Here is a 55692-nt window from a genome sequence, read left to right as displayed (position 1 = left end):
CAGTAAAATCACTTTTTTCATAGTGAGCACAATATTGCGCAGCTCATGAGCTCAGTAGATTTATGCAGAACTCTAACTTTGTGGTACCTGTATCTGTAACAAAGCCCAATGAGAAAGAGAGATCTCTGTAGCATATTCTGTTCCCCAGAATTAATTCCAAAGCCTATGACAAAGGCCACTAATCTGTAATATATCTGACTATACTTCATATGACCTCAGTGGATGCCTTCCTGGGTACATTTACATATACACATATACGTGAGCAAATGTCTGAAAAGTGCCTGTGTGGGGGTGTCTTTTCTTAGAACTGTCTTGTGAAACTGATCAAAACTGAAAGTTGTAGCAAATAAACATTTCAAATTAACTTTAAATTAGTGATGCATCTTGTCTCTCTCTTGAATGAGCCAATATTGAGGAATAGCATTGTAACTTCCTTTCCATGCACCACTTCCATGTCCATGGAAGAGCTCCCAGGCCGCTGGAGGTCTTTCCTTTTTTTTTTTTTTTTTAATCAAGTTGGTGACCATTATGGTACACACCTCTCCCAGCAATAGCTGTGCCACTTCTGCATTAGGCTTCTGAAAATTAGCTACTTGAAAATTAAGTGTCTGCTGTCTTTAATATGATAACATATGGGATAAGCACCTACATGTTTACCCCATGCAAGGGGAAGTGTCTTGTTGCAGTGTATGGCTTGTGGCAACCACTGGGAGTGATGGCCAAGAGCAAAGTCTTCCTGTTTGCTGAGAATGAAAAGAGCACCTCAGTAGTGTGTTGCTCCTTTTCAAATGTGCTCCTTGTAGGAGGAAGAAGCTTCATATTTTTTTAATATTGCTTGGAACAAAACACCAAAAAAGTACCCAAATTAGGAGCCCAGAGATCCTACAGTCTGTATACTTTGTGGAGATCTGCATTGCTCTGTGGAGGTGCCTCTCTCCACCAGTTACAGAGGTAGCCCAGGGCAAGCCAGATCCTAAACTAAGTGTTCATTGAATTGTCTGCAATTAACTGTGACAAACCCAGTCCTTGGAGGTGTGTTCTGGGAGGGGGAGTGGACTGGGTGCCACACAAACCTGCTGCTGTGCAGCTCAGAGTTAGTGCAGTTGTGTTCATCCTTTTTTTTTTTTTAATGTATCATCTGTTTTTAATTTGTTTCTTGATACCTAATTTTTTTTTTATTATTTTCCCTCCACTTTTGAAGAAATTACTGGAAAAACTGTCAGATTTTTTTGAGCCATTTGCAAAACATAAAGAAACGCACTTGACAGAGCTTAATCACGTTATAAGAGATTGTTACTCTAAAAGGCAAACTATTTTAGTTATATTGGGTTATTGTGCCATTAGTACCATTTGACTGCCAACTGTGCAGCAGCAGGGCTCCAATCAACAGGAGCCTTTGAGCGTTTTCCATTGCAAATAGTGCCAAGGATAGGAGGGAGAGAGGCTCTTAGTGGTGCAGTTTTTTCAGTGATTAATAATACTTGAGATCCATTTCAGTGATCAGAAATGTGCCTTAATGAGACAATTAGTCAAACCATAAAAGCTGCACAGCAATTTAGTTGGTACTGGAATAATTTGCTGTGGCTGTTTTCTTCCTCCTGATTTGACTTTATCACAATAGTCTGGATGAAAGTCGCTGTGGAGAAGACTTGCAGGCTAAGTTCAGTCTTCAAATGGCCATGATTATATATGGGCAGACAATCCCCTTAAAAATAAGGGAGACTTTGAGGGAAAAAATTGGTTATTTCACTATAAAAAAATTACATGCCTTTGTCCAAATGGCTACTACAGAGTCTTCCAATATCCAGCTGCCTGCTAGTGCCATGGCAACTAGTCAAAGGTAGTGCTTGGGGGACAGGCACCAAACTGAAAGGACTACTGCAAATTTGTGTTTATTTTTTCCTTCTGTAACAAAAACACAGTAACAGGGCCTCCTTTACGTGGAGCTATGAGGTCTCTTTTAGGTGCAGCTAGTTTTTTATCTCACTGGAAGATATCTCACTGTCACAATTTGGTCATAGTATTACTCCAAAGCAAAGTCATAGCAATTGTCCTCAACCCATGCTTATCTTGAGAGCTTGCTGTTTCAAACCTGCAGCTTTGTGTTCCTCAAAGCTTGTTTGTATTTACTCCAGCTAAATATGTTGATCTATCAAGGCTTAATATCTCCCTACAAAACTACTGTTATTCTGACTTGGAGGTACATCAGAAATGTTCTCAGAGTACTGTTACAGAGGGCACCAAACTTAACAAAACTAAAACTTTCTTTTTTCTTTAAAAAGAAAAGTAAAAACCAAAACCAATCACACTGGTGAGTTCATCTGCCTGGAGCACTTCCATTGATGCTCACAGCATTCCATACTCAAGCAGTCTGGGGATTTTAGTCTTCTATTTTTGGGAGTAAATTCTGCCCAGAACTAACCATTATTTAAACTTAGTCTAATTAATTTGCATTTGCCTAAGAGGCAAACAAACAATGTACTGCCAGAGCTGAAAGCCATCGGTTGGTGTCCCACTGACGAATGCAGCAGGTAGGTTTGTCAAAAGCCCTCCCTGTGCCAAGGGCTGTGCTGGAGCTGGAGGCTGGAGCTGGGTTATGGTCAGGACAACCTGCTCAGCGGGACAGTGAGGTGTGAACAAACTCCCTGCTGTCCTGCTGCAGAAAGTGCTGCTGTTGTCTGTGCCAAGCTTCATTGTATTGCTCTTCTCAATCTGGTTCAGTCTGAATGTTCCAGCTTTCTAATCTGGTTATATCAGAGTTGCAGAAAGCAAAAATGTTTCAGTCTTCAAAAGGGACAATACAATTTCTGCTTCTCTCAACTTTAAGTATTTTTTTCTTACTGAAGAATATTGGTTTAATGCCTCTGTCATCTCTAGGGAAGTGAACTGTATCTGGACATAGTGATAGTGTTATTTTGACAGCACTTTTGTGTCAGATCAGTGTTACTCTAAGTGTGGTTTGCTATGTCCCTACAGATTACGGCTGGTAGGAGATACTGAGTGACAGGATTTCGTTGTCTTTGGTTTCATGCTGGGCAGCTCATCTCTCCTGCAGCCCCACTAGAAACAGCAGCTTTTCTGCCTGGTGCTCCTGGGCCCCAGGAAATCCTGTGTTTCTTGGCTCACACCACTCCGTTAGGATGCAAAGACTAACCACTTCCTTCTTTCATATCTAATTACTGGCCAAACTGAATATTGCTCAGGGTACCAGCATTTCGACATATAATTACTTGCAAACTGCTGAATTTACCTGGGTGTAAAGCATTTTTAAAATGATGTTGATGTTGAGAGTATATGTTGACAAATAAGGAGCAATAAAGAAGATTCATACCCTAATTATTGCAGGGAAAAGAGAAGAAAAGCCAGCATTAGTTTTGAGGTACACAGAAGATTTGTTGTGGTAATACAGCTTTAATCCTGTCCTTATGGCTATGCCAACTTCTTTCTCTCTACTTTTGGGCTGTCCAATGATTCACAAATTTTCTCAGAGATATTTGCGGCCAAGAGCAGAACTGGCACATCTGTATAAATAAGTATCATAAACTGTGAATGACTTTGAAATTATCTTTGTCATAGGAAACTTTATAGAAGTTGAAAGACTGAAAGATATCCAGGAGTTTCAGCCTCCTTTTAATTAAAATCAAATTATTAAAACTACACACAAGTTAGTTCTACATGAATTTGTAACATTCAAGGTAGTAACATATGACTGGTTCTGGAAAAGGAGGTATATTCTTGTTCGTTTGACATGTGGGTGTAACAAGATTATCTAGTGCTTCATTAAGAGACCTAGAACTGTAAAGAGCCAATTGTCTCCTGACATTGGTAATATCTTTGTGATGCAAGTAAATTGCCTGACAGAAATCCGAGGTAGAAGGGAACTGTAAATTCTTAAGCGTTTAATACTACTTTTCTGGCTTCTTCACAAAGTGAATCCAACTTGCCATCACCTCCTAAAGGTGAAAACCACAACTCACACAACACATGTGAATTTTTTTGCCTTTTACATTTCTACTTCTTATCCTAGTGTTTATATTCTTTTGTGTTTTCTCTCAAAGTACTTGAGCCCAGCTAGTCTCTGTGCCTGGGTCAGCTGTGTAATCTGAGATGGATTCTGATCTGGATTTGAAACAGCAAAAAGTGGATGCAGCAGCAAGGCCTTCTAGCCAGTACTTCACTGTCTAGGATTGGAACAACAACAGAAAGGTCTTTTGTTGGAAAAAATTTCCAACTGGAACCTCTCAGTTCCTGGCCTGTCTGCCCTCCTTTTCAAGAAGGTGAAACCAACAGGGCTGTGGTGCTGGAGAAGCTATTGTCCTTGGTCAGTTTGCTGCTTTTGCTTCACAACTCCTGTCCCCAGCCCTAGAGAAGCTGTTGAAAAGTGGGAAGTGGAGAAGCAGTGGCTTTCAGCTGTTTTCTGCAAGCCTTTTGCCCAGGAAATGAAAAACGTAAGCCCTGAACTCCTTGTCTTGCCTGCCGCAAAAAAAATGATAACAAAATTACTCTCTGCTAGGCAGTGAAATGGTATTATCTATGTTTTGCTAGGGAGAAGGGAAGACAAAAAACCCCAACCATCAACCAACCAAAAACCCACACAAAGAAACTTAGGGCTCAAGAAAAAAAAAAATTGCTATTTTGAAGGCAGAAGGAAGCCCTGATACCTCTGTGGACCAAAACCCAGCAGTTTTTCTTGCAGTTGTGTGCTGGTGCATGCAGGATGGCCCTGAATGGTGCTCTCCCAAGCATGGCCCTAACTCCCAAGCCATCCCCTGTTACTGACTGTGCCCTTCAAGCTGCCTCAAATATAAAGCAGTGCAGAGCTTAAAAGTGTTAATGTTGATGGAACCTGGACTGTTTATGCCTTAGGAAGCACTCATTTCAAAATGCAAGTGCTTTTGGAGAGACTGTAATAAATGAAACTCTGGAGTTATCAAAATCCAGGCCACTGGTATTGCAATAAAACACAATCTCCCCATTGACCATCAGCTCTACAGTGTTCCAGCCTGGTATCTTCCAGAATAAGCTGATGTCCATCTGCCTGCAGGACAGTTGGAAAAACACAAAGAAGTAGTGGCCAGTACTGTATTTGCTTGGTTTCCTGTGAACTCTGTGTCTAAGTTTTAGCACTTATGAGGGCAAGGAGCAAAAACTGTAGTTAAGTGCTCCCCACAAAGCCTGTCAGCTTTAATCTCTGGCTTCACTATTATTACATTAATTGATCTCCTTTGAATGAAGCCTCCACCCTCTGTCATTTCTAGTTCTAGTGGTAAAAGGCAAGAAATTAATTTTGTACTTGCATTTGCTATTAACTGGCACAGCAGCTGTAAGAAACACAATATATTTATTTGTAAGTACCATGGAAGGAGACTAAATACAAAAGAAATCTCCAATAAGCATTAAGATGGTATTATAGAACAGCTGGAACATTAAGTGAACAACCTTGATAACCTAATTGTTCATTGACGCATAATTCATTTTGCTTCTACTGAAAGTGTAATTCCTTGGGACCTTAAAGACTTGAGATTCTTGTGAAGCTGAGAATCAAACCAGAACAGACAAAATCATCTCTTGACCCACATACTTTTTTTTTTTGATGAATTAGGTGCTATTTAGATTTATTATGGTACATTGTATAATGTTGTAAATTAATCAGAACTGGGGAAATAAGAGAACTGGCTGTTAATGCAGTTCCAGCAACACAGAAAGACCACATACTGGGCCCCCATAGATTTAAATTTGTTTTAATTCATTCCTTTCTATTGACTTGTTTTACAAGGCAGAAGCAGATTCTTGTATAGTCAAACATTTGGGGTCTCACCTTTCCAGGTTTCTATCAGCTCTGTGTTAAGGCTGTGCTGACCAACACAGTTATTTTGGCAGGTGGAAGCACTGCTTTCTGTATCCCAGTTCCACTATAGCTGTATGACTTGCAAGGGTCAGCATTCCTCAAACATTTAACCTAACTGCCTTCACCTTTGACAGCTGTTTGCAGTACTTTAATTCAGCTTACTGAAAAAGTAGGGAAAGTGGCTGAGAAAAGAGTTTGTTTCACTAAGCAGCATGCTCTCATCTTCTGCTGCTCTTTTGCCATCTTCATCAGACAGCTCTTGCTGCTTTCTAGGAAGCTATAACGGCAATCTCTGACAATTAACTTATAAAATGGATGAGAGAGGTGACATCTCTATACTGTGGGCTCTAAATTAAAAAGCCCACCCTATCAGTTTCCCCAGGTTAGGGCCTGGTCTCTCTCAGTCCGTGTCAGGTACATTGCAATGATCTACCAAACCCAGCGAGAGAACTGGAATGAGTTGCCACTGGTGCATACATTGCATGAACTCATGCTCTCAAGTTTCCAGTGTCAAGCAAATAGTGCTTTATCTGATACTGAGTGTGTGTGTGTGTGTGTATATATATATATTTTTTTTTTTGGTGCCTCTGTGTGATCTAAAGCCTTTATAATCACAAAATTTTACTTATTTGAATACCTGAGATCACACACACGCAATTTGACTTGTCTAGTAACCTTAGATTCGTTTTGGTAGGCAGAAATTTTTATTATGTGTCCTCTTACGACTGGAAAGCAACAGAGGAAAAGTGTTGCTCGTTCCCTAATAAACAGGAAATAGACCACACCAGTACTCAGTGAGGTGAATTAGGAAAAAAAGAGCTACAACCCTCCTCTGTGGGTGATGCATCGCTGCAACCTGAGGTACGGATAGCAAAGTTCTGCAGCGCTCGCTAGCTCAGCGATGCCCCGAGGCGCTGCTCTTCTGCTGGAGCTGCCGTGGAGCCGCCCCACAGCCTGCAGCAGTGCCCGGAGCAGCACAGCCGGCTCGGTCCCGCTCCGACGGCGGAGCTCACCTGGCGATGCCGGAGCTCCAAAACGTGGCACAGCTGCTCCGACCCTGGGGGCACCTGCTGCCTGCGTTGTGTTGGTTGCTGCAAATAATAGCTGAGTTGTAAGCAACAAATGTTACTTTTTACTCTCAAGTACTTTGCTTTGTGGCTAAATTTGGGGGTTAAACGTTTTCATCTTTGGTTTACGAGTTTATTTCAGACTGCGTTTTTAATGAGTTTGTGCAACTGGAAAAGAAAAATATATACACACTGTAATGGGAGCTTATTTTAGCAAACACAAAAGATGGAGGTGTTTGTGCTTCCTGAGGCGTGTTTGAGGAGCAGCTCTTTCCTCCTCTCGCTCTGACACAATTGCCAGAGCCCCCTTCGCAGCCTGCTAGCCGTGCGATACGAGACCCTTCCCTACGGCACGGCTACATGGAAGCTGGTGACCGGTGCCAGGACGCGAGGGAGCGGCACGGAGCCGCTGGGATCCGCCGGGAGCCGTCGTGGGTGCGGTCCCAGAGGCTCCCCCGCCCCTGAGGGTCCCTGTGTCGGGGCCAGGGGGGCTTGGGGGCTCCAGGGCTGCCCGGCAGAAAAAGGCGACAAAGGTCTTTCATCTAGTGGCTTTTATTTGCGGTGCGGAGCTCCGTCTGCGAACGAGCTGAACTCGTGTTACCAGCGTACGCTTCGGCGCGTATATAGCGATATAGACAGATAAATATATTTCGATAGAGACAGAACGTAACAGGAACAACATGTGCTATAAACACACATTTACATTTGTCATAAATCTATACTTTTTTTATAAAAATAAAAGTATCACTAAAATATTTCTATGTCGTCTGCAACTCATACGCTGTGTTGTCACAGCCACGTCCTGCCAAGTTACACGTGGCACAGAGGCTCTGGCAGCACTCCTGTCAAAGGAGCGAGGTCGGCCTTTTACACCCTTGAAATACCCCTGTTTTGAACTCAAACTGCTTTTACTTTTGCTCGCTGTGAATACAAAATTTCACGAAAAAAATTGGCTTTTTAATTTCCTACATCCCAGCACTGCGTGAACGGTGGTGTACGCCCACGGAGAGAGCAAAACAATTACCTTCTCCAAGTTCTCTTGCAGGGGGGCTGTGTGTCCCGGGTCCCACCACGAGGCTCATTAAATCATTGCCACTTGTTACGTTAATGTAATTACACTTGGTCTGTCAATCAAAATTTTCTCCCTTTTTATACTGAACAATCTATTCCACAGTTTTCTGGTTAGAAACATTTTAAAAGCTTCACATTTGATTTCCATAAGTGCATAGAAGTGTGTATTTTTAAACTTCAGAAAGTAACTTCATTTGTATAATACAAATAATTTTAAATAAGAACGTAAAAAAGCTACTTATTTCCTGAAATCCTTAACAGATGCAGCTGCAGTATGAGATCATCCCACACAGGTGTAGGGGGTTCTGTTAACTGAGAAGCAGCACAGTCCCTTAGGAAGCTCCTGCTGTCAAACAGAGAAGTTTGTGATGCCCTGTGAATTTTATCCATCTGTAATTTAACCAGGACTCTCCAATTTAAACAGACCTGGACTGAGTCTAAGGGTTCTTGCACGAAGTCAGGTACTTTGCAGGTAGTGCTTTTAGCAGGGGTAGTGGCTAAAGTAAAGCCTGTGCACAAATGGCTTCCTCTGGAGGGACTGAGTTCATCAAAGCTGCTCCTTTCAGATATTCAGGCTGAATACTAAAACCAGATCACTAAGATACAAGTCTGGAATGATTAGCTAAATAAATGGGAAGGACGGGTGGTCACTGGACCTCAAATAAAAATATGGTGTCAGTATTTTGCAGAGTTGGAGAATCTAAAACACCTGTTATGGCAGCTGTAGACAAGGGGCTCTTAATGATAAACTGGAATAAGGTTTCATGTGTGGGTGTAGTTGCAGCCTGAATTCTCACAGTGACTGTGTTGAGTACAGTGTCTAAGCTACTGTTAAAATTCCAGGCAAAAAAGTAAAATAAGAAACAGGTAATACTTACAAACAACTATCAGTACCTATATAAGTAGGAATACAAAATAAAATTATATATTTAATTAGAAGAAAATGAATAAATTATCAAATAAATATTTACAATATTGTTATACACTTCAAATATTGTAATTTTAAGCATAAAATTCTATGAAAAGATGTAGTGCTACATTTAGGTTAAAAATGCAGAATGCCTTTGTAGTGAAATGTGACAAAGAAAAATTACTGAGAATGTTCTAAAGAAATGTTCATAATTATAGTATAGGAACAATTAAAAGTTATATTTTGAACAGTGTATTCTTTAAGTGAACATTTGGTTTGACTAGCAGTTTTCTTGATTTTTATTTATTTATTTTTACATCCTAACTTTTAGATTAGAGTAGATTAGATATTAGGAAGACACTCTTTAATGTGAAGGTGGTAAGGCCCTGGAACAGATTGCCCAGAGAAGTTGTGGATGCCTCATCCCTGGAAGTGTTCAAGGCCAGGCTGGATGGGGCTCTGAGCAACCTGGTCTAATGGCAGGGAAGCGAGAACAAGATGATCTTTAAGGTCCCTTCCAACCTAAACCATTCTATGATAACTTTGGGGAAGATTTTATGCCATAATATTATTTATATAATCTAAAAATAGATTTTTATCTTTGATTTGAACCAAAGCTTATGAAGTAATGAATCATATTTTTAAGTGAAACGTAATAACTTTAAAAAAATGAGCCCAGCTCTTAATGTCTGTAAGTCATCATAGCTGATTTACTCCAACATAGCTGACTTTTCTCCAATTGATTATCAGGCCCACTGTGCTTTACTTATGGGGTTATGGATATCCTTTATCTAGCAGACTGCTTAATTGCATGCAGGCAACTCCAAAGAGGCAGTAAAATAGACACAGACATATAGAATCTACTGAGTGTGTATCTACAGTTCTTAAACAGAAATATGTCTGCATCTCTAGTTTATTGTAATAAATCTCTTCTTCTGCTTTTAGGCTTGAGAGTGCTTAAGCATGGGATTAGTTCAGCCTACAAAAGAAAAAGAAGTATCTCCACCTCTCCCCAGGCAAGTAAGCAATCCCTGGCCAGGCCTCAGAGTGGGTTCCAGCTTGTGTGGCAAGGGATCTGCGCTGGAGTTGGTAGGTAAGTGTCTTTAGTCAGTGAGTAAGGTGTATTCTAACAATGATGACTGAATACTTCTAAGTAAGGCAACAGATTTTGGCTTGAGAGAAAGTGACTGAAAATATCAGTCCTTAGATGGATTTGTAGGGAATGAAAGAGATAATGAGAAAACCCTCAGGATAACGCTCACATAATATGGGAATTACTAGATACTCTATTATTTTCCTGATTGAATTTACTGTATATTGCAGGATATGATACCCTAGTTATGCTATTAAAAATATAAACTATAAATCTCTTCACATGGGATGATGCAAAGATGATATGAGTACTAATACTCTTAAACTGGTATTTATAGCTCCAGCTTGAAGACTTCCTTATATTGCAAATTTGCCTCTTCATTCTAGTTATTGCTCTTTGATTTTATTTGGTTGCATATACTCTCCTGCTAGTCACAGTGACTAAATTGATTCCCATGCAAACAGAAAAGGTCTTAAGTAGGATTGAATGGTACTTATGCTTTGCTGCTCTGTCAGACTGGATTTTGCTCACTGATAGAAATAATTAAGTCAATTCATTATGGACAAAATTCTCCCAGTTCTCTGTGATGGATCATGTCTCCAGTATGCTACTTTCAGAATAGGACTGTGCTTGAGGCCAGTGCAAACCAGAATAAAGGCTAAATTATTTCTGCAGCATTTTTGAATTGGGGTAACATGTAAACACTAGTGTTATCTTTTTAATCTCTGTGGAAATGCACAGTGGCCACTCTTAAAAACAATCGATTTTTCTAATATAGTTAATAGACTGGTGGTATTAAATATTCTTCATGCAAACGTTCAAGATATAATGGCATCAGTGTATTATTTACAGTGCTACTCTCAAAATTCCCAATAGGGGAAATTTCTTTTTTTTTTCTTCACATGCAAATCTTGCAGGAATAGATGTGACTATTTTAGAACTACTTGCAAGGGGATATTAATTAATTGGTGTGCCTTAGTATTTAATTCATGTCATATACAAACTTACTCAATTTTTAAGGTGATAATATGGCACAAGTTAATTATGGTTAGAAATGGTAGTACAACACGTACTTGTATTACTTCCTCCTTCATTTCAGCCAGGGAGACCAAACCTTTTTTTGCTGACTCCTAAGCAAGAAATGGTAAATTTAGTACACAGAGTTGTAAATATTGGCAACAATGAGAAACAAATGACACTTTGGTTTTACACTGTTCTATTACTAGTATGATCTTGCCTTTGAACAACTATGTCATGTTTCTTCATAAGGTGGATCAGGAGAATAATTCCCACATCCTCTTAGTGTTTGCTGGCACTCTGCAGATGTGTGGCTGCATCTTGTTTAGCAGGTGGCTTTGCCACAGCAGAATTGCATTTGTTGCACAGATCTCTCATTGCTAGGAGACTTTCTTCCACAGCTTTTGCAAACGTGACTGAGGAGGTTTCTTTGCATTCTTTAAAGCTTGAGATGCAGAATAATATATGCTCTGGCTGAGGGTTATAACATGCCCCATATCCATTGGGCACCACAGGCCCATAGCAGCAGAACATTTCCATAGTAGTTGGAACCTGGTTGCAGGGAGAAGGGAAGGAGTGATCTCTGATTAATCAGGAGACCTGAAATCAGCTGGTTAGGAATGAGGAGAAAGATAAACAAATGCTACAAATGCTGGTAATGTGGTGAATCCCCCCTTGTGGAGTATCACTGGCTTCAGAAGTCCAGACCTGGAGCTGATTTACCTTGGCAGGTAAAAGCTGATCTCGTTATAGAATTTGGTTGCTCTGTTTATTTGCTATCATTGAAAAACTGGTAACATTTGAAGTAGCTAGACTGCATTTCTTTGCTCAATTTATATAGATATTAAAAAGCTATAAGGTTTGTTACAGATAGGAGATTTATGTAATTCTCATACATAAAATCATGGTACCTAAAACTTGTCTAAGGTTTTTAATTTCTTAAGGTTATCCTAAGGTTATGTTAAACTTGTAATGCAAAGACTGCATTAAATTATAGATATTAGTATTGTCCATTTCTAATAATAGTTTATAATTGGGATGATGTATAAAAACATTTTAATGCATCTAGGTGCTCTAATTCTATCACACTACAGTTTAATCATGGCATAATAAGGCAGCGAAACACTTTCTACTGCAGAAAATAAAAGATGTGTTAGAAATCTATATGTTTCAGACTTTGTGTACATGAGCCTTCACAAACGACATTTGGCTTTTTAATGGTGTAGAACAAGCCATTAGTCCTGCTAATAGAGCCATAGAATTGTCAGATAAATTTGCTGTGCAACAGCCGAAGGCCATAAAGCTATTCAGAAGCACTCTTTGCTCATGGATAGTTTCTCAGAGAATTTATGTAGTAGCGTGTTGGTTACATTCACTCATGTCTGAAAGCCTACAAACATTATGCCAAGATCAAATTACTTATTAAGGTTTTATGCTGTAGCATGATATTATAACTCTCTTTTGTTGCATAATTCCAGTCCGTGCAGTTGGGTTAGTGTTTCAGTTAATGAATTCATATATAGATTCCTTCTTTCATTAGGACTACTACTACATGCAATGAAACACTTAATTTTTAGGCTGTATGCCATAAGGATGTTTCCTTATTCAGAACATTAAATGTAGGAAGTGTTGACTCTTAGAGTATCTTTGAATGTGCAAATAACTGTAAATCCATAAATATCTACATGTCTGAAATGTCTGTAAATCTAAGTTGCAAGTCTGCATGGGTTGCAGTCTTACAGTGAATAACTGAAGGCTCTCAGATTTCAAACACAGCTACTTTTAAGAATAAAATGTCCTCATGGCTCTCAGCTTTTTGTTTCTGAGAGTGGCAGCCCGTCTGGCTTGTGGCTGTACTGTTGCTTCCCACTAGAGCTGTGAACTTGGGGGAAGGAGGAGAAGAAAGGGAATGGGAACATAAGTAATATGGAAACTCAGGGAACTCTGAGCCCTTATGTGAATTTTACTGAGTTTGGTTGTGTGCATTTCCAGAATTTCCGGGAAGGGCTCTGGAATGTTGCAAATCAGGTGATAACTTCATTCAGTATTTACTGTGCTGATGTTGCTGATTTAGTGTGCTGATGGACTAAAACTGGACTAAAAATGCGGAGCAATTTGCAGACTTCTTGATGGTTCTCAATGACACCACTTTTGTTTGTTTTACTTTTTTACATTGTTTTCATGGTGAGCCACAAGGTCTGGCAGAACACAAATGAATTAGCCTTTGCTTAGCAAGACCAGTGAACAGGAGAAACTCACCTGGCTGGTTGAGAGGATGAATCGATTGCTTGTCAAGTATGTCTCATCTGTAAATATCTCTGGCAGTTCCTTGAAGTGTTCCCGTGCCACCTCTCTGAGCCCCAGCAGGTGATTGTCTATTGCCATTCCAGTAATAGCCTGTGTACAGGGTGATAAGACACCAGCATTTAACTGAGTTTGGAGGCATCTTCTGAAGTGTCACTGCCTAGTTTTCTGGTCAGAGTTGATGAACTTGGTTAGAGTGACTTAAAGCCTGTAATGTTCAGATATTACTCCGAGTATGTACTTTGCAGAGGATCAGTAACTAGAAATTCATGTGGTGCTCTGAAGATGTAAAAATTAGAAAGGAAACGGTCTTGGGATGTACTATGTCCTGATGTTACCTGGGTGTTTATCATCTCTCAGAGCTGAATATCATGGGCTGGGCTTCCAAGGGTGCTGAGGGGAGCATATGGGACACCAGAAGTTTCTGAGCATGTTTTGGAATTTTCTGTGCATCATTAGGGTTATATTTTAAGATAGAAGGCTCTAAAACACCTCCAAATTGGAACAAATTAAGCTTTCATTGCCTTGGTACCTGCATCTCACTCTGGCAGTTAAAGCATGTGTCATTCCATAGAATCTAGATCCAAAGACCTGGTAGGTGTCCACAACAAATATAGCAGTGCTCACAGAATAACAGATAGATTTGCCAGTGATCCTTCCCAGATCCACTAGCATATCCCACTGCTTGAGAAGACTGGGGTTGGGGATATAGAATGCCATTGCTATTTGATTCACTGCCAAAATATCCAATTTCTTCCCCCCACTCCCTGTGTTGGCTTCATTGCAGAGCTGGAATATCTCATTACTTTAGCCCTCACTCCAGTGAGGCAATTGGAAACAGAAAGTGTAGGACAGCATAGTTGGATGGTACCATAGTTGGGGTACCAGGAGTCTAGGATTAAATTAAACAGGGTTTAACAAAGGAGAATAAAGTTCTTGACAAGCAAGAGGCTCTCAGCAGTCCCCACTCACTGTCCTGCTCGCCCCTGTCTCTGCTCACCATGATCCCCAACGCAGAACCAGCCATGCTTGCCCCCCGACCCTGCTCTTGAATGTCCCCAATTCCCTCTCCTGTCTGAGGAGCTCAGGCAAAGTGATAGGAAGCACGTGTGGGGGCTGAATGTTGGCCACAGTGGCACATTGGTGGCTGGCTGGCCAGGTACAAGAACTGCTGCTGAGCCTCCACTGAAGTTTTCTGCCATCAGCTGGCCGTGCTTGGGTCTCTGCTCTGCCCAGCTCCCTAATGCTCTAGACTTAAGGGATTTATTCGCTTTAGGATCTTTGCCTTGCTAGCAAATGTGATTGAAGATGGCTAACGGGATCAAAAATGAGCACTGGAGATTGGCAGACAGGATAGTTACAGAGTTTTGTTTTCTTAGGAAACCAAATCAAAATTTGTTCCAGCCAGGTAGGAATTGCCTCAGATAATATCTGTGTTTAAAATCCTTCAGTCCAGGTTTGTTCTTGCTGGTGAAAGCACTGATTTTGTGGACTGAACTGTAGCTCATCCCTGATCCAGGCAGAAGTCATATAGGAAGAGAATGCTGAACCAGGGAGATTGTACTACACTGAGAGCAGAACTGATATCCCTGTGGCACAGGCCTCTTGTAACAAGGGAAACAAGCAGCCTGAGAAAAGGCAGGATTTAAAAGAGAGCACAAGCTTGGTTTTCCTCTTAAGGATTGAAACAAAAAAAAAAAAAAAAAAGAAAAGCACAAGTTTGCTTTTCCTCTTACAAGGAGAATAGCTTTAACCACTGGTAAGTGCCTGAAGCAGGGGGTTGGGAGTGCATAGTCTTATTTGGCTTATTAAGGACTAGCACCCGTTGGAAAGGGGGCTATTTGTTCATCAGCCCAGACAGAGCGAGGATGCTTGCAGGAAGGTGGCATACATCAGGGCTGGGCTTATGTTCTTTTTCCCATACAGGGAAACCAACTTGATAATCAAAGGAAATATTTTGCTATCACACAAGATTTATAAGGCTGTTAGCAATGACATTTTTGCAGCATAGATCAATGTCATGTCTGAAGAGAGGCCGAGACAGGCTAACGAAATAAACTGTGAGTCAACGCATAGGAAAAAACTGTGCTAAATTGAATTTTAGAGCTCCACATTTAAGATAGCAATGCAACTAGTAAGCCTTAACAAGGGGAAATAAAATCAGTAAATTGCTTTTTGTTTTATGAAGTAGATTTTTTTTGTTGTTTTTCTTAGGAGCTATTACATTTCAGTCTGTTACACACAATTTAGTCAGACCATCTAAGTCTTACCCACAGTTTAAAGGCACAACAATTACATTCTGCTATTCTGAGAAAGAAGGGGAAGCTTGGTGAGTAGAAATACCTGGAGAGCATTTATAAATTTAAAGATAAATTATTTTTCCAATGGCAGTTTTAAAATTTTCCCCTGAGCTGCACCAGAGGCTGAATTTTATAACAGTTTCTGGATCTCAAATGACTTAGAGCTTGGAGGGGAGATTTTTTTTTTGTTTGTGTTTCTGTTTGTTTGTTTTGTTTTGTTTTTCTTTTTTTTTTCCTTTTGAAAAGATGTACAGAAATTCCACTGGTTGTGGCCTAGTAGACCTAGAGTATGTTGTGCTCACTGTGAAGTTACCCTGAGATGGTTCAGGTGAGACAGTTGCCCTGAAGTGAGACTTCCCTTCACTGTACGGATTACACAGAGTATCAGTTTCTAAGATGTGGGTTTTCAGCACAAGGCTTGGAACACAGTATTGTTTTTCTTCCCTGCTTCTTTTGTTTCACAGTTTTAGGCACAGTTCCTGCCTGAAAGCAACACTTTGCTTCTCCAATGCTCTGAGTTTACCTTTGAAACCACCTCTGAAAGTGAATGATTTCTTGCATATTATGAATGTCTAAACAGTATTCAACAATGTGGGCTTATGAGGCAATGGTCTAAGGCGAAACCATAGGTAGCAAATTCACTTATCATAGCTGGTTATTAACATTTATTAATTTCATGAGTAGTATGACTAAGTTGTTTATAGAATAAGTCTGTGCTTTGTCTTGGCACAGTGGGATGTACAGCATTACTCAGGCTGAATTGTCTCATTTTTAATCAAGAGAAAATGAGTTGTATTTGATACTAAACTGATTTCTTCACTGGAGAACATCTCTTCCTTTAATTAGACACTGCATTCAGGTCTTCAAAACAGAACTTACTATAATCATTCCCTCATTGTTAATGATCTTTATTAGAAATGGCACTTTGGAATACCTGAATACACTTTCCAGAATACCAGTCCATCTCAGGATCAGATCCCAGATAGGGACCTCTCTCCTCTAGTGAAGAGAAATATAAGAAAATGCATCGATGGTTAGTTTTAGGGGGAAAAAAATGTTCCTGATGTGTTACAACTGTCTTCAGATTATCTGCAATGGTATAGTTCATGGGTCTAAATACCTGTAAATTTGGGGGATTTGAATTTTGCAGTTGGAACTTTATTTTTCATGCATGTTACATAGCAGTTAAGTTGGTTGCTTTAAGCCTTGCATACTCCTCATCTCTGATAAGGCTTTCTGCTTGTCATTCCCCATTGAACACCTCGCTGCCACTTTGCTTGGCTGTCTTCATGGCTAACATTTCATGTTGATCACAGAGCACGAAGAATAAAGATTTCTTTCACCTGGCTACTGTTCTCCCTTCCAAACCCTTCAGTATTTGTTAAAAAAAAAAAATTCCTTTATGAAATTTTGATTGCAAGCTCTTTAAGATGGAGGCCAGTTTTCAATTTTTAATTTGCAGAACACCAAGGTTAGTGCAATCCCAGTTTGTGGCTGGGACTCCTAACAATGACACAGATATAAATCATAAGTGTTTCACAGATGCACATTCACTGGGAGTAGGTTGGTTATGGAGTGTCATATTCCATGACAGTGCTAGATAAGAGAGCTAATGCCAGAGAGTCATGGTCTTTCCACTTATGTCTGATGCAGAATTTTGTTATCTTGCTTTTGAGGAAGTATTTTTTAAGGTGAGGGTAGTTGAATGTGGCTATTTGGGCCACTGGGAATGTTCATAAGGATGACATGGCAGATACTTTCCTATTTGGAGATGCCTACATTTTTCTAGTGCTAAAATAGTTAGTGATTGTATCTTCATACTTTTCTTGAAAAAGCCAAGTAGTTCTTATTCCGACAGTCAGAAGGTTTTACTCACCAGAATAGAGTAATTAGTCTGAGCTGTAATTGCGTCTTTAAATCTCTGCATCTTCTCAGCATCCTGTTGAGGTAATCAAAATATATGTATTATTGAATAAATTCTCAAAGAAATAGCATCTTCCATCAACTAACCAACAGCCAAACCACAAGCACTCTCAAATGTCTTTCGCTCCTGCCTCAGGTGTAAGTACTCATTATAAATGAAAAGCTATAGGATTAATGTCCTGATCAGCAACGGTGTAAGGGTTGAACAGGTTTATTGGGGGTGGTTTGTAGTTCCTTTTGTGGACTCCTTCCATGGATTCTGGGGGTGTAGATTATTACTAATTGAATCACTCCATTTGAAATGAGGAAAATTATTGTCTAGTGTAATTCAGTGTTTTCAGAAAAGACAGGCAGTGTATCTTCTCCAGAATGGTTTATCTAGACAATGACAGTGATATTAATGAAAGCCATTATTGATATTTTACTAGCCAGTTGAAAAATTACTTCCATGTGTGAAAGGGCATCTAGAATTTTCCAAGGCTGCTCTACCCTCCACAGATGCCTCGCATTTCAGATAACAAGCTAGTAAATTTTGACTCCTGTCAAATGGCAGCCTTTTATATTAAGGGAGCCATCCTAAGAAGTGCTGCCCTGCTGTACATCAAGTCCCACACTGCAACTATGGGAGACCCTGAAACAGCCAGAAATGTCTGGGTCTCCAGATAAACAGGAGACCTTCAGCTCCTATGGACGATGAATGATCTTTTGAACAAAGAATTCATTTTAGAAGCAAGTCAAGGTCACCATCAGGGACCTTCAAAATACAGTCTGATATTTTTTCACAGGGCTAGAGCTAGGACTTAGTTCCCTTGTACAGATTAAATTACCAAAGGCAGTCTTTAAATCTGATTAATTTACAGCTATTCAAGCAATCTCTCTAGTGTCAGTAGCTGCTGCTTTTACAGCAAGTGTCAAATGCGTGAGATATTTCTCCTGCTAAAGAATCAATCTGATTCAATAAATCTTTGGTGACTGTTCAAGCTATGGTTTGAGGATAATTTTTATTAGCATCAGAAGGAAAATGGTTTTCAATATTATTTTAATTAATGGCTATTAACAAAAAAATATTTTGGGTAGCTCAAGGCTACTTAAAGCAAGCGATGCAGCTCTTTGTCCAAAAAATAGAAATAACCCCTTAACATTTGGAGGTAATTTGTAGGTCTAAAAAAATCACCTTGGAATAAGGTTGTATTAAACTAATTTTGTTTCTAATGTTTCTGTGATAATTATAGATATAGTTTTGAACTGAAAGATGATGATGTTCACATCAAAACAAAGATGTTAAATGTCTGTTTGAAAGAACAATCCCAGACCAGTATAAATGTCCCTTGTATCTCTCAGTGGACAAGAAGCCAGGAAAACTATCAGTGGATTGGTTTGCATTATGATGGCAGGTTTTCCAGGGGGAATGAAACCATTATTCTCCCTATTTGCTATTGCCAAGGTGTGCAGTGGAAAGATATGGGGGCTGAGACTGAGCTCAATCTAGGCACGCATGGCATTCCTTGGTTTGCTTGCATGAAGCAGTACAAGCTGGGGTGCTGTGAAAGGGGAGCGCAGCCTCAGATTTGGGTGGTGAAATCGTGAGAAATGCTGAAGCTTTGGGAGACCTGCAAAAGTTAGCAAGTGTTGGAATACGGAAAGAAGGAAGAGGCTATTGGAAGGAACAAGGAGGATCTGTTAAAACAACATGTGAGGAGCAGGCTGGCTCCGCCCAGGAGTGCAGTCAGGCTGCTGCAAAGTGTGTTGGGGCTGGGGCTGTGTTGAGCACACGTGTGGAGAGGAAGGTGGGCATAGCAGTAACTTCTAAGGAAATATGATCAAGAACCATCTTGTCAGACAGGACACTGATAGCAAATAACAACAGCCTCTTCTTGTCCTCTGTAAGGTAGTCACTATTATGTGTAATAGCATGGTCATAATCTGCTGTGAATTACCCACTCAGCACAGGGAATTACTACAGGGTTTTTTGAGTTATTATTTTACCATGGAATATGAGTCTTGTTCATCAGGAGCTAAATTCTGGGCACGGTAACCTTAAGGAGACTGAAGAGACAGTGGACGACCAGAGCACGTCTCTGGGCAAATTTTCATCATCCTCTGGGACATTAGAGCTTGGTTTATAATATTTCATTAATTTACACTTAATCTACAGTCCAGCAATGAATCTAGCAATGCTATGCTGAATTCTAAAGAACAGCCATGTGGGCTGATGCCACTGGAGTGGGCTTACTGTGAAAAATAACCTATATTGTGGCAGCGTTTTGCATCTAAACAGCCACCTGGAAATTCCCTGTACGGCAGTGAAGTGCAGTGGGTGGAAGCGGCACAGAGAGAGACATTGAGGGAGGCTCTCCAGGGATGATGGGGGGACAGTGCACAATGCTGTTTGTGCAGCTATACTCTCAGCTGTACCTCTTTGCATTCCCATCTACTCTGTACAGTACTCATGCTTCTGGAAACAGATGGTGGCGTCTCAAAGCAAGGAAATTTTAATTTTTCTTTTTGCAGTATGATATCAGGACAGCTTGGAGAGTTGTTTGATTAGCTTGATGAAGTTTTTCATTATTCAGGTTCAGCTCCCTTGAGAATCCTATAAACCTAATTCTATTTTGTAAAAACACAACTAAACCAAAAAAGATCAGCCAGGACATATCCACCTTATCTAGAAATCAAAGCACGGGAATTACATCACACATTGCAGTCTGCAGCAGAGCTAACTACTGCAGAGGACCTGCCAGGCAATTCCCCTGGTGTGGCAGTATAATGATCCTGAACTTTGCATGTTCAGCCTAGATCTCTCCAGGGAATTGAATTTGGATGTGATGTCAGAACATTCATAAGACAGTACTAAATCTAAAATCAGATGTTTTGTTTCTTATAATGTCCTGTTTAGGCAGCTCTGAATCTTTTGGATGCTTAAATAAAAATAAGGGAGTATTTATATTTAACTTAATGGTTGGTTTGTACAAAAAGCAAAATCCTATGAGGCTTGCTACCCTGCCCTATGCCTTTATGTTCTCAGTTAACAGTTAAAAAATGAGAGACTAGGGACCATGAATGCATTATTTACTCAGTGTTTTGGCAAAGAAGACCAACATACCGATACAGCTGTCTTGTCATCAGTCATTGCTTTTACAAAAGCAAATGCTTCTGAGGTAGAAGACCTGATATTGTCCACTCGGCCCTCATCAAATCGGCGTAGGGAAGCACTTTCATAGGTCGGGACGAGTCTCCTGTGGCATCTGAAAGAATGAAGTAAGAAAAGAAAAGAATAATTATTTTCAAGGAGTCACAAAGACTAAGAGAAATATAGGCTTGGTACATTTTATTGTTACAGACACACTTTTATGTTTTGCACAGTATTCATCTTAATGTTGATAGAATTCTATAAGAAACAAAAAAGATAGATGCTCACTCCCTTCTAATATGAGAAGCTACATACAGCTGCATATGTTTTAGTTATGCATTGCCAGTAAAAAATGACTTGCTGTGTAAAAACAAGGCTAGTAAAACTAAAATTTACTGAAATATCTCAAGGAATGTTTTATTTGTACTGCATCATAAAATAATTGTGTAATTAATCATTTATTTATGGGCTTGAAATATGTTTTATTTAAAATAAGAAAAAATACACTCAGTGTGAATGAAAAGTAGAAAACTGAAAAGGGTACCATTTGTGAGCTGAAATGAAAACCCACATAGCAATTAGAGCAGAGTGTGAAGACTGTTGTTTAATTTGGGTCCAGGCATGTAGCCACAATTCCTTGCTTCAGGAGACCTAGTGTGTCTTTCAGTTGAAGCAGAGGGTCTCAGATTGTAACTGTCCTTAAGTTTGGTTTTTTTTTTGCAAACATGGGATTTATATCATGGCTGGAATCCAGACAAAAATCTTGGACTAGGTAATTTTTGAAGGTTGGATAATGGAATATATACAAAAAATGCATGTTTAACAGATCTTAGTGGAGTACAGGAAACATGTTGGGCACCTCTAGTTTTGGCCAGGTAAAGACCATGTCAGGATTTAATTTGACACGGTACAGAATTATTTGTGTAATAGGCTGTTCTGCAGGAAACCATGCCACCAATCTCTAGTCTGGAGTTCTGGCAATGTAGAAAGGAGCTTTTGACTTTGGTAATACCATGGAAAACAGAGGATATTATCAAATCTTGGGATGTCTGTGAAGAAGGAGGCAGCAGTAGTTACTGTCCTGTGGAGGAACTCTGATCTGATACACTGCTGTAGAATTCTCCCCTGTGGATGCTTTTCACCCTGCAGTGCAGGAGGTGTGTGTGTGGTGAGCTCAGGGTTACTGCCACATCCTTCCCAAGCCACCCACAGTGGCAAGAGAGTGTTTCTGCCCCAGAGACTTAGGCTCCTATAGCTGCTGCTGCTACAGACAACCCCGCTACTCCCTGCCACATCCCCTCACCCTCTTCTCTATGCCAAGGGCAGGGACAGCTGTGGGGAAGGTACTGGCTGAGAATGGCATGTGTGGGACACAGGAATGATAAGCAAGAAGAGGGAAAGGGAGCAAAGCAAAGGAGTAGTCTGAGAACCAGGTGTCCATTTCTATCTTTCCTGTCCAACAGCCATTAGGCATGATCACTCATTTCCATGAAGGAGGCATTTTTTTGAGTGCTGAGTTAAAAATGGACTCTCTTTTAAAAAAACACTACCTTGTGCACCTTGTTCCAATGATCTGAATTAACCTTACCTGTAGAATGCCAGCTGAAGTGCTACTTGAATGTAGGCATCTGGGCTAACCTTTTGTTTCTTAATAAATTCCTTTCCATAGTGCTCAAACTTGTAGGCAATAAAATCCAGATTTTCCACCATCCTGGAAAACAAGCAGAAGCAGTTACTCCAGGGGAAGATGCAAGAATCTTATAGAATCATTAAGCTTGGAAAAGAACTCTTAAGATCGAGTCCAGCCATTAACCTAACACTACCTTGTTCACCACTAAACAAAATCATGTTCCATCTTTGTTTGCAAATAAAACCCAGAGATCTTTTCCTGCCTGTACCCAATTGGAGGTGAGTGGGCTCCTGCTCTGCAGACAGTCTTGGCCTTGGTAACTTTTTCCTAGTCAGTGACTTTTATTCATACAGGTTCTACACCAGGCTTGTTTTGTGCAGCCTTAACATGAGCTGTGGCACTCAAGTCTGTTCATTTGAGTAAGACACCTTTTTTTAAAAAGAAACAAAAACAAACAACCCCCCACGACCCTAATGTTTCCACCCCTGAAGCCTAAGTGAGGGCCTCCTTTGTTCTTGGTGAATTACCGAGATTTACTGGAGTGAGAAATGGGTGCATTTAAAACCTGAGAAAGGCCTTGAGCTCATTGCAAGTTCCAATTTAGAGGACTACTACGTTTATTTAAAAACAAAAAGGAATTACTCTGCATCCTGAATATTCCCATTCCTATGTGTGCTTCTAGCCACTTTGAGGTTTTGTCTAGTGCAACCACACTGGATATACTTAGAGCTGATCATGCAGACACTGTGTTAATTCTCTACAGAGAGATCACAGGCCTGAGTATTAAAAGAAATAAATTCTTATTGCCATCTCCACTCCCAAAGATCATGTAAACCTTTTACAGTGTGGAAACACAGTCAGAAGAACTAGCCTTTGTAGGAGCAATATGAATGCAAACAAATTACATTCTTGAATTCAAATTGTTTATTCAAACCAGTTGTATTCTGCTGTCCCCTCTATGTATCCCTGTTGCACTGGCTTCAGATTGAATCAGCTCAAACCCATAAGGGAAGTCCATAAAAACAGAGGACCTGCATTGTTTGCATCCTGTGAAAATAGGACTAAACTGTTTTTCCAGTGGATTTTAGCATTCCTAATATTTACAGGGGGGGAAAACAATGGAAATGCAATTCCTGAATACAGTGAAGTAGCTCCAACCCACAAAGAAGTGCTAGGTATGTCCAGGTTGGGAAGATGAGGAGGAGCAGGAGGGCAGGAAGCCCTCTAGGAGGAAACCCATGCCTGCACACAATGTGCTGGGTAGTTCCCAGCTTGCAGTCACTGTTGAGAAAAATGAAGCATCTGTTCTACCTTTGAAGTTTTTCTGCTGATGATGCCAAATGTGTCTGAATTTCAGGGGAACATTTCCATCTTAGTCTCCGTGGAGCAGGAAGCTCACTCACTGAATCAGCTCGGACTAATTTCTTGGAATTTTCTTTCCTGTTAGTATGCGAGACAGAAATCATTAAGTCACAGGATTAATCTCTCTGTTAAACACTGCTTTTTAGCAGGTGAATCACTGCTTTCCAGTAGTTTTATGGGTCTTAGTGCATCAGGGGGAATTTTCCACTGGCAGAGGCTTCCCCAGGGGCTGGAGTGGGTACGAAAGCTGTACTGAAAGGGAACTCACACGTGCTTGAGCAAGTATTCAGTGCACTGCACCATCACGATGCCATCGAAGGGGGAATGTTCACACACGGTGCCGCAGACTCCATCTCTTCCTACCACAAACTAAACAAGGAAAAGATCAGGTGCAAGATATACAGGGGATAAATCATGTTCTGGCTAAATTACTCATGATGGAAAACTAACTAACAAACATGTTATTGTTCTCCTGTGGTTTTCTTATTGCTCATATCAGGATCTTCCTTGCCTTATAGGTCAGTGGATGACTTAGAGGCCTATCACAGGAGATTTTCTTGTCCTGTGAAAGGCATTGCATTGAATCCCTTTCATGCTGCTATTTCGGACTTAGACCTGTGAGAATGTGAATTTTAGCAATTCCTGTAGGAGTCTGAAAATTTGACTTAGCATGTGCTTTATGGTACAGAAAACCCAGCAACAGAAAGACAGGCCAGGGTTCTCCTTCCACATTTGGGAGCAATGCAACGTCTAGATCTGGGAAATCCATGAGGTCCCATTTTATTACAAAGCTCATCCTTATTTAAAGCTCATCCTTATTTGGTAGCTTTCTCATAGCTTGGTTTCAGGCTTTTTTTAATTCAAGGTGCTTTCTTCATTTCCCTCTTACTTGTCTTCCTTCTTTATTTCATTGTGTACACATGTGGCATAGCTGGTGACAACCTGCTGCACTCTGATTCTGTGATACACCCATGCAGTTGGTTATTTCTGCATCTCAGACAAAAGCAGATGTCTAGGACAATACTGCAGCTTGTCTCACATGTTTCCTGTCCTTTTTCTGGATTTCCCCCCACACTTCTTTTGAAGTATATTTGGCTGGACTTCTCTCCCTCAGCTCACTCTGTGCATTTGTATCACGCACATGCATCCTGCCTTCCTGCTTTCCATGAGGTTTTCACAGAGTGTGTGTGCATGATGCAAAAGGTTCACCTGAACTTTTTCTGATGCCTTACTGCAAAGATGAAGAAGAATATGGAGAAAAAGAACAAGTTCTACTGTGAGAATGGCTTCCTACATAATCTGTGTATGCATGAAAGAAAATGGAATCTTATTTCCCTAAGAATTTCTCTTCACTTTTAAACTACTGGCCTGAATACATCTGGACTTTGAAGCTCTCCCATATACTATGCAATTTTATTTTCTTTCTGCTGCCTTATGATAGTAAACAAAAAGAAATCTTGTTTACTCTCATCTGCTTGAAGCATGTCAACAAGAGACCCTGCAAATAACAGGATTCTAACTAAAGACAAATGATTTCTTCTTCAAAAATTCAGCACTGGAATCTGCTAATAATGTCATTTGCAGTGGCATAAATCAGGAATGCCTACTGAAATGTATTTTCACTGGGGTAAGTCAGTGGAAGTGAAATTATTTTAGGGGTTTCTCTTTTCATGTTACTGTTCTTAGATATGGCAAGAGCAACAAGCATTACCAAGCCATGTATCAGTCAGGGTTTTTTTCAATTTTTCATGAGGTGTCAACATTGTTGACAGTTGGAGATTAATACATTGCTTCACCCTGGGTCTATTGCAAAGTGTGAAAATAACAGTGAGACATTTTCAAATATGACAATCAAAATCTGACTGGGAAAAAGGTTGGAGATGTCAATACTTCCAGGAAAGTCTCAACAAGGATGTCATTAAATGAGTAAACAGTCTGTTAAGTGAGGACTTAAACACATGCTAAATTGTACTATTTCTAGGATGTCAGGAAAACTTGTAAGAAGAGAAAACAGAGGAAAAATATCATGCTTTTCTTTTTTGCTCTGGGATGCTAGGCCAGCATTTTTATTTCATTTGATTGAATGTAATAAAATTGCATTCTGCTTTCATTTTTATACCAGATGTCTACCTACCCCTACGTCTGTGTATCTGTCTTACCCCCTCAAGTGCAAAGGGCAGCTTCTGAAAACGTGGAAGTGCATTTGTGTTGGAGAATGCCCTGACTCTGCCAGCAAGGCAGTCAGTCTGCCTCCCCTGCCCTGCAAGGAACAGCCTTGCTCACACCAACCCTGCCTGGCCAGATGCTGACATCCCCTTCCCCTCTTTCTCCCACTTGACTCTAAGTGGTCCCTACCACAAGGCAATGGGAGTCCTTTGCTAAGTGCAAGTAACATCAGGGTGCCCTGTAAGGTTTTTACCTGCATAGGTTTGTCATACCAGCGATTGGCCCCGTTTCTATGGTAGCCTCCTCCGTGCAGCAGTTGCAATGCCATGTTTGTGTCATTGAGTTCCACCCCACTGGGGCTGTCCAGGCACACCAGGCATATGCACCGTTCAATCATGTCAAGAGAGTCCCGGTTAGTAGAGTCTGAGGATAAAAGAGGGAAATGTTCACATCCTCTTACCTCTAAGTGCAGGACTGGCTGGGGAGCCCTGCTGCCTTGGACAGCATTGGAGATCTGCAGTGAGCTGGTGTTTGCAGAGCTCTCTCCACAGCAGATCATCTCAGTGCAAGGAAACCTTATACCAAGGCATTAATTCATGTGTTAACTTTTGTAATATCTCTGTGTATCTTTCATATGATTCAATAATATCCACTTTCTTTCTCTGCCTTTCATTTCCTGAAGTAATTATATTACAAAATGGATCTATTTTACTCTTAAAGCCAGCAATGCTTACTTATTTTATATATAACAGTTACAGAGAGGACAGGGGAAAATAGAAAATTTCAGAGCTCACGCTATTGCTGCAGTATTCTGCTCTGGAACAGCAGGGCTTGTACTGGTTTTGTGCTGTTCTCCCACTGAAATCCTACAGCAGGGCTCATATTGTTTTTGTGTTATTGTATTAAAACCCTCTACTCTCTCCTGTCCCTGGTCATTAGGTTATATTGCCTACATCACATGAGGAAAATATCTGTGGATGAGGTTGTGAGGTTTAGATTTTGAACATGATTTTGCCAAAGCCATGGGTTGCCACATTCCACTTCCTTCCTGTCACTAGTGTACTGCTGAATAAAATGGGCTTTTTCTGGATCTCTTTCTGTTTATTTTCCCTATCCTTGCTTATAGAGTTGGACTACTGAGACTATTTTTACCTTGTCCTCAGTGTGTTCCTCCTTATTCGTGGTGTATTTATGTGGATTTTTTTTCTCCGATTCTTTATCTAACTCAGAAATATTATGAAGTTTAAGTGTTTGTTTGCATCTGAGGACCAGTTTGAAGCATAGGAAATTTCTGATTGTGAGCGCTTAATACAGTTCTTAATTGAAGGGATAAAAGTGTGGAACATATAACAAGAACTTGTTTTATTTAAAAGCATATAACATTATTAATTGCTGTTAAATGGTTGTTAACAAGATCAAAGAAAAAAAAGGCTTTCAAATGTCAGCTTAGAATTCCTTCCATTCTTAACAGATCAGCTTTCATCTACTGGTTTTGCTAGATTTTGGTGTAAATGATTTTTGTTTCAGGATGTTCTTAACTAGAGATATGAATTCAGATTGATCAAAACTTCTTTCAAGTCTATGCTGAGTTCAACAAGTCTGTGCTCAATTCAGGAGATGATTTCAGCTGAAAGAGTGGAAAAATATTTAAAATTAAACAAATCTCATTTGCATTTGAAATACGTGGAGCCATTTCAATATATGCATGTTTTTAAGGTTTGCACATGTGGAAAGTAGATTGATCCTCTGAAAGAACAGCATTTTTCAAAGTAAGAAAAAAATGCACCTTCCCAGAAGGAGTAACGTAGGTTAGAGAGGAGCTAGAAAAATAACAGATGCTTGTTATCATCCAGGTTCATTCTCTAGATGCTTTGTAGTAGAAAAGAGCTCAAATACGCAAGAAATTTAAAAGGTGTCAAGAGAAGGAGAAGCAAAGTGGTAGCAGTGACTGAGAAGGGAGAGGGGGAGCTGTGGCCTTTTGCAGGTTATGGTAAGGTACTATCTATTGCTGTTTGGCAGCTCCTGTGAGGAAACATTAGCAGCCATGGGACCAAGTGGCAGGGATGGTCAGCCTGACTCCTTGCAGGCTGTGTGGGGACCTGGTGGAGTGCTGATTGTTGTCTTCCCTTGCCCACAGAAGCAGAGTCCTAGGGAAGGCACCTGGAGTGCCTGCCAGCTCCTACAAACACTTGAGCCAGGAGATTTCATGTGATGGGGCATGTTGAGGTTTCTGCCAATGATCACTCTACATGTGAAACACCGGTGTCCGTATGGAGTGTCTTCAAAAGTGTTCATATACTTCATAAGGAAGAAGACGTCCCTGTCCTCTTGACTGTAAAGCTCTTTCAGTATCTCCCACTGCAGGGCTGTCCATAATTGTGGAATTTTTTTCATTGATGGTCTGGGTATGTTGATGCAAAGGCTGAAAAGATCCTTGTGAATGGAAGTTGCCTGGTATACATCAGCTTCTGGTGTTTGCAGACAGGCACCTTCAAGGAAAAACTGCTTGGATAGTGATTTACAAACCGTTCCCAGCTTGCTCAGCATTCTGCTTTACGCCATTTGATAGGTTTATATATATTTCATTGCGGCTGCTACCCACACATCTTTGACAGATACGAAGCCCTTATCTGACATATGGCTTCAGGGTATCTGGAGTGTAGGTATTAAAGTGAATAAAATTAAGCTCTGCTAGAAACAGAAAAGTAGGGGAAAGATGGCCTTACAGAAGGAAACAGACATGTCTAGAGAGCTGATCAAACACTGAAAAAATTATCCTGTGAAGCAGGCAATAAATTGCACAAGAACTCATGAACCATGACAAGAGCTGAAACAGAGAAGTGTGAGAACAAGCCTAAGGCCCTGCAAGACTTTTCTTGTCCTTCTGCCTTTCTAATGCGCAGTTGCATTGAATTGGCCACTCAGCTGTTGGTTAGTTGAGGTTTTTGGTTTTAGTTTTAAAAAGGAAAATACAGTACTGAATCAAATTCAGATATAGTATGCATGGGACTGCAGCCCTTATAGCAGTAAGAATTCACTCCTTTACTTAGGAGGGGTGAGTTGGTTCTGCATCCTGAAGACAGTTACAATACTGAGTGTGTTTATAAATCAGTGATGGCTGGGATTATTGCAATATCTTTGAAACCTTCTCACCTAGAAGACCTATCATCTATTTTTCAGGTCTGTGCAGGCCCATGGATACATCTTCTTCACAGCCTCTGCAAAGGACTGTATAGGTCTTCTCTATCTCAAAGCATCCTCTCTTGCCCTGCCCAAAACAGAACAGCTGTGGAGTGACGCCTTTCACTTCACATTGCTTCACAGGTTTTCTCTTCCTCTGTTAGTTATGCAGGGCTGCTAATGATCTTGTATCCATGTGTACCAGCAATGCATTCACCTATATAGAGGAGCTGGCTAATATCAGTGGTCCAGAATGGGATTCCTACTTAGATTAGAGAAGGCTCTGTGTGGTGCTATGTGGTGATATTTGCTAGTGCAGAATTTTGGTTTTTTCAGCTCCATAACTGAGTTGGTTTGCTTCCTGATTAAAATGAATATTTTGGCAAATGCCAGGCCATCTAAAACACTATAGAGATGGTTCTGCTAGTTTTTGTTTATTTTTTTTTTCTTTCTTCTGATGTAAGTTTACAAGATGATTTTGTGGCAGGTTTCAAGGCATTCATTGTTTTACTTAAAAGCGTGACATGCAAACAAACAATTAGGTGTTTACCTCAATTTTCATTAAAATAAGGAAGGAAAAGAAGGGGAAGGACTAAAGATGAGGCTGGTGTTATGTAATATTGCTGAAATAATGGCCAGGACTCTGTCTGTGTGTGTTTATCTATACTAAGTTTTTATAAGCACAGATAACACTTGAACAAATGAAGGGAAATCTTCCTTGGGATGGTAAACATACTTTGAGACTATTGGCAACTCTTCTATATTCCAGGGCATTGGTAAAACAGCAATATTTTCTGTAGCATTGCTGAACTGGAGATAAAGAGATGAGTTAACAGTATCTTCAGGAGGGAAAAGTGAATACTTCAGACATGTAAAATGGCACGAAGAGGGTATTTACTTCACTTAGCTTCTCGGTAAAATACATTAGGTATGATGTAATAAAGATCACTGACCTCACCCTTTATTTTCAACTGTTTCAAAGTTTGACATTCAAGTCCAGAATCTGAGACAACTAAATGCTGCCTGTTGGAAGAGAGAGAGAACTGTCCCCAGATAATAACTGGTGTTGTCTTTCCTAATACTTAAGATTTGGTTGCATCTGCTGTGGTACTTTCTCCATTGGCTAGAGTGAGTACACAGCTAGATTCAATAGGTGCTTAATTTGTAGATGCCTTTTTTAGGTAAGATAAAAAATGTCTGACAGTTGCCAAAAGCTAAGAGAATGCCTCATTCCTACTGGTACGAAATGGATATGAAGAAAGAGACAAATCACAAAATCTGATGTAATGTAATTTATGCGATGAAAAACAGAGAATGGAGTGAGAGTTTTTACATGGCATTAACACATAAACATACACAGCCAAAGGGTCAAGCCGTATCTGCTGCTCCCCTGGTAACACATATCTGAACACTTACACATATCGAGTTTCCTGCTGCTGCAAAAATTCAGCAGGAACGTTGCACATTCAGTCCTATATTTGCTGTGACGTTCACTTCCAGCAAAGAAAGGCAGTGATGGTGAGGAGGAAGAGGAGGAAGATGATGAAGAAGAGAAAGCTGGGGTTGTGGCTGCTAACCTTTCATAAGGATCGTCCTGGCCTCTGCCCACTCTGTTCTTCCATCTGTTGTCAGCAGGCCAATTGGAGGCAGCATTTCCTCTTCATTCTCTGCCATTTTGGCTATCTTTTGTAACTGAGTGAAAAGATCTCCCTCACTGAGACGACGGAAATTAATGACAACATCCAAAACAAAGAACTGCAAAAAAATGACAGAAGTCAGAAAAACAGTCAGACCCTTTGTGGTCCAACATTTTGCTGTTGCCTGGGTAGGTGTTGAGATGCTGAAGTCCTGTCTGGAGAGCCAGGCCTGGAGGCAGTGGAGCACAAAACCGCTGGGGACTGGCCCAGGGCTCACCCCTCCTGTGTTTTAACACCAATGTAATACCAGTTACTATAGAAGACTTCCATTGTGTATTAGACTCAAAAATATGCCATTTGAATAAGCTTAAAAAAACCCTGAAGAGATAAAACCAGAAAATATGGAAATAATTTTCATGGTACTATTTGTTTAAAAATAACCTAGACAATTGAGAGAACTGCCTATTGGGGTGAAGAATGGGACTTCCTGGAAAAGGGACTGCTGGAATCTACCCCTTCATTCCAAGAGGGCCTGCAGGCATGACTCCAGTACTGCAAATAGTCAGGTTGGGCTATAAGATACTCTGCCCAGCTGATATACTCTGCTGGCATATACTCACTGGCAATTACTGGTTGGGGCAGATTCACTGTAATGCTTCAATATTTCTGTGTGCACCTGTGCTAACTTCTTCAGGCACACCTTAGGCCCCCCTACAGGGTGTATATGCCATGCACACATATATCATGGTGATATATATGCCATTATATTGTGTGCCAATACTTGACTGCCAAGAGAAGCGCATTTCCCGCAAATGCACTCTAAGCAGATACTTTTTCTCTGCGGTTTCATCTCCGTGTATTAAACATTTTTGTTTGAAAGAGAGAGCAAATGAATTCTGCCACATTCCTACTTTCTGCATCGCTGTTCTTGGAACATGATGTGGGCCAGGGACAAAAATGCTGCAGAAGCATCTTTTGGAAATATTGACCGCAAATGCTTGGTAAGAAGTGAGCTCATACGTAGCATGCTAATTGCATTTCTGAACAGAGATTAGATTAGGCTCTTCTGGAGTGAATTTAAGCAAATTAAGAAATATAGAAAGGTATAAAAAAAGAAACTCTTTTACCTGATTGTTACAAGCAACAATGATGTGTTCTGGTTCTGGCATTACATTGCTTTTCTGGGCCACAAGGGTATCTTTGGTAGGTCCTGGAAGGCGATAGGAAGAAAAGAGTCCATAGTATTGCTTCATACAGAGAGGATGACCAGACAGCTGTCCACGAGAAAAATCAGCAGGTAAAGCATGGCTGTAGAAAGAGAAGGAGAAAAACAAAGCAAGAGGAAAAGAAGGGAGAGAGAGACAGAAGGGAAAAGAAATCTAATCTGTCCTTTGTTCTGTTACAATTAGATCAGGTATAACACAAATTGAATAATAAAATGAGATTACAGTATAAGGGAAATAGATGAATTCCCATACCAAAGTTAAATACATCATTCCTGGCAGCTTCATGCATATTCATTAAGCAATTGCATTATCATCTAGTGGCAATGGAAAGAATAGCAGGTCACAAGCAGCTTTGGAATGCGCGTAGGAAGCCTGCCTAGATGGGATTCTGGAAACTTGGCAGGACAGAAGTCAGCAGAACAGCTGGAAAAGAAGTAGCACCTTGAAGAAAGGTACTGATAAAATTCCCTGCAAATCACAGTGGCCCTGTGCTGTGCAGAGTTAGAGAGTGTGTGAGAGGACCCTGCTTGATGAACAGGAATCACTTGGGCAATACGGAGGGAATTTCTGTTTTCCACCGATCCTTGATTTTGTGCTAATTCTTACTTAGACCTATGGGGTAATATGCACTGAAAACCTATTCCTTTTTGATTGGAAGGTATCTGAAAATAACATCTAAAAGGCTTCTTTAGTGGCCATAAAAAAAAAAAGTGATATCACAATTATGATTATGGTTTGTAAAACACCCCACTGATGCTGCAGCAGGAAATAATGGTTCTGTTGGTTGGGAGAGGCTGCAGAGACCACAGGAGGAAGATGATCTTGTGGTTCAGAGGTTTTCCCTCAGAAAAAGAGGACTAAACTTCCAGTTTGCAGAGAGGGGCAAAGGCAAAGAAGCAAGCAAGCAGGGTTACTGTCATACAGCTGATAAGGGGTAATGTCTTATGCTAGTTTATCTTGTTTAACCGTGTCTTTAGAACTGTTGGAGTTCTGAACCAGGGGTATGCACTTTAGTTCCCAGTTTTCAAACTTTCTGTATCGCTTATTTCCTCATAAAGGTGCTTAATATTTTTGTTCCTTATCAGCAAAACAGGGTGTTCTTCCACATTTTGCACAATGCAGAAATCCCCTTATACTTAACACTTTAAAGAGAATCTGTCATAATAGAAAATAGTGGGATAGCATGGTAGATTATATAGAAGACAATCTGTACTTATAGCAGTTAAGAAAGGTGTTATTAACGCCAACTGATGGCGCTGGAAAATCTTGTACTGATTTATATGTCTGTGTAAGATCCTACAGCTATTTTTTATATTAGCAAGGTAGCCTTTGTTTGAAATACTTAGTCCTGACAAAACTGCATGGAATATCTGCATAGTTAAGGCTAAACACTTGGGTTTGGGCTTAAATATTGTACATCTGCATGTGGGATGATCAAGAGAAGATAGCAGTACACTTGCTGGTACAAGTCCTTAACAACAAGGAACTGAAAATGTTACAATTATGGTGTCCTCATAGTTACACAGAGACAAGCAAACAGTAATGACAAATGAGGATACAGTAGTGAGGATTTCAGTGGCTATTGATTTAAGACAAGCAAATCTGATCACAGGAGTCTTTGGCTCTAGAGTAGTGAGGTCAAAACAGTAAGAATTTAAATTATCCTTTGTTTGAGCAATATGGTTCCTTTATCTCATCTCAGATGCTGTCATATAAAGATGCAACTCCAGCAGTATGCAATAGTACTTCACAGCACACCAGTGCTGGTGTATGAAGTTGCATGGCATATCTTGGACTAAAGCACATGTTCTTAAATAAGTAGCTCTTCTATACTTTCTGAGTAGCTGTCAGACTTTTGAAGTGAAACATCAAACAGCTTATTTCTTTCTTTTATCTTATTCATAGATGACAGGAACTTTATTGTTTGAATTCCTCATCCAAATAAGAATTGGTTAAAGCATATTATTTATTCTCTACTATGGTGTGGTCTCTGTTGTGCTTGGCTGTCCACTGTTCCTATTCTTCAGGGAGCAGTGGTTTCAGCAGTAAACTTGGAACATACTAAGTGAGGCTAAGAATTGCTATGTAAATATTATGTTATGAGTTACTTCATACATGACTCGAAGAATCTTGTATTTCCCCAGTGTTTATATACAGAAACTAACAATTGCATAAGTAACTTACTCTGACTAGCTACTGAGCCAGCCTGTCTGTGGTGAGGCTTCCTTCCCCTAAATGTGTTATTTGTCTGTTGTGGTGAGGCTTCCTTCCCCTAAATGTGTTATTTCTCTGTGGGGAGGGAGGATTGGTGTTCTAAATGCAGAGTGCAGGACGTGGAGGGGGTGCAGTGCCCTGGCAGGTAGAGGGTGCCAGCAAAGGTGTGCAGGCTTTGTACCCACAGTGCTGGTGCTCTTTGGGTGTGGAGAGCACAGACTTCCTCTGGTGTTCTCGGTAACTCTGTTAGACAGATTGTGCCTCTCCTTTTGGGTTGCACTGTGCCTGCTAGACTGATGACTACCGGCCATCAAAAAGGATCCCTCTTCAACCTGTTACATTGCAGTAAAAAAAGCGTAAAGTGCATAAAAAATTGCTGAAGCCCTTCCCTGAAGCATGCTGGAACCCCAGCCCTTCCAAGTGATGGAGGAGTGCAATACAGCCCAATTATGTATTGAGAGCACCTTTGAATCAGAAGCCCTGTGGGTACTCAAGCAGCAGCTCTCCTTTCAAGCTACTTACGTGTCCAGTAAAGCTTTGTAGTCTTGCACTCCTGAAATGAGATTAGCGGCAAACCTGCAAGTGGCAGATAGAAGTGACATCAGTCTTTTGTCATTGGGCAACACTGGGCTGTTTCTGAGAGACAGAGGAGTGATTGATGACACAGCATAAGGGGAGAAAGTCTTCTGGCTTGGCAAGAAGAGTTCCCTGCCCCCACCCAAAACCTAAATTAATTCATGACAAGAGAAATATGAAATCCTAGAGACAGTCACTTCAAATGGTTAAACAGACCACAGGAGGAAGCCTGAAAGCATTTATTTAGAGAATGGGAGCAGAGGCTGAATATTTAATAGAATCCTTTACATGGGTTTCAATATCAATACTCATAAGCTGTCCAATTTATTAGAGTACTTCCTGTCCTAAGCAGATATTCTTTTTGCAGAGCTGAGGACAGGTGTATTATTTCCTGACTTTGTCCATTTGCACTGTGTCAGAATGGAAGGCTCTGAGAAAAATATTTCCTTGTTAAAGCACGTGCATTAGAAAATGCAAAGTGGAGGTTTTTTGAAAGCTCTGTGCACAATAAATTTAGTCAGTAATGAATGGAAGCATTTATAGTTATGTTTAAACTAAAGTAAAAAGATGCATTAGCTGTCTACACAAAATGTTAAAATAATGCATATTGGTTTCAAGGTTCTGGCTGTTTTATAATAGCATAAATTCACATGCAGTTAATTATTTCAGTAATGAGCAGCTAGAGAGTGCTAAAAGCAAAGAGGAAAATTGCACTATATGAAGGTAGATTTGGTTCATTTTGCTGTTTCAAAAGGAGGAAACGTTTTGGTAAAGGCTGAAGAATGGAATCCTGTTTTAAGGGTGTCTGGAGAGGTATATTCTGTGCTTGGCTACGTGCTTACCTTTTCTCTTTTTAAATGATAGTAATTGCCCACAGTAGCTCAAAGGAGAAGGATCAGTTCAGGGCTGGGAATTATGAGCCAGAAGGAAGCAGTGTTCTTGGGGAAAAATGATTTCTGAATTCTTATTCTTAGATCCCCTGTGTTTCTGGTGCCCTTCTGGGCATCTGAAAGGGATAATGTAATACCATCGTGGCCTTTTCAGTTTGCAGAGTGGCTACGAGTCATAGTGATGGCATGTTAAAGATTATTTTCCTTCAAACTATATGGCAGAAATTAGTATTTATTTTTTTCCTCACAAAGTGGTTTACTTGGATTACATACAATAAAAAGCTTTGCAAATATTCCTTAAAAATATAAATCTCATGGCATTTTTTTCATGCAATAAATGTAATAGTAATGACATTTTCCTTTCTGAACATTAGTATGAGTAACCCCAGAAACACTGCCCTCAGTCAGCAGGCCTAGTAGGAAATCATTTAATGGCTACAGCCCTTATTTTCTAATGAAAGTTGATTGTCTTTTTGCAAAAGCAGTACATTTAAAATATCCTTTCATTTAGCAAAAGCTGCAAAGTCGTAGTACATTACCTCAGCTGGTCATTTACATCCTTGAAATACTGACGAGCAAAGATAATTGCTGGGCTGGAATTGACTGGAAGAGCTAGCCGGTTGTTGAGGTACATGTCATCCAGCCAGTAGTTAAACACCTAAGGGAAGGGGACACGAAATCTTAAAGCTACAAAACAGCACGTGGAAAGGCAGCCCAGGGGTGAGGGGACAGTGCTTGGTGCTCCTGGTGTCAGGCATGGGCTCTGATTAATGGAGCTGCTGAGCATTTTCAGCCTGGGCTCCGCGACCTCAGCTCAGCTGAAGTCAGCCACAATTCCATAATCCTATTTTTCAATCAATGGCAATTTACAGTGTGTTCCATTAAGAAGTAAACAAGCTCTGTATCGTGGTGCTTTGGGTATTTCGTTGTTTGCTTCTCCCTACAACCAAAAAATGCTTGAGTACAACATGTTAACTCTTGCATAGTGATTAGGAGATGTTTAAGAGATGGGACAGAGTTTTACTTGTGATGGCTTTCCTCAAGGGGCTTCAAATATTTGTCAATGATGCCAAGATGCTCTACTGATACTGTTCTGTAGCAAGACAGAGAAGGAAAAGAATTTCCCAAGCCTGATGGTTTGGTCCCGCAGATACTGGCATGTGGATCAGGCCCCTGGAGAATTCTCTGTGTCCACTGACACAAATACAGATTGCTGGTGCTTGACCCAGACACGCTTACTAAATTTCTAACTGTTTTTATTGAAAACACAGATGTACAGTAACTGCATTTGTTTATGTCTGAGCAAAGATTGAAGAATCATTATTTGGAAAATGGAGGCTTTCATAAAATGATCAAATGGTCTTTCTGAGCGGGCAAGCTTTGCATATGGTAACTATAAACAACAACGAAATTATGCAAAAATAATTACAAATGCATGCATCAGTTGAAAAAGTTTTCCTCTGAGATATTTCATTGCTGTTAGAACAGATGCTTCCCCTACAATCTCTGGAGTCTTCAGGAGAACATACTAGAACTATACTCCTGGCAAGTTAAATTCTAAATAAAACAATTTCTGATTTAACTTAAGAATCAGGTATTTCATTTTAATAACCAGTATTTAAAATTGACATATTTTCAGAAAATGTTTACGTATCCTTCCTCTGTAGTTTTCATGCTGTAAGTGGTTAAATGAGCAGCTGTTTCGTGGAACACTGTTTGCTATCAGGAACATTAAATGATAGTTATCTTAGACACCAAAGCCATGAAGTTCTATGATCAAAGTAACAAAACAAGATTGGGCAGCATTTCATTCAGAAGTGAAGCACTGTATTAAAAATAAAAGCACTGCCAGTACTGTAGCCTTTTTTCTCTGATTATAGCAGCAATTTGATGGAGTTTTCTTGTGCGTCACACAACTGAAAAGTACAGGGAGAACCACAATTCACTGACATGAGTAGCAATCCTGCAGGATTTCACTGATCCATGAAACCATTTTCCTTGCTGGGATGGAAAGACTTCAATAAAGTTCTTGTTTTCAGCTGCCACACAGGGTGAACTGCAACTTTGTGGAGTGATAAAATCTACTTCAGCTACGGCTTATTTAATTTTCCTGTCTTAGGAAGTAGAAAGCTGGACTTTTTAAAAGGCTGAGGTCTCAGCATGGTCTATGTGACAGATATACATGTATACATGTATGTGTATATTTGACAAAGTAAATACTTCAGGGTAAAAACATTGGTATAGTGTCACAGTGAATGGCAAATAATAGTTCAGTTTCAAGAGAGTAATTCCTATCCTGAAGTATTCCATTCCAGAACAATTTGAGTGGATCAGAGCTTTGGGTAGATGTGTATGCAAGGCACTTTTTATAGCCCTATCAGAAAGCATTTTTCATTTCAATAAAAAAATCTAAATCCTATTATTAAAGGGAAAGGAAGAAATTACGTCCAAAACTGATGTAATATAGTGCTTCCTACAGGTCTTGCTGACACCTCTGTGCATGTACCTGAGGTGAATGAATGTCTTTATTGATGCCAACAAACTGTTGATCTGAAAACATAATAATGATACAGATTTTGACATAATTTGAAATATCTAGCCTCGTATGTTGGAAATATTCATTCCCCTTGTCAGAATCTGATGTGACCCCTGTTTGCATTGACCAGCTGAAAGAAAACAGTGATTCCATGTAGAAAAACAGAAAGAGCTTGTAAACGAGCATCATCCAACACAGCAATTATTTTTCTCATCTGTATTTGCTTACCCAGTTCATCGTCTTTTCCCTTCTTTCCTCAAGCATTTTCTGCAAGGATTCTCCCAGGCCTCCTGGAATTCCAAACTGCTCCACTATGACCTTGGTCTTCTTAAATTGTTCCTCTGGCACCAAGTGTTTCATGCACTGTAGGTACATGCCTAAGGTCTGTTGCAGTGGTGGAACTGGAAGTTTTGGCACTGCCTAGTCATTAAAAAAATATACATATATAAGCAAGTAATTCTACTTGTTCCTAATCTGTCCCCTTTTTTATTTCTTTTTTTTTTGCTTTTGTTGCTGATTAATATATTGCATCCATTTTTTAATTGATTTATTCTGTTTTAGCAGCTGAAGGCATGATTACTGCAAATGTACTCTCCAGTAACTCTATTTGAAAGCTTTCAAATGGATAGACTAGGGGAGTAGTGGAAAACTACTAAGGAGAATATTCCTTGTTAAAAATTCTAGAAATCGTAGGACAATGAGTCATGGTGCAAGCATATAGTCTCAGCTAGGCTCTAGGAAATCTGCAAATACATGACAGCATAGTAATATAATGCCTGAATAAAAGGTATTTCATTAGTAAAGAAGTACATTTAGCTTGTGATTAGTAAAACCATGGGTTAATACTTGTCTCATTGATAAAATGAGTGGTTATAAAGCTACAGAAATAGAAAACACACTGGTCTTCCTGTTTATTAGTACTGACTAGGTACAGTCCTCAATAAACCTGTGTTTTACCCTGGCAAACCTTTGCTGTCAGTCTGTCTGGAACCCCCATAAATGGCTTGATAAAGCATTTCTGTTTATACTTGCTTTATCCTCATCCTGTTTTGGAGCAACAGTATCTGGGAAGAAAAGAGTCTCATGCTACTCATGCAATTAAGCTTCCTTTGTTTTTTAATGTAGAACTAACCAAGTGAAGTGTAATTAGTAATTTAAAAGCCAGAACAGTTATGGGGGTAGTGGGAAAATCAAACAAGGAGATAATTCATAAAAGACTGGGAAATTGCAAAAGGCTGTGATGCTCTAAGCATGGCTCCTCAGGGAGGTGGCTGTGTCCCCCACTTGAGAAATGAGCATCTAATGCAGCTATGCTTGGCCATTAGTGATTGGTGTAGGCCATAAACTTTTGGAGGGTTTATTTTTCTAATTAGATTTTTACCTATCTGCTAAAGTAGGCAAATTTCACCTTTTTTTTTTTTTTTTACTACATCTTGGTGTAACAGACATTGATTTTCACAGGATTGCAGGACCAGAGTGTCATTTTGGTTGGAAGAAAGGACTAGCAGTCACCTTGTTCCACCTGCTGCTTAGAGCAAATCTAGCTGCAGACTTCTCTGCTAGTGCATGCAGGGAGGGAGGGGGTGGAGAAAATGCTCTGAACAGTAGGACAGTCTCTCACTGTCCTCTGAGCTCAAATACCAGCTCTGCCTTTTGACATCCACAGAAAAGTCAGTGCTGCATTACGCTTCCCTATCTAGAAACTGAAGATTTTAGATACTCGTAAAAAGTGTCATAGGATTCTCTTTTATTAATGGAAATGCAAATCCAATTTAGCCTGTAATGCACCCTGGATCTCAGAAATAAGAGAATGGCAATTCTACAGTTTCAAGCTATGTTTAGTCAAGACATATTTCTTCTGTCATTGATTTCTTGGCCAGTGGGAACAGATGTGCTAAACAGTATTTCTTTTTGATACCTGGCTTCAGCCTTATCTTTCTGGATAAGGTTACTGAACAGTTCATGACTCTGCTTAGGAAAAAAGCTTTAAACTCAAGAGGTTGACTTCTTACAGGCATACACATCTGGCATCTCCTAAAGCAGCTTTAAAATGAATCATATGTGATAGTTTGATAGTTCTGTACTATTAAAAAATAATTACATGCCATCCCTGACTTGGTAGCAATGCATCTGCTGTTGTATAATAATATTTCACTTACTGGAATTCTTCATAGGATGTTGGGAGAAAGAGCGTATTTGGATATGAGAAGTGTTCCCTGAAATGAAGAAATAGGCTCTGGAGAGCTTGGGTTACAATTATTATATCAATTTTCATTAATTTACAGTATTAAAAGTTGTTAAGTCTCTTCTTTTTTTCTTTTTGTTTTCCCGAAACAGTCACTTACTGTCTCATCTTTACTGCATGTATCTTTCTCTTTCTTCTGCGTGTTTTTTTCTAGGTCAGGCATTTCTGCATTTCTTTTTGGTATCTTTTGTTGAGGGCAGAAATTGAAGCCACTTGGGGGCACTTATGGAGCCTCACGCCTCAGTTCTGGAAATAGAAAAGATTTAAAGTCCTGTCAGTACCCATTATTTATAACCAAAATGCATGAGGGGAGTATTCCCTGCGCAAGCATACGCAGAGGCTTCAGAATGCAAAACTGAAGAGAAATAGAAGTACAACAGTCAAAAGTAGCTAAACTGAGCCCTGTGGAGATTGCTCTGACATTGTTTGTCTCATTTTGCTATAAATTTATATATTCAGAACTATCTGATGCTCATAAAAGGTGCCTTCTCAGCATGGTTTATTTTGTCACTGTAATTTACTTTGCAATTTATTGTGGCGTGATCCGTGCACTGTTGTATGACTGTTATATGTTAGCTGGAGGAAAGAGGTGACTTTTCTTTGAATGTACTTATGTTGACACAGGTAATAGTAAGGCTGCATTTTTCTATCTACCATTTTATATGAAAGCACCATAGTCTTTAAATGTATTTGTCACTGCATGGTTCCATGGATACAGTGAGCTGCTGTGCTAGAAGACGTAAAAGCTGTAGAAAGGAGCTTGATGGAGATGTGCCTTTGCCCCCTGCAACCTAGAAGCTCACTGGGTGCCAGTGCTTTGGGGCAAAGATGTGGGCTGGAGGACCCCATGAGCCTGCCTAAGCTGGCAGGCTGGCTGTGAGAGGACTGGCAGCAGTGGCATACACTGTGCTTCATACAGCAGTCTTCTCAAATAGCATGTAACTATCCAGGGAGATGGCTTAACCTGCCAAAAGTCACAAAAGTAATCTGTGACAGAGCGAATACTTCCACTGGTGTCTCTCTGGTATTGTGCTTATCCTGGTTTTGTTTTCTAAAGATGCATCTTACTGCTTTTCTATACAAAAATAAGCTATATGACACACGTATTTCTTGACATAACAGTGCCCACACCAAGCAATTGTCATTCAATTATGATAGTACTTAAATGCAGCTAAAGTAGAGCAAGTTCTTTGTGTTCAGTCAGATCTTGATGGATTACAGTTTTTTTGGATTTATTTAATTACTTTCCACTGTGTGTATGCGAAATATGAAAGACAACACATGTTGACTATGTAGAAAATACTTTCCTTTCTGTAATCTTTGGGACTATACATTCAGGACACTTGAGATATTTCTAAAACAGCTTTGAAGAACAATTTGGTTAAAAATCCTACAGTGTAAGAAAGTGAGATGAAGAGTTCTGCTTAGCAATGGGCAGAGATGGCTGTGCATTATTCCTCTCCTGAGGATTGGCTTGGCTATTCCAGCTCTGCCAATGTGTATGTGGTCGCTGACACCTGGTGTCGATCCTGTCCTGCAATGGCTTTCAGTGGAGCCATGTGCTGTGAAATAGGTTGTATAGGGTTGAGAGATGTCCCCGGGGCCCTGCAATGAGCCACAAAGCAAACTCGTGTTGATCCGTCATCTGCTCACAATTTCAACCCAGGTGAGAGACGATTTCCCTCACGGAGAGGCCACATTAACACACTGCACTGCTTCCCTCCCTCTCGTGTGCTGCACTGGTCTCACTTAGCCCTGCACTCTATTCCTAGCAACACAGGGTCAAAGCACTTCAAATAATGGTCATGTCCTGTAACTCTTGGAAGACTGTAGCTTGCCCAGTTGTTTATAGACTGGCTCCCCACCTGTGTTCAAATACAGAGCAGCCATTTTGTCTTTAGAGCCCCTAAAACTGTACTCCCTTAAAGGGAAAATCCTGCAGGTATTCTTCTCGCTGGGACTTTTGTTCTTTCTTTCCCTATGTTTTTTGTCAAAAAAATAACGGTGGCATCACACCCGCTACAAATCTGTACTGTGTCTGTGGGAAATGCTACTACCAACAGACCCGATCCACATATCTGTAAAAACAGTGTGATAAGGAGTTTGGAGGTGGTAGCCTGAACTGTGCTTTTCTCTGGCATGGGGATGAACGGAGGCTTTGTCTCTGGTTCAAGGGGTGACAGCTTAACATCACACACAATCCTGTATTTGCCTAATAAAGGACAAGAAAACTGACACAGGAGAAAATCCTGCAGAAATTCAAGATAACTTCAAAGTTGCTCACTAGAAGGCTGTGAGGCACATTGTCAAAGTTATTAGGCAAAAACATATAAAATAATCCTAGCTGTTTTTATTTACAGCTGGCTTAGCTGGAGGGCTGGAGTGAGAGGCTTAGCAGGGGGGCTGTGAGTGACAGCAGGTTGAGGAGCGGGTGGCCTTCCCCACAGCTCAAAGCAGCGACTCAAATCCACAACAAAAGGCACTGATCTCTCTGCTAGCAGATAGCAGAGGAGGACTGAAATAAGCCCATGTGCTTATAGTTGAGTTCTCCATACATTGTGGACTTGGGAGGCAGCTTGCAGTATACAGTATTGTTGGGCAATACACTCAGCCCCCGTCTATCTAGTCATCCTCACTCTCAGTGTTATCAGGAGAATAAGCTTCAAGTTCTCAGGAATCTCTGCTTACAGTTAAGAGGGATGTCTGCGTTATCAGGAATACAACTGTGAAGTGCGCGCTGCTGCAGCCGCTGACATTGCGAGAGGAGCCAGGAACCGCCCTGTCGCCGGCCGTGAGCTCCCTGCGAGCAGCGCTGGACCCGTCGGGGAGCGCCCACGCTCCGCCGGAGGTTGCCGGCGCGTCCCGAGCCCTTCCCGAGCCTTAGTCCCGGGGGCGCCCCTTCCCTCCCAAACCGCCCGTCACGGCGGGACACGCGGGCGGCGGGCGGCAACGAAGCGGCCCCGTGGGTGCCGCCGGAGCCGCGGAGTTCGGCAAGGGGAGCCCGCTCGGCTCCGCTCCGGGGGACCCACCGCCCCCTTTCCCCGCTCCCAAGCCCCTGGCTCTCCCGGCGCCTGCATCCGCACCGTCGGGGCAGCGGGAGGCGTGGGGCGCGCAGCCCGCCCGCCCGTACCTGCTCGTCGGGGCGCTCCGGAGCGGCTGCCGGCCGGGCTCTCGAGTCGCGGCGGCTCTGTCCAAGGTACCGCCGCCTCCTCCGCGGCCAGGTCCCCTCTGGGCGGGGGCGTGCGGAGGGCGGCTCGTCTCCGCCGCTGCCTGGCTCCTCCCCGCCCCGCGCCGCCCGGCCCTGCCCTGCCCTGCCCTGCCCTGCCCTACCCGCCCCTCCCGCTGCGCGCAACAGGCGTTGGTGCCTGCGCTGCCCCCGCGGCTGTTCCGCCCGTGCGGGAGCCTGTGCCCGCCGGTTGCACCGGCGCCAGCTCGCCCCGTGCCCGCCGTGTCCCGTGAGGGGGGCGGGGGGAACCGGGCAGCGCCGGGCTCGCCCGTGCTCTCACCGCCGTCGGGGTCAGCCGAGAGGCTCCCTGTGCGGCGGGGAAAAGGGGTCCGTGAGGGGACTGCGAGGGGTCACTGCGCTCGCTGCCCCGCGTTGCCACGGGGGTTGTCGCAATTGCCGAGCAGTGTCGCCGCGGGGCATCTGCGGCTCCTGAAAGCTCCGCGGCCGCACAGGGGCGGGCGGTGCTGCCGGTGGGCTGCCGGCACCAGGGCCGGGAGGGGTGGAAGCTGCGACGGGGCGGCAGCGGTGCCGAGAGGGGTCCGGGCTCTGCGGGAGCTGCCCCGGGGCCGGCAGCAGTAGCGGGAGCGCGGGCGGCGGACCGGAGGCGGCACCGCTGTGGCCGCTTACCGCAAAGAAGCGGCTGCGGTTTAGGGAAGCGAGGCTCACCTCCCACCGCGGTGGCCATCTCTCCTTCGCCAAATCCCTGTGCCAAAGAGCTGTCGCGCTGTTTTCATGAGTTTTGCGCCGCGTAAGCAGTGACTCGCCCGCCCCGGCAGGAGCTGCGGGGCCGCGCGTCCCGCGCAGCCCAGCGGAACCCACTGGCCGTGAGTCCGCGGGTCCCTCGCGGCGCCCGGATCCCCAGGGACGGGTGGGAGCCCTTAAGCAGGCGCTGTGGCCGTTTGTAATTTTTTTCTTTCTCTCTTGAGATTACAAGTAATTTATTTTGTTTCCTAATAAGATAGGAATTAAAATAAACGATTTTATTTAATATCAACAGAAATCTGCAGGGAAAGCTATGCAGTCTGGTTGCGTTGTGGTTAGATCGAAGGTTTCCACTTTTTGCAAATGTTTGAATGAAGTACTTCACCCATCTTTTGTTTTGTTTAATCCCTGTTAACCCACTGAGACAGACACGTTGCAATTGGGGCAGCATTAACACCACGAAAGGCATTTTCTAGTATTGTCTCTTAACTGCTGGTCATGTAATTTTTTAAATACTCAAAAAATTGAAATTCATCATTGTGGGCATTAAATTAAATTCGCATAAGAATACAAGGAGCTGTTTTTAGGCAATCGGTAGCGTGTTCGCAGTGGGATGTTGCTTGCTCAGACCTGATATGTTGTGAAGAATGAATGAGAACATTTTGTATTGGGGTCTTCTCCTGTGCAATTTTGGTAGCTACTGAGATAGATACTGCTATGGGGAATTGTTACCACAGGGGTTACAACGAGCACAACCAGCTCCCTCCCTCAAGCAGCCCTCAACAACAAAACAAAAGACAATCGATCCCCTTCAATTCCATTTATTCAGATTGTATTATTCTTGTAATTTGGACTTCAACATAATACAGCATATTGCACTTATTGGAGAGCAGCACAAGAGAGAAAAAAAAAGTACAATACTTCAGTTTATTCTCAAGGAAGAATAAAATGTGACAGTGTGACAGTTGTTGCTCTTCTTAAATATATGAAACCAACTGAAAGTCTGAGTATATGTACACAAGATTTCTTAAGTCCCTGAATAAGCCATTTGAAATTTTACACATACTTTTTTTGCTTTTCTTGTATTTTTTACAGAGATATACAATATGTCACACACAGTTTCAGCTTGAGGACACTCTGCACAATTATACCCCAGCTAAAAGGCTGATGAGTTTTTTGTTTTCTTTTTGGTGGGTTTTTTGGAAGGATCCCCTCAGATTTATGGCAATGATTACTCCAATAACTTTCTTCAGTATTGTCCCCCCATTCCCCATCCCCTCCACTTTGCCAGAATGCTGAAAGAAATACCAATTAAAAATAAATCTAGAAGAAAGCCATTACATCATGACAAAGGTTAAACTGTATATATTGCACATCAGTACAGAAACATAATGCAGTAACACTGTCATCCCCCCCTTTCCCTCTCTCTCCCCCACATGTCCTTCCTTGCTCATGGGGCTGGGCTGCATGGGGGAAATCTAACTGTACTCATAGTCTGATGAGTCCTCCTCAGACACCCCTTTCAGGTCCCTGTGGTATGAGTCCATGCCATTCTCATCCATCTCACCCGCTGGCTGCAGGCTTTTGCCCACGCCTTTGCGCTCCTCCATTTTGATGGTGTCATAGAGTCCCTTAGGTCCTTCCTCAAGGAGGATGTTCCTCTCAGAGTGAGAGGGTTTCATTTGGCAGACGTTTTTGAGAAAGAGGAGGACCGGGGCATAAAGCACATTGGCGAGCCCCATGCCCAGATTGAGCTGTGCAAAGCCCATGGTGTGCACAATCTGGCCAGCCACGATGGGCCCCAGGGCGTACGCCACCGAGTAGGAGATGTCTGCAATGGCGTAGACGCTGCCGTAGACAGAGACGTGGCGCACGTCCACCAGGAAAGCCAGGGTGGGCAGCAGGGCTGTGTCCACCAGGGCGATGCCGAAGCAGATGCCACACAGGGGAATGATGACCTGCCCAAAATTCCTGCAGGCTGGCACCAAGCAGGAGCTGGCGCCGATGATGGCCATGCCCAGGGCCCCGTAGAACCACTGAAGGTGGGGGTACGCAGCAGCCAGCCGGACGGTGACGTAGACACCCAGCACGTGGGGGAAGAAGGCGGGCAGCCAGGTGAGGCCCACCTCCCACTCGCTGGCCCCCATGGAATCCTTCATCCAGTTGGCGATGGTGGGCTCCAAGAAGGCCAGGGGAATGTTGCAGGTGGCCAGGGCCCCTGCCACCACGGCGATGTAGGGGTCGACCATGAGGCGGTGGATGGGGGTGCCGACAGGCATGTTGGCCCGTGCCCCGGTGGCGCCGGGCGGTGCCAGGGCCAGCAGCAGCAGCCCGTCGAGGAGGCAGACGCAGGCCAGCACCAGGAAGGGCACCCGCTTGCCTGCGAACTCGTAGAGGACGCCGCCGAAGGGGGGTGCGGCCAGGCTGCCGAAGGAGATGCAGGCCAGCGCCGTGCCCAGGGCGCGGCTCCGCGCCGGCTCCTCGGCGTAGCGGTCGGCGATGAGGGCGATCCCGGCGGTGTCGGCGAAGGCCGATCCCAGCCCCTGCAGGCTGCGCGCCGCGAAAAGCGTCGCGTAGTTCTCGGCAAAGGCGAAGGTGGCGGTGGAGAGGAACATGACGGCCAGCCCGGCCAGCAGCGGCACCTCGTAGCCCACGCGGTCGATGAGGGTGCCGCTGAGGGGGTTCACCAGCAGCTGCAGCATGGCTTTGGAGGCGAAGAGCACCCCGATCTGCACGTCCTCGTTGCCCCCCGTGGCCGGCGGGTACCGCGCCGGCAGGAGGCTCCGGTTGCCGCCGCCGCTCCCGTTGCCCCCCGCGGGCACGGACGGGCCGGCGGCGCCCCCGCCGCCACGCATGGCCGCGATGTAGTCGGGGATGATGGGCACGATGACCATGTAGAGCATGTTGTCCAGCAGCAGCGCCACGCACACCACCATCAGCAGCAGCCGCCGCTGCCGCCGCGCCTCCCCCATGGCGGTGCCCAGTTGCCGCCGCCGCTCGCCCACCGCCTCCGAGAGCCGCTCCACGGCGGCCCGCGCCCGGCCCGCGCCCCCCGCCTCCGACATCGCCCTCAGCGCCGCCGCCGCCGCCCCGCCGCCCGCATGGGGCACGGCGGGGGCGGCCCCGCCGCCTCCACCGCCCGAGCTGCCGCCGCCGCTCACCTCCCGGCGGCCGCCGCCAGCCCGCGCCGCCGCTGCGAGGCGGCTCCGAGGGGCCGGTCCTCCATCACCACACTAATAAGCGCCGCGCACGGAAACCCCACCCGCCCCCGCCACCGCGCCGGCCCCGCCGCCCGCCCTCCGCGCCCCGCCCCGCTGCACCGCGCCGGACACAGCCGGGGGCCTGCGGGGAGGGGGTGCCACCGGGACCTTCCCGCCCCGGGGGTGTGCCTGGGGGGACGGGGAGGCGGCGGCACCGCCCCCGAGGCGGGGGCCCGACGGCAACTCTCGCCGGCCCGACGGCGGGTATGGCCGCGGGTGTCAGGGGGCCGCTGGACGCGCCTCCGGCTCTCCTGCAACCTCCCGGCGCCTTCTCTCCATCGCTTCCCCCCGGGGCCTGGGCGGCAGCGGGCTGGCTCCGACGTGCGCCCGCCGGTGTTGCGGGCAGCGGTCCCGGGTGCTCTCGGCCCTGTGCCGCCGCCGCCTCGGCGGGCGGTCCAGAGCCCGGCCAGCCGGCGGAGGTCGGAGACTACCGGCTGAGCCCCTGACCGGTGCGAGCCGCAAAGACCCTCTGTCCCCGAGCCGGAGCCGCCTGGAACAGCCGCCCCCTCCCCGGCCACCCTGCGCACCCGGAGCCGGTGGCTGCCGCCGTCTAACCCGGGAGCTGCTCGGGGCTCGCCGCCAACACCCGGCGCGGCTCCGCCCGCGACGGCGCAGCTGGGCCAGGGCAGGGCATGGGGCCGCCCGGGGGGACTTAGGCTAATCGGGAACGCGGTTAGGCAGGGCTGGGCTGAGCCCTGCCCCTCCTCGGGGGTGTGTGAGACCACGGAAGCTTCATTGGAAAGCAGGAGAGCAACTGTGTTCCTGCGTGCGAGCGTGTCTAACGCTGAGACAAACACCAGGGAAATAATGCCCAAGTGCGGTGGTGTTGGCGTTCTGCCCGCATTTTACCGGGCCAGTGTGGCAGCTGGAAGCCTTGCAGAGGAAGGGGCCTCACTCGGTGCAGAGGCTTTGGTGTTAAGAAGGTACTCGTACCATAAAGCAGCATATCATTATTCCTGTAGCAGAAATGACATGTGGGCTGATCCAAGGAGGATCTCTGCAGAAGGCTGTATGAAATAACTGGATCTTTCAGCAGAGCAATTCCTGAGTAGATGTGGAGTTTGGGCACCTTCATTTGCTTGCGTAGCCGGGCTTTCACAGCTGAAAGGGAGATGATTTATCTGTCAGTTGTTGTATCTTGCTCTGTTGCAAGAAAACCGTCTAGATGGCCAGAAAGACTTTAAGATGGATCTCTGCATGGAGTGGCATACAGATCCGATGATGCTTGCACAGAAGTGGAACCTTAAGACACAGTTAAAATAATAATACCTCTAGACATCCATATTGTCCTTGCTATCGTTATTTGTTACTCCTTTATTATACCTGCTATAAAACTATGGAAATACACCACTGAAAATCGGGATAAAGCTCTTGACCCGGGACTTGAATAAGCTATTATCCTAAATGCTTCAAAAGCTAAATTCAAGCTATAGAAGAAAGGTATCAGAAGGAATAGAAGAGTCTTATTAAAAGGGTCCTGAGCTGAAAGCCATGATTGCTGCACTTGGCTGCATGGTTCAAGGTATTTGTCACCTGTGAGGTTGATTTAGTTGGGAAAAAAAACAAACCAAACATCACAAAGGCCATCCTTATCTGATTCCTCAAGCAGACCCTGGGGTCTACCTGAGAACATATTTCTATATAGGACTGTGAGCAAGGAGGAGCAGCTACCCAGATGATAATGGAACTGCTGAAGGATGCACCTCCTGTTTGGGATGGATATCACGTTTGCAGTAAGTGGTAATGGGTTGGGGGCAGATATGACTTTGGATCATTGCTGTGCTGCAGTCAGGAGTATTGGAATCTTGGCTCTCGCTTGATGAGGCACTTTATTTGATTAAAGTTTCCCTTTTAATCAGAGATATGGTCATTTCCCGTCTCTAAAATGGAATCTGGCTCTGGGGGTCATGTCTGGATAATAAAAGGACTGGTTCTCTTGTCTCAGGGGAGTTGATATCGAATTTATTACCATCAAGAGAAAGCAGAATTATACTTGTAAAATGTTGCATAATAAATTTAGCCTCCTTAGTAAATCAAATCAGCGGATACCCTTATCTGCAAGAGATGCGTCATTGCTACGTGAGCTTCTTTGACTAGGCAGAACTAATGGGGAGAAAATGTACCTTCAAACGTGGTCCAAGTTGAGGGACTCACAGTAAATTAAAGTAAGAAAAAAAGTCTCCCTGGTGTTTGGCTTAGAAATTTATAATTATATTTGGGAAGGGACTTCAAGGTGAGATGAGATGACTTTTAAAATTTTGTGCTTTTATCCCAAAACCCAGAGAGATGTGACAATTATTGAGTTTGAGAGTAGGAATGCGGAGGAGGTGATGTACTTCATTTGTCCTCCAGTGCAGAACATTCAGTTTCAAAAAGCCACTGTTAATGTCAAGGAGATAGAGAAGATTTTAGGCCTATGTAAAGAGCAGAGTTGGCTGCACCAGGACTTCTTATCATTGTCTTTATTCTAGAGGCTGTAGATGAAGGAAAAGGAGCTCGTGATGACTGTTGAGCAATAAGGAGGAATTTATTATTGAGTCCAAAAGAAGCCCAGGGCCCAGGAAAGGAAATTATACTTAAGATCTTCAAGATTTCAGAAAAAGTCCCCCCGAAAACATATAACCTATGTGAGCATGTAAACCTACATGTCTGATGAAGATACCAGTTTAAATTGAACGCGAGGAGAAAATGAGGATTAAGTATGACCAGTTGATCACAATTCTAACACTCAGTTTAAAAAGAAGACCTACCTGCATTGGGAATTTTGAAAAATGAGAAGGATTTCTCTCCAAACATCAAAATATCTGAGTAGTTAAACAGATAACTTGTGTACAGCCTGCTCTTGTTTGTCCTGCTACCTACTGAATTGATAGTCCTTGAGCTCTGGAATGACAGTTGTTTTTGATGCTGTATCAGGGTGATTTTACAAAGAGGGAGAGAAGCAACAACTGCTGTGATGCACTTGACTGTCAAGAATGGACTTAAGTTAATTGTGCGTCCTTAGGAGCCTTCCACAGGAGAAAAAGTTTTTGCTGTGAGGTGTCCAAGCATGATGAGTCAGAGACTTAGAGTTCCACAGGTCTGCAAAATATTAATGTTCTTAATAGCCTGAGTACTTAGTGTCTGCAATAGAGACTTGTCCTCTTAAGGATATGGCAATAATTTTTAGCACTTAGGACTAAACTAATTATGTGTTTCTTTTCTGATTAAAAGATCTGATAATCTGATTCTGTCACATAGGAAAGGCTCACCTAGTTGGACAAGTATCTTATAATATTTAGAAATGTGGTAGAGGAAAAGGGAGGAGGTAGATGATAAGGTCCATTTTCAACTTAATTTCAAAAGCATTTTTGTGCAGAAAATGATTGGGATGTCAAATGGAAGTCAATAAGTTATTGTCCTGAGTGGAATTATTGAGAAAACATTGGGGGTTTTGCCTTGGCCATTTATATATTCATCTATGCCAGTAGTAGCTGTGCCCTTCCTGTCGGGCACTAAAATCTTTGTTGCCAGGGCAGATGGACAACATGGGTACAGGCAGGGGCACACAAAGACATGCAGAGGAGCTTTGAAGAGCAGGGGAAAGAGGGAGTCCTGGCAGGGGCTGGCAAGTCCCGTGACTGGTGGTGCCATATGATGGCACTGGGCAGGGATATGTGAGGCAGGGCTTGGTGTCCCTGGTCCTGCTGTGGGTTCCTCCTGGGCTGGTTGGCAGAATTGGCTGGGCAAGCCTTAGCCCCTTCAGCCAAGGGTGCTTTCAGTGTTAGTGGGAATAGCCATGGGGCACAGCCTTCTGGAGAGGCCAGAATTGTTGTAATTCTCTGTCAAAACTTCACGTGGGATACAGGTGTAACGTGGGATGAGGATTGTACATGAAAATGTGCCCATCCATTTCTGTAAAAGTTTTGTTCAATAAGCAAAACCGCTTTTTTTATAAATGGTTGTCATAACCCTTTTTTTTTGAGGAATGGTAAATGATCAGTTTTTTTTTTTAATTGATGTTATACCTATACTTCATGCTGCTTCATTCTTTGGCATTAATGCTTAGAGAGAGACAGAAAAATAGATGTGAACAATAAGAGAGAAAGCGATTCAAGGATTTGTGTCTAAGCTTATGTTAGTTCTAGCAACTGTTGATGTTCTTGTTAGTTGTAATAGACAGTTCTTCAGTTAGAGTTAAAAGAGAGCTATTAAATTATGGCATGTCTTCCAACTCTAGAAGTACAGGGTATTCCCTCTGATAAATTAATGTCTGTAGTTGTAAATAGCTCAGCAAATGGAGTTTCCACTTTCTCTCTTAGAGAATACTTAGCTTGAGCAGTCTCCTGGTGTTCAGTTTAAAATTTCTTTTCCTGTTTTGTTCCCACTAAGCCTATGTCTACTGCGTGTGTCACCTTAAACCACCTTTTGCTCTTCTTTACATCCTTCAAACATTTGCTATGTCAGTCCCAGAATAGATGAGGATGACAAATGGTGTCCATCTTTGAGATACAAGAAGCATCTATAAAACCTGGGAAGATGCTGTTCTTCCCAATGACTGCTTATTTTCCTACTACTTTAGCATAATTTTTGTCCTCTCATGTCTTCCTCTGCTTTTTTGCAGAAGCCTGTCAAAATATTCTCCAACCAACCACGAAAATGTATTTTTTTTCCTAAGGTTACCATGTTTTTCAGCTTTTCAATTGTAAAAATACCAAATCTATCCTTGCTGCAAAACCCCTTAAGTTTGTGCATGTACTCATTTCTGATGCAATTTTACAGGAAACAAGAGCTGAAGAAATGTTTTGATGCTACTTGGTCTTAACATGCTTCTCCACTAGCCACTCATATCTGCTCATTTTTGGGACATTGCTCTAGTCCAAATCAACTCCCTCATTAGCTCCTCATTGCTTAACAGCCTCTCAGAATTATGATAGCAGGAAACATGTCTCCCACAGACTCACAAATAGTTTCTGTGGCTTTAAAAGGGATATCAGGTTAGCAATCTGATTTGCTGACAGTTTAAATTTCCATCATTCTGGACATTCTCCTCATGCTGGCTGCAGAAGAAGGATATTTCAAGAAACCTGTCAGATATTTTGGTTTGGTAATCTGTAAAGTGATCAACATTGTCCCAAGCTGAATGAACTGAATATGAATGTTTTACTCAAATGGGGAGGCAAATATCTTGGCAAATAATTAAATATATGTTTGCAGGATATATTGTAAATGACCTATCCCAGTGACAGGATATAAGTCAGCTTGTATCTTCACTATTTAAATGAAATTTCACTGCCAAGAAAAGCTTTGGCATTTGGCAATTTTGTAATGCCTTTCTACAAAATTACTGCAAAGGAGACAATTCTGAGTAAAGTATGAAATAGGCAAAATAGGTGTTAGTGTCTGAAGACAACATAATGTTGCAGTGGATCGTACTTTTCAATGTGACTTAAGAAAGTCAGAAGAGATAAACCTAGATAATTACTCAGTGCCTTAGATATTTACTCATGTGCCTATATTGTATGTTAGGTTTGTTTGCAGCAGAGTTTATCACCAGTCCTGCCCATCCCTTCTCAATGCATTCTTTAGTTCATAAAGTTATGTTTCTGTAGCTTTCATACTGTGCCCTAACATATTGAATAGCTGTGGCATTTCAAAACATTGAAAACACGTGAGAACAAGGGGAGGAAATGCTGCTTTCTGCAGCATAGATAAAACGGGTGGAGACTGAAGCCACCTTAGATACCTGCAGGTGTGTAGGATTAGTATGCATACAAATTTAGGAAGGGAAATCAAGTGTGCATCATGGCTGGTACCTCAGGAACTTATAAGATTGAGTCTTTTCCTGCTGGTGGGTGGGGTCAGGATGGATCAGTGTTGTTGTGAAGCTGCTGTTGGAGTGAAGTCTTGGCATAGATTGTTGGTAGAGGCGGAAGAGTGAAGGTAGTAATTCTGTGGTGCTTTTTGTCACTTGTATTATTTGCTGAGATCTCTGTTGTCAGTGCAGCTTCAGAGCAGTATATGGACCATGTGGCCCTTGCCAGCTGGGGGCTCTTCTTGGCAAGGTACAAAGGGCAGTGGCTCCTCCTGGGGCTTTTAGATCTATCAAAGCAGCCTTTGGTATTTTTGAATAAAGTTGAATAGTAATCTATACTTAATAATACATTAGATAATTTTTTTGATCTTTGTTCATGAATCATTTGAAGGTGCTTGTACAGTTGCTTCTTACTTTGTTTGAAAATATTAGAAGTTGCTCTCAGCATGAAGGTTGTTCTCAAAGAACGTGCTGCAAGTACAAGATACCTGACATTGGGCATCTGCACTGCACTGACTGGCTCTCAGGAGCAGGGCACCTCCTATTGCTTCCCTGTTCAGGCTGGAAGCATGTGGAGTTACTGCTGGTTTCCTTTCTCCTTCCTGGTGTCTCATCCTTAGCACGTCTATGCCAATACAGGGCTTTGGGAAGTCTTCCTTGGGGCTGGTTGATGCTTCTGGAGACCCTTGCTGGGCGAGAGCTGGGCTCGGCAGTGGAGTGACAGGCAGTGTTGGGCAGTGCCCTGGCCTGGCCAGTGCCACGGGGCTGTTTCCTCCTCCCTGCCCAGGGCAGCCCTGGCCCTGCTCAGGGGCTGCAAGGCTGCTGTGAGCAGGCTCCAAGCTGCACAGCACGGATGGAGGGGTATCACTGACTGTGGGCTGGCTGCAGGAGAAGTCAGATAAGAAAACTGTGAAAGGGCAGGTATTCCATTGTTACTTGGTTCTGGAAGTGTGCCCCTGCTTGGCTGTGGGAATGTTTGTCCTCCCCAAAGCCTCTGGGACTGCCATCAGTTAAGTCACTTTTAGACCTTTTACTTGCTCTTCTCTTTTCTTGGTTGCATTCAAATCAGCTTCCCCTCTGCTGTGTTCGAAGAGTCTGACACGGGTCTGGAACTCAGTTCAAGAGATCATTTCTGCAATTTTTTATGTAAATTCTTTTTCAGATTTGTCAGCACATCCAGTAACTTTGTGTTTAGAAGTTGTACTGAAAGCGCTATGAGGGATTTGCAAATCTGAGGAGATGAAGTTCATTTGCTGACCAAGGCAGGACCAGCTGGGTAGCAGGAGTATCACCTGGGAGATTCAGTTGAGAGACCTCCTGCTCTGAGCCCTCTTGCTGGTGGGAAAATGCATGGGATTTGCTGTCAAAATGTGATGGGACTGGTGTTGTCCCTATTGTAATCTCAAAGAATGGTTGGTTATGTAGGTTAGATTCAGAATGAGAATTTCAGTTTTCTTAAGCAGTGAGATGGTGGCACCTGCAGATGAACTTCATTCTTACTGAATGTATCCAATTGATTTAATTGTGAACATGGTAATATAATGGAAAATACTTTGGATCTGTAGGGTGTCCTATTTTTTTCAAAGACTTTTCAAACTTTTATTGGTACTGTTGAGAACTCTATTTTTCAACTATTTCCATAGTATCTGAACATTATATATTCTGTGCATTGCATGACCTAAGCTGCATGTATGGAAAAGAAGGCTGTTCTCTGCAGGCTTATGCACTGTGCACATCCCTCGAGTAAAAGAGAAACACAGGGAACATGCAGCAGTGAGCTAAAGGGTGTTGAATGTACACTGTGAAGGAAAGTGTCTCTAATTGGAGACAAATGAGATTGCATTTGAAGGGAACCCTTTACCTCCTGACAAGGTTTTAGAAGTTCAGTGGGGTCCAATAATTTCCTCTAACAGTGAACTTTTAAAGAGATTTTCCATTTCCTTGATTGCTGCTATATTTAAAGAAGATGGCACTCGAGAAATGAGAGCAGGATGCAATGACCTTGCCTTACCCCTAGCGCCCATGGAAGCCACCTATTCTTAGAGTGCTGTAATTCTGCTCTCTCTGGGAGGCTGCCTTTGATTTGAAGGCAAAAGGCTAGAGCTCCCATGTGGGAGACTGCTGTCCTGCATCTCTCACTAAGCGTGCATTAACTGGAGAGCAGGCATCTGATTAACATCCCTAGTGCTGTCATAAATCAATCTGTGTATGCTTAAACAAGTTACATCAGCCTAATGGGAAAAGATGTGGTGAGACAATTAAAAGGATTAACCCAGAGCAGGGGGGTCGATACCAGGGAATAATCTGTTGCTGGAGTGTGACGACCAGGCGCCGTGGTAGTTCTGGCAGCCAGTGTCTGCAGGAACCCAGCCCCAGTCTCTCATG

The 55692-nt window shown here is 42.7% G+C and overlaps 2 protein-coding genes across 4 annotated transcripts; both read right to left on the bottom strand.

The window, feature by feature from the left end:
- Positions 1-11188: 11188 nt before the first annotated feature.
- Positions 11189-44239, bottom strand: CHAT (choline O-acetyltransferase). Of its 3 annotated transcripts, none has more exons than XM_032695290.1 (15): positions 44218-44239; positions 40426-40571; positions 38309-38500; positions 36084-36202; positions 34601-34654; positions 31766-31946; positions 30579-30756; positions 26075-26244; positions 23924-24024; positions 23605-23733; positions 22252-22374; positions 20637-20778; positions 17487-17549; positions 13266-13403; positions 11189-11558 (listed from the first exon to the last, which is right to left on the bottom strand). In XM_032695290.1, exons 2-15 carry the CDS (start codon positions 40486-40488, stop codon positions 11289-11291), a joined length of 1923 nt encoding a protein of 640 aa, XP_032551181.1. In that variant the 5' UTR covers positions 40489-40571; positions 44218-44239; the 3' UTR covers positions 11189-11288. The 3 variants fall into 3 exon arrangements, with proteins under 3 accessions (XP_032551181.1, XP_032551179.1, XP_032551180.1); XM_032695288.1 differs by lacking the exon at positions 44218-44239 and adding an exon at positions 43456-43633; XM_032695289.1 differs by lacking the exon at positions 44218-44239 and adding an exon at positions 43014-43035.
- An 819-nt stretch (positions 44240-45058) lies between these two features.
- SLC18A3 (solute carrier family 18 member A3) lies at positions 45059-47318 on the bottom strand. The gene has a single exon (XM_032694935.1). The coding sequence runs from the start codon at positions 47316-47318 to the stop codon at positions 45732-45734; it is 1587 nt and encodes a 528-aa protein (XP_032550826.1). The 3' UTR covers positions 45059-45731.
- Positions 47319-55692: the final 8374 nt, after the last annotated feature.

The sequence above is a fragment of the Chiroxiphia lanceolata genome, chromosome 8, assembly GCF_009829145.1.
Source record: "Chiroxiphia lanceolata isolate bChiLan1 chromosome 8, bChiLan1.pri, whole genome shotgun sequence".
NCBI lineage: Eukaryota > Metazoa > Chordata > Aves > Passeriformes > Pipridae > Chiroxiphia > Chiroxiphia lanceolata.
Note: the sequence above shows the minus strand (reverse complement) of the source record. Positions and strands in the feature narration are given on the sequence as shown.

Excerpts from the sequence above, each read along its gene's own strand:
- SLC18A3 (XM_032694935.1), bottom strand. The coding sequence starts at position 47,318 with ATGTCGGAGGCGGGGGGCGCGGGCCGGGCGCGGGCCGCCGTGGAGCGG.
- CHAT (XM_032695290.1), bottom strand. The coding sequence starts at position 40,488 with ATGCCTGACCTAGAAAAAAACACGCAGAAGAAAGAGAAAGATACATGC. Across the intron at positions 31,947-34,600 it reads TACAAAGCTTTACTGGACAC|CCATGCTTTACCTGCTGATT; the intron begins GTAAGTAGCTTG and ends CTCTTTCTACAG. Across the intron at positions 13,404-17,486 it reads AGACTAATTACTCTATTCTG|GCTATTACTGGAATGGCAAT; the intron begins GTGAGTAAAACC and ends CCCTGTACACAG.